Here is a 72,089-nt window from a genome sequence, read left to right as displayed (position 1 = left end):
TGAATGGATATCACATAATTTCTTTCAAGCTTCTTCTCATGGGATATGTAATATATAGTGTGTATATATCCAAGTTCCAACCTAACACATAGTAGCCCATTATATCCCAGCACCATTTATAGCATTAACTATAACTAAATTGTTTATGGAGAAGGAATACAAGAAAGAAACTAATTGGACAAGGAAACCCCAACCTCTTGTTTGTTTGCAGAAGAAACCAAAAAAAGATTTTAGATGGTTGAAGAAGTTGTAATTAGTGTAGTACTAAACATGGGTTAGAGCTAGATTGATTGTGCATCCGTAATTTTCAACTGTCTTTTTCTGGCATGCAACTACTCCTTTGAATATCTTGCATCCTTTTTGGGAACAAATATCATCGCAGCACTCTACATAATCCTTTCTTTCTTCCCTTCTTCTCCCTTTATAGATATAAATATATATTTCATTCAGAGTTGATTTTCTGTCGTATCAATTACGATCCATGTCCAAATGCATATGTGTATATATGTACATACCAGGAAAGACGTAACAATGAGCTTGCCTCTTAATTAATATTAATATGTTGAAGTGTTTGACAAGTAGCATGCCATTGCCAACCATGAATCTCCTGTTATCTCTACTGCCTTTTACTTTTATCATTATCCTTCAATCATTCTTCTCGAAAGTTTTACCCTCCATATATGCATACGTTGATTTTAATAAAACAAAAGTCGTCGTGAAATTATTTTTAACAACTTTAGAGAATGCCAACACGTATTGGAGAGTCGTGCTGAATATGTGAATGCAAGCTTCATATATATAAAAATAATATAAAATGAGCTCAAAATCTTAATTTATAACTGAGGAATAACAATATGATTGAAGATGAAGAGTTAAATTCTATTTGAACAAGTAATTTAACAAAAACCATAAACCTAATATATGTATGCACATAAAAAGCAAAGGAGGCGAAACATGAGCAGCAGAAGTGGGAGAAATGAAGGGAATCGAGGAGAGTGGTCTAATAAATGTTGGATATTTCCTTGATTCCTTCATTTTTCTATGGCAGCGGTTGTCGACCCAGGAACACCCCTGGCCCCTTAGTCTAAACAATTCAAAGGAGATGGATCATCACGTGTCTTTGTTACACATATTATTAATTATAATATAAACAAACATGCTGTTTATATTAATAGCAGCTGCTGAGTGAGTGAGTGAGTGCATTGTCTAATTTCCATCATTTATCTTGCTTAATTATAGAGATGCTACATCCCATAACCATAACCAAGATAAATATATACACACACGACTTGTTGAACTTCGTTTGCTCTAGCCAGCAAATATATAAAATTGGTTCTGGTAGAAATATTCATTTACTTGTGAGCAGTAGAAAAACAAGCTAATTTGACTGGATCTAAGCTCCAGGACAAGAGGGCAATGGCGTAAATATCAGAAAAGGGATTTCTTATATGACTAAGCATATTGTTATTTTAGAATTAAATAAAAAGATTATAGTAAATAAATAAATAAAATATAAAGGACGTGGACAAAATATATAGTGTACCTTCAAAGTGAAGACCCATAGTAGGTGAGAGCTTCATAGATACACACCCTGCAAGAATCATGATATATGGTTTAAATCCTTCCTTTTCTTTCTTTCTTTCTTGTGCATGCTATTGCTAGCAAAGTAAGAAAACCAACCAGCTGCCTTCTATTCTTTTTTTTTTTAAAACACTTTTGTTTATGATATATATATATATATATAAGCAGCGAAACCTAATCGAAGAATTTGTTATTCAATACTTGTTTCTTTTTGTTTTTGTTTATCTTGTTTGCAAGTAAGCTACTTAGGTTTTCAACGTTGCTTGCTTCATTTCTGTTATTTGGGAAGGAAATTAATCGCCGTACTCTTTTTACTTCTCCTTGCTTGCTTCCTCCTTTGTCTATTGCCTATTGGTTTTTTTTTCTTTTTCAATTTGTTTTACAATATTATATATTTTATACAGGAGCAAATTAAATAGAAGAAAAGCAGAAATTATTGAAAGGAAAAAATAAGAATGGAAGGAGATAAGGGAAAGGAAGAAACGTTGCCACCAGGATTTCGGTTTCATCCAACTGATGAAGAGCTCATCACTTTCTATCTTGTAAACAAGATTTCAGATGCTAACTTCACTGGAAGAGCAATTGCCGACGTTGATCTCAACAAATGCGAGCCCTGGGACCTTCCTGGTACTTTAACCTACCTATATTTCCTTTGTTTACTTTCTCCATAAAACAAATATATAGATCCATACCTTCATACGTTTCGCATCTTTGAATCATGTTTAGTCTTCTGAAACAAATTATGAAAAGGCCAAATTCAGTTATATTTATGTTCTTTCTTCCAATATGGAAAGGCTGCAGCTATCAACATAGGTAAGTTCTATACATAACTTGCTTTCTTTAATCTCAGGAAAAATATTTTATTAAAGAAAAAGGAAGTTTACGACAAAATTAGAGTTGCAGTGTAAATTGCTTTTTTTGGTTTACCTACTGCTTTTCAAATTAAGAAGCTTGAATTAATGGATAAACTTGCATTATCATTTCTTCTAGCATATTATACTTACATGTATGTATATATATGTATATTCTTTAAGAAACAAAGAGATAATCTTTGCATATATATATAATAATTATTGTATGAGATGAGCTGACTACTGATATTGTATATATGATGGATCTTACCAAACCCTAATCTGGAGTGATCAACAGGGAAGGCAAAAATGGGAGAAAAAGAGTGGTACTTTTTCAGCCTTCGCGATCGAAAATACCCAACTGGTGTAAGAACAAACCGAGCAACCAACACAGGTTACTGGAAGACCACGGGAAAGGACAAGGAGATCTTCAACAGTAACAGTAGAGTCACATCAGAGTTGGTTGGGATGAAGAAGACCTTAGTGTTTTACCGAGGGAGAGCTCCTAGAGGGGAGAAAACCAATTGGGTCATGCATGAGTACCGTATTCACTCTAAATCATCTTTTAGAACTAACAAGGTACGGACCCCCTTCACCATCTGCCCATCTGCTACTTTTGATTTTACTATATATTCATTAATTACCTAATATTATATCAGTTCAATTCCTAATCTGACATTAATAAAGTCCATGCCATGCCCGTTGTAACTTCAGCAGGAGGAATGGGTGGTCTGCCGCGTGTTTCAGAAGAGTGCGGGGTTGAAGAAGTATCCGTCAGCCTCAAATCAATCCAGAGCTGCAGTGAATCCCTACAATTTAGATATAGGAGGAGGAAGTCTGTTACCAATGATGCAGGCGGAGAACTATCACTTGTCTATGGGAGCGGAACTTTCAAGGGTTCTAAGGGGTGGTCCTAGCTGTAGTGCCAATCTACCTATTCCATCCCAAATCAACTATCCAGTTCCAGGAGGGTTTACTATATCCGGACTAAATTTAAATCTTGGAGGAGGCTCCACGCAGCCTGTGATGCGACCAATGCAACCTCCCCAACCTCCACCAATGCTGCAGCACCAAGACGTTACGCCCTCTTTGATGAACACCGCTACTTTTGGCGCGGAGGGTGGCTATGGTGCAGAGATCACCACTCAGAATGCAAATGGGCCGACCAACAGATACTTGAGCATGGACCATTGCATGGACTTGGATAACTATTGGCCCACGTACTAATGGACAATGCAAAATCCAATGTCCCCAAGCATGCTTTTTGTTTTTAGTATTAGTCAGTGGTTAAGTTTGGTAGTATATGTTTTAAATTGGAATAGTTTGGGGAATTTAATGGGTCATCTTCTCATAGATAATAAGGAATTTATATGCTCTAGCCTAAAACTGGGCCTCTTTCTGTTTTTGTATGTCTCAACTCTCTCAATCATGGATGGTTGCAGAAAATGAATATCATCATCTGTAACCTACTTTCTTTTATAATCCTTTGCCACTACGAAATTTCGCCATAATTTATTTTAAACCATTCATCCTAAATACGAAAGTTCACAGAATGAATCTAATCTTTAAACACAGTTGCCTCATCGCTCCTTAAGATCTCGTTTTGAACAAAAATGAAAAAAAGAAAGCACATGCAAATTGACAAACAGCTAACAAAGCCAAAGCCGATGGCATAATTATGAATGGAAAATCAAAATAAGAAATCAATAATAATTATTAACCTTTAACACTACCATACATCTCATGAGTTCTGCTGCTTAAAGTATGACTTCTTTCCATTGTGAATCTAGAAGTATAAATAAATAAAATTATACCCCTAGCATGAGATATCTCAAGATTCGAGGGGTTCTACATCCAACAAAAAGAGGGAAAATAGAAGTTCTGATTCCCGTAGTTTCAAACTCAATATCTGCACCAGCACCAGCCTGCACAAAAATGTTTACAGCCATAGAACCAGTATAACCCGAATGCTCAAGGTACACATAGACGCAGCAGGTCTCAATAATCAACAACTTGAATAACTTGTACACACAGCTAATACATATAATTTGGGGATCTGCACTCAACCACTTGTTAATAATCAATAACAGTCGCTGTAGACTATTTTGAAGCTAATACATATAATTTGGACAAAAATAACACCATAATACCAACTGAGATTTCCAATTTACAGTTCCGGTATTGAAGATGACTCCAACAAAGAGAAATTCTAGATAAAGAAAACAATTACTTAAAAGGTTGTAGGGACAAACAGCACCAAAGTCTCCCCTTAAAAGTAGTAACTCTGTCTAATGAAACTTTCATAGCTAAGGCCCATAACATTTTTGAGTTCTTTCAGCTGAAGAAATAATTACTACAACCGGCAAATAGCAGATTACAATTTACGAAGTTCTCTTAGAAAATTTTGTCATAAGAAACTCCAAAAGAATGCCACATGGGCATAGCACAATGAGCCAAGCAAACTTAGTACCTTCATCAACTCATTCATTTTCAAAGAGACCTCAAACTTTGCCTTCAACAATTCCTCCTATTGAAATAAAATAATATAGTTAGAAATATGGTTGAGGACCATCATCTAGTGCAAGTATGATATTGCACCTTGTTAACCTTAACCTACCTCAACAAATTTAAGAGCTACATCCGCTTTTGCTATGGCGTTCTTCTGCTACTTATTGATTTTTCTTATACTGTAGACATGATTACAACATAGGACGTGAACCATAAGAAAAGCATTCGTGTATATATATTGATGGCAAAGCATAGCGACAACAAAATTGCAATTCCACATACTTCAGCAAACTAAAATAGAAGAAGAAACTTACAATCTCTAGCTGGACAACCAGAAGTCACATTAAAATGCTGAAAAATGAGCTTCATTAATCCGTAAAACTAGGAAGACCTTTAATTAACAGCGATCTGTTTCTGAAATTTAAGAGCCTCTGCACGAGCCTTTTGCAGCTGCTCCTCAGCTTATGAGGTTCCCTTTTTCTGAGAAACAACAAAGTATAGCCTTTAGCAATGGAATAGAGGGTTAGCCATGTGTCTTTGAAGTACGCTGCTCTTCTTCTTCTTCTTTTTTCAAAAATAAGTTAGAGGAAAATAGAAACCTGAAGAGATGATAATTCAGTGTGCAAGGACGCAATGCTGTCAGATTTCTTGAATAATCCTGTCTTCCCGCTTTATCATCTCATCCTTGGTTTTCAATTCTAGAGATGTCTCTTCAACATTTGATTTTGTATACGAGGAAAAAAAAACAAGATTTGTAATTAGCCAAAAAAGATGAACATAAATCTACATTTAAGAAAAAAAACGAAAATTGAAGCTTAAACTACTCTAATAACTAATAAAACTAGAATGAAATGAAATGTTGAATAGAAGTGGATGAGCGAAAGCATTTCAAGTTGCCATAAAAAGGAAACGAAGTCCTAAAGTCAGAAAAAAATAGAAAGAATGATAACAGTAAGCAGTGAAGTGGGGAATGGGGAAAAGGAAGACTAACCAAGAAGACGGATGTTAGACATGAGTTGATCCAACGCCAAGTTGAGAGAAGTGGAAATGGAGGCGTCCGATGCAAGCAGTGGCTCCATTGAGACATCATTTCTGATATTGGTGAAAAGTAGAGGGAGAAAATGACGAACTTTGAGTTTGAGGCTGCCATCCGGCGATTACGAAGCCGCCAACACTCGCCGGGGAAAGGAAAGGCAAGAAGAATCAAGGAACGAATACATCAAATATTTGAATTGGCATTGTCCATCTCCACACGATTGGGTTGGGCTATTTTCTGTGTTTCGGATAACATCCAGCCCCAATCACATTGGACTATACGCAAATGTGTACAGGTTGGCCCAACTTTCAGCTCCCAATTTCAGTGATTGACTTGACTGACCCTAACGCTTTTATAGTAACATAAATCAAATAATTCTCTTTATTAACTTTACAAAAACCAAAAAATCATTTTAACTTTTAATTTAATCTTTTATCTCTTTTGCCCTTAAATTTATATTGTTTGTCAAATCACTCCAATATAAATGGAAAAGTTAATGACGGTTAATTTTGTTGACGTGTCATCCACATGAAAGTCTATGTGTAATTACATTAGAAATTATTATTTTTTAAATAAAAAATATTTTTTATAATTATTATACATTTTAATAATGTTAATTTTTTTATCTTTTTTATATTTTTTGAATTATTTATATTTAAAAAATTAATTAATTGCTAACTTAGCATCCATGTGGCAATCCACTTGTATGTCACGTCATCAAAGTTAGTAGACGTTAACTTTTTTATTCATTTTGGGATAATTTAACAAATAATGTAAGTTTAAGGGTTAAAAAAAGTACAAATTTAAAAATAGGGCTAAAATACCTATTTTTGTAAAATTGAAACGCCAATAATGTCATTGCCTTACAGAAATTGGTTTAGTCCTTCTACTAATAAAAAAAATCAATTAGAGGTAGCATTTGCTAGTTAAAAAATATCATTTATGGTAATGAAGTTGATATTTTAAAATTTTTTATGGTTTGTACTTCTTATTTGGAGTTATGCTGTAAATGAAAAAAATAATTTCTATGTCATTTTTTTAACGGTAAACATTAAATCGGATATACTTTGGCATTATTTTATTCTTTTTTAATAGCAAAGGGTTTAAATTGATACATTTAATTATGAGAAACTAATTTGATCTAGTCTCTATAATTGAGGTACTTTTGTGTAAATTGTGGTTGTGCAGGCTAAGCAAGAAAAATTGACAATTTAAATTGAGGTATTTGAATGGTTTAAGTAGTACAAATTTAAAAATAAAATAATTTTTTATTTAATTTATAATTAATTTTAATTTTTAGGATTTAAAATAAAAATTATATATTTAAAATAGAAAAAATAATTTAAAGTTTATATAATTTTTTTAAAAAAATTATGTAAGAATTATTAATTATTAATTATTTTTTATTTACTTGAAAAATTATTTTAACAAATTTTATTTTTTAAATTTTCAAAACTTCAAAATTAATATAAAAACTCGAGAACAAAAATTAAGTAAACTATCATAAACTATTCGAAAAAATCCAAAAAAAAAAAAACTACCAAACTCACCCCTTGTGCATTACACAGAAATAGTGACAGGCATTAGCCATAGATAGTTTGTGGAGTAGAGTCTCCTGTATTGTATTGCATTTGGATGATCATACGTTTTAATTCCAACGTGGGCTTCACTCCATCATTGTTGTCATGAATTCATGATCAGATTTTTCTTACATCTACATCTACATGCAAGGTTTAGCTGATGGAGGCAGATGTGTTCTCAATTTTCCTAATTTGAAATGCAAACGAGGGCTAAATTAGAAGGATAAGACATTTTTTTTAATTTAGCCTTTAGGCCGGTTTTAAAATTAATTAGAAAAATAGGTCAATTTTAGGAGAGAGAAAGTGAAAGCACGTCTAGCTGTTAGGGCTTTTTAAATTTTTTAGATTTTAAGGTTTAGGGTTTAGGGTATTTTAAAAGTGTTTAGGGTTTGCGACTAAGACGACAAAAATTTCTTAGGTAGTTTTGAGGGGTTGGGGATGTGATAACGCGTTTTAGCACGCATACATTTCATATGTCATGGTGGGATAGGACCATTACCTTAGAAACCCATCGTGGGGAAATCAAGTTTCGGGGTAATAATGCTTGATATGATCAGGGGTTGAAATCTAGGTGGAGATCCCAATTGGCGGTCGTGATGTGGTCACAGGTTCAAGTATAAACAGGGGGGCTAGGTGACAGTCATTACGCGGTCAGGAGTTCAAGCTTTTTGGATACCCGCAAATAATGCCCTATATATATCATACATAAGATTGATGTCATAATCATACAGAAAAACTTTGGGAACTTCCAGTGTAATTAACATAATTTTTTTCAATATTTCCAAGCAGCTGATATCTTTAACCTTTCATTCTTGTTCGAAGGTTGACACCAAAGTGGACATAAGAGGGCTCTTAGGTGGAGAGCGGATGTTCTGACACAGTAGAGGTCAAACTCGGGTCGGCGTGGCAACAGTTGTAGTTATTAATGGGTTGCGAAATAACGACAACTATCGTCGCCCTAAAATGAGCATCACCTTTACTGTATCGCAATAGGCGCTCCCCACTTGAGAGGCCTCTTGCATCTACAATGGTGTCGGCCTTTGAATAAAAAGGAAGGTTAAAGGTACCGGTCACCTAAAAATGGAAAAAAATTACACCGATTATAGCAGGAAGCCCTAGATTTTTTTCGGATGAATATGTCATCAAACTTCTGGATGGTATTTATAGGGCATCACTTTCGGGTATTCGAAAAAATTGAGCTCGTGGCTGTGTAACAACCGTCCATTGGCTCCCCAGTTATACCCCGATCCATTACCGCATAACGACTGTTGATTGAAACCTCCATGTCGACTTCCACCCTTGATTGTAGAAAGCAAAATCACCCCATAATCGACTTCTCTAGTATAGGTTTCGGAGGCAATTACCCCAACAGAAAATTGTAGCAAATGTACCATTTTGGTAAATAATCTCATGGGCATACCATTTAAGTTATTAATTATTTTTTGTATTATTGAGGTAAAAAAGCCAAACTGATATTTTTTATCCACAAAACTTTAGTTTTACATATTTTACTATCTATATTATTCCTTTCAACTTAAAACTTAATTTTAATTTATTTTATTAATTTATTTGTAATTTTGTACATATGCATATTATTAATTTATTATAATTTTTATACTGAATATGAAAATAAATTTGTATACTAGTAGGCAAGGACAGATAAGGATTTTACTCCAAGGGGCGAAACTTCTAAATCCAAATGACTATCTCTTTTTCAATGTATGCTACCAAGTAAGTTGATAGAAAATCATCCTCCATTCTATTGCGAAGCCTTGTCTTCACGATTTTCATGGCTAAAAATGCTCGTTCGGTTGTTGTAGTAGACACAAGAAGAGTTAACACAAGACGAATAATTCTATCAAGAAGAAGATAAATACTTAACTTATTTATCTTAGCTAGCACTAGACACAAATCGGCAACTGTAGAAGCTTTTTGCAACTCCGTGCTTTGATAAGCATCAAGTTGAAAATGCTCCAAATGAATCTTTATGTAACAGCCCGTTTTCAGTGGTGTCTGAAATAGTGATTTCAGGACCACAATTTTGATGAGTAAATTATTATTTTATTATTTATTTAATGTCTACAAGAATATATTAAGGCCGTATTAAAATTTCGTTAGGAAATTTTGATGTTTAAATGGTTAATTAAGTGAAAAAGACTAAATCGTAAGAAGTGTAAAAGTTGAGTTCTATTAGTTAAAGGATTCTAATGGCTATGAAATCTTAAAATAAGGGACTTAAATGGTAAATATACGATTTAATAAATTAGTGGAAAAATATGGACACGGATTTGATGTTTTGTTTAGTTATTAACCAAGGTTAAAATAGTAAATTGATAAATTAACCTAAACTAAATAAAACAAAAAATTGTATCATCTTCCTCACTTAGTCTTTCCACCAAATTTGAAGAAGTAAATAGCCATTTTTAGGGCTTGAAGGTTTGGCTAGCATAGGTGTTTTCATGTAAGTGAATTCAATCCTCATTTTTAATGATTTTTTTTATGTTTTTGAGTCCGTTTTAACTTAATCTAGCTAGCTCGGGGGTTAATTTTTAAAAATTTTAAAGGTTTAGGGACTTACCATGAATGATTTTGAATGAGTTTTGATGTTAATTGATAGATTATGAATCCTTGTTGAAAAATAAACAAGTTTTGTTAAGTGATTTTTTGATGAATTTTAGAAATAGGGATTAAATTGTTAAATGTATAAATCCTAGGGTTTTGTTTTGAATTTTTGATAATTATGAGTTGCTTTAAGGTCCTTTGCAACATGGGTTAGATTGGATTTAAATTAAAATGGTTAGATTTTAAGTTATTAGCTTAAGGACTAAATTGTGAAAAGTTAAAATATTAAGGGCATATTGGTAATTTTGCATAAATATGAAATATGGATTAAATTAAATACTAGGTAAACCACGTTCGGACTTAGATCGAGGAAAAGCTAAAGCTTCGAATTAGTTCGACCATATTACTATGCCCTAATTATCGAGGTAAGTTCTATGAACTATAATCATTTTAATATTAATTAAATTGAATGTTCATTATGTTGATTTAATATAAACGAACTTATATATATGTATCAATGCTATAACAAATTGATGGATATTGAGTCCCAATTGAACCTTAAGAATTCTTAGGATACAAATGACATGTCATTAGGGATTTCATGTTTCTAGTGTTAGTTTTGAATGTCCTACCGATGGCTAAGATCTTGCATTTGCTGTGGATTCTACACAACTTGTGTGAGCAACATCGTGTAACTTATATTTGACCCACAGCTCGTGTGAGCAGACCCATTTCACGGCTCATGTGAGCATTGATGTAAAGAAAATGTTACGATTACATGTCAAGGCACACTTTGTGTGAGCTTTCCCGAGTATCCGATATAATTCTAGATGGTTCAGCAGGTAAGAAAATGGAATGAAATGGTAAGTATGCAAATGGATTGAATCATGAATTTATGAAAGGTTTTATGAACTAAATGATGTTAGTACATATGGAAATTTACATATCTTATGAATGATTTCATCTGATTCATGGACAAGTATACTAACATGTGAGATGGTGATGTTGTTTAGGCTTTTACTAAGCTTATGGCATTGGTGATGAATTATGTTGTAACACCCCTAACTTGTATCCGTTGCCCGAATAGGGTTTCAGAGCATTATCGAATAAACGTTACCTAAATTATTCAATTTAAAACATTTCAATAATCACAACATAATCCATCAGTAAGTATGCATACCGTCCCTTATTCAAGCCCTCGAGGCCTTAAAATCAATTTAAAAACGATTTGGGACTAAATCGAGAACATTTGAAAATTTTAGGAAATAGTTAGAAAAATTTCAACTGCAGAGATCACACACCTGTGTGGTCAGGCCGTGTGCCTCAGAAGCTCGTATGGCCGGGCCGTGTGTCTCACACGCTCGTGTGGCCAGACTGTGTACCTCACATGGCTGAGACACACGCCCGTGTCTCAGGCTGTGTAACTCTCTAACTTGGGCCACACACCCATGTGTGTTGCCTATGTGTGACACACGCCCGTGTGACCAGGCTGTGTGCACCCAAAAGTACATTAAAACTCAAGTTTACCATTTCCTACTTATTTGGGCACTAAGCAACTCAATTACCAATCATTTAACCTATTCAGAACATGATCAAACATACTCAAAACATGCCAAAACAATCGTCTTAAGTGCCTAACCAATGTACCCTCATTGGTACCGCAAATTATACCATCAAAACATTTCATCCATGCATCATTCAAATCAAAGTTTTAAACATGCCAAAATCAATCATTTTAGCCTAGCTTATAACTACTAAAACATAACTTAAATTTACACACACCTAATAAGCATTGGTTCAAAACAACATGCCAAATTATAGCTCCAAACACAAACATATGCTCAATCCAACATTATACTTATAACTCTACTACAAACCATTCACAAAATAACTATCAATTTAAGACATCCTAGGTACATGCCATCACAAAAGGTAAACTTCACCACATTTGAGATCGAGATCGTTGTTTGATGCTAAGTCGGTGATCAAAAGAGAAGTACCTAACCTGCGTACGAAAAACAAAATCGTACGCTGATTAAAACTCAGTGATATTTCTATAATCCGAACATTTAAAGACATAAAGATACATGAATGCTCAATTTGAATTTTATAATCACATTACTATCTAACAAGCAATTGTAATCTATCACCATCTCAATTTCATCCATAATACCACATTATATCGTTATTTGCTCAACTTCACAAATATTCTTCTATTAGTTAGTTTAACATATAACTCAATTAATATCACTTGCTATAAAAATAGCTTTTCATAGATCATTCAACATTTCGTTTTAACAATGGCATAAACCAACTATATTTAATCCATGAGTACATTACTCATATATCTCATTTATGATCACAGCATTTCCACCTTTCGTATATCAATCCACTTTTCCATTTCCAATTCATATATTTTGTCATTTCAATATCGATCATAGAACTTTATTATTTAATTACGCCTATTAAAACGACTCGGACTCAGACGGATACACGGGTCCAACCAACACACCAGTTTGGCACCCAGTGCCTCATCAGATAAATTCGAATTAATAACTGCGCCCAGCGCTATATAAATTAACACCTAGTGTCTCATTAGTTAAACCAAAGCAAATTGGCACCCAATGCCTCATCGACTCGAAGTCAAAGAAATCCTTGAACTCTTCATATCTTATGGCATGCCATCTATATTTGACTCAGCCCGATACATTTAATAGGGTTTCATTTCACTTTTCAAATACAACCAATATCTAATTCTTATATTTGCACATCATCACATTTACATATATATTCATTTCAATTCAAATAATCAATACATTCATAATGTATATACTAATTCAATCCATTTCAATCAACTATCAAAGTGCCAAAAAAAAGACTCACCTCAACCACTTACCATATGCATTAAATCAAAATACAACAATTAACAACTAGGTCCGGATTTATAGAAATACAAACCTTGGATTTCGAGCTATTCGACATCGATTTTATCCTTCCCCTTTTAGTCGAGGATTCCGGTACAACGTTAGCTACGAAATTAAAACAATTAAAATACATCAATACAACACAATTCAATTCCACATTGAATATTTCAATTTTTACTCAATATTTGCTTAAATTCAAATTTAGTCCCTAAACCGAGACTAGTTTTTATTCTTCACATTTAATCCCATATTTTTATACTAATTTAACTTTAAGATAAATTTAGCTTTCTATTTTCAATTAAACCCCTAAATTTCAAAATTTTTCACAATTTAGTCCCTATTACTCAAAATTTACAATTTGTTTTACAATTTAATCCTTTTTCATTTCTAGCTTAAAAATCTATCAATTTAATCTCTAATACTAAAACTATTCAACATTAACAACATTTAAAATCTTAATCAATGCTAAAATTTCAACATGGTTCGAGTAGTACTGAACACCGAGATTCCATAAATATAAAAATTACAAGAAATGGACTAAATTGACTAACCAATTGAAGTTGAAACTTAGAAACTCTTAGGTGCCGTGCGTCCTTCCTTCTTTTCTTCTTTCTTTCTTTTATTTTGCCTGTCTTTCTCTTCACCTTTTTCCACTTACTTTCTTTTTATCTCTTTTATTATTTCATTTATTTTGTTTTTATCATATATCATATATCATATAATATATGTTTACATACTTTTAAATTTATTAACTATTATAATATATATCATATCATTAATTGTTTTAACCCATTTACCATCCACTTAAAGAAACAAATGTATAATTTCTTCTTTAGTCACTTTAATTATTTTTAAATCATAATTCAACTTCTACCTTATATGCAATTTAGTCCTTATACTTAATAACTTTTAATTTCACAAAATTCACTTAATCAAAATCTAATTAACTACACAACTAACTTCGTAAATATTTTTATTAAATATTTACGAGTCCTATTTATGAGAATGAAGTCTAGGGAATGCACTTTTTGACACCCCTAACTATAGGGTCATTACATATGTTAATCTTTAAATTGTATAAATGACAAGGTAAGTTATGTTTAAGTTTGTACGAGCTTACTAAGAACTCGTTGCTTACGTAGTTTCTTTCCTTTGTTTTATAGATTATCGGAAGCTTGATCGGTTGGAAGCTTGTTGGAGATCTATCACACTATCCAGCAGTCAATTCAGTAGTTTTTTAGTATTTTGGCTAAGGTTTATAATGGCATGTATAGGTTGTCGAAACCATTTTTTGAGTCGCTACTGATCTTTTATTGTGGTGTGATCAGATCACCTTCAAAATAATTTTAGGTCTGCGAATTTTGAGAAAACAAGGTCGGAAGTCAATTACGCACGAGGAAGGGTTAGCACCCTTGTAACGCCCAAAATTGGTATCAAATTGATTGTTTAATGTCTTAGTGTCGAAACTTTGAAAAGATTTTGAAATACGATCCTTTTATCTTGAATAAAATGAATTGGATAATAAGGCTCACTTACTTCAAGGAAATAAATTGTCACACTCAGTGAGTTAGAGTGCAACGTTTTAAATCCTCAAAATTAAGTTTGACTTTTAAAACCTATACATTTTGAGAAGGATATTCGATTCTTTAGGTCAGATGAGAAAATCGAAACCCAGTAAGTTAGGGTTCGATCTCACAAAATCCTAAATATCGAATATTGCCTTTATTTCCATTCGTTAGAAAAATCCTCGTTTCGAGAAAACAATATGTCATATCCAATGCATTAGGACACCATCTATCGAATTCCCAAAAATGAGCTTATTTGGAAATCATAGGTTTTATTACAAAAGAGATACTCGGCTATCTAAATTCATCGGAGAAATTGAGGCCCAGTAAGTTAGGGCACAATTCTCTCGAGAATCCTAAATAGTGTGTATTTTGACAAATTGTGAAATAAGATGATTCTAATGCTTTTATTGAAACACGAAAAAAAACGCATTGATTAAATGAACAATGAACCATGAAAAATTTGGATAGTAAATATACACCAATGAGCGATGAGCGATAAATCAATAAATACAATGACAATAGTTCCAATCATGCATTATGCCACTATCAACATCAACATTCAAAAGTTATTAATTTAAAAGGAAGTTGCAATGTAACTAATTTAAAAAGAGAAAAGAAGTGAGAAAAGAAATTTGAATTTAGCAAAGTATTTAAACAAAATTGTACCTTTTAAAAAAAGGGTAATTTATGAAGATTTGAAATAATTTTGTAATAAAAAATGAATAAAAATGTTTAAATGAATTCTAAAGAAAGAATTATAAGAAGGAAATAAAAATAAATAAATAAAATGAATAAATCACAAAATTAGTATATGCTTTAAATTAAATAAGGAATATATGAAATGAAATATTTAATATACGTATTTATATAACAATATATGTAAAAGAGGTTGAAATAAGTAAAATAATAATAAAATATTTATATAGAGAAAATAAGTAAAAATTTACAATTTGAAATTAGTGGTATATTATATACATACGTAAAAAAAATTTAGTATAAATTGTATATACACATATAAAATAGAAATAGAATTATGAAATATTATTGTATAAAATTTTTTAAAGTTAAAAATATACACATATATGGTTTTAAAAAAAAATCATAAAATGTGTACAAATTATACTAGTCAAACATAAAATCTATGAAACAATATATTACAAAAATTAAATAATAATATAGGGAAAACACAAAATAATACTATATAATAAAATAAAATAGATGTATATAACGATTAAGTAAATTGATGAATAATTAAAATAATTAATAGTGACAGGTAATAATAATGATAATAAAGAATAACAATGGATTAATTTAGAAATAAAACAAAACCCTAGGGGCGAATTTGAAACAAATAAATAAATGACTGAAATGAGAAATGCTAAACATTAAAGGGACCATTGTTGCAATTAAGCGCATAAATTCAGGCACTTAAACCCAATTGTCGAAACGATGCCGTTTAATCACGGATCTAATTGAAATTGGAACTAAATATGAGGTAAAAATTAAAAACGGATAAAAATCGAATTAAAATGAAAGCAAATGTGGAGGGGCTCGTTGTGCAATAATCCCATCAGACCCAAAGCGCGCGGATCCTTCCCTCAGGTCCGGTCACCGCGCGGGTCACAGGGCTATACGACGTCGTTTTACTGGCGTTATAAAAGACAAAAAATCTGCTTATCTATTCACTATTTCAGAATAAAAAAAGGAAAAGGAAAAAAAAGATAAAAAAAAACCTAAGGGCTTCGTTCCCTTCCCAAGCGTCGCTCTCTACATCAACTCCGATCGTACCAGAGGAGGACGTGAGCTTTGACGGCACCGACGTCAAGGTAATATACCCTCCTTTCTCTATGTTTTACATACATACATAAAAAGGTAACGAATAAAAATAAAAATAAAAATACAAAACAAAGTTGGAAAATCACGTTAAGAAAAAAAAACTGTTTTCTATTACTTTTTTCAATCGTTTTCAATACAATATATTTTTTTGAATCTTCTGCACCCCCCGTTACAGGTTTTTTTGAAAGGCTTTTTATAGCCCCCGAAAGAAATGTAAAAATAATACTAACTTATTTTCTTTTTCTTTTTTGTTATTTCTTTTTTCTCTGCATTTCTCCTGTTGTTTGTTTGTGTGCTGCGCAGGTACGGCCGTACGAAGGTGGTGGCGTGGCACACGTAGAGAAGAAGACCGAAGGCGCTCGAGGCTGTGCGGTGCGATAGGCTAGCTAGGGTTTCTATTTGTGGTTTGGGCTATGGGTATTCGTGATTGGGCTAGGGTCTAGGCAAATTGGGTTTAAATTTTAATGAGCCTTAGTGGGTTAGCATTTAAGCATTTGGATCTAGGTATATGGACTATTTTTGGACTGTTATTAATTTTATATTTGGTTTATATTTTGATTTGATTCACGGGCCTGGCAAATTGGCCTATAACAGCTGCCACTCTTTGGTCATTGTCGTGTAACGGGAACAGAGCAAAGACTAAAAGCCCAATTGTGCCCGGTCTCGACTTCTTCAGTGTTTCTCTTCTTCAAATAGCCTCATTCCATCCTACTGCATCTCCAGAGGTATTGGCATGGGTGCTTCGATCCACTCCACTGCAACGTCAGGGAGATAAGATTTGTAACTCGTAACTTTAATCTGTTTAACTGTGATGTCGAGGAAGCAAGGTGATGTCGAGGAAGCAAGGTTCGCCATTGTGGCTTCAATCTGTTCCACTACACTGCCTGGGAAGTAAGATTCACTGTTGTAGCTTTAATCTTTCTAACTGCAATATCAGGGAAGCAAGATTCGCCGTTATGGCGTTAATCTGTTCCACTGCACTGCTTAAGAAGTAAGATTCGCTGTTGTAGCTTTAATATTTTTAACTGCAATGTTGGGGAAGCAAGGTTCGCCATCGTGGCTTTAATCTACTCCACTGCATCGCCAGAGGAGTAAGATTCGCTGTTGTGGCTTCAATCTTTTTAACTGCAATGTCGGGGAAGCAATATTCACCGATGTGGCTTTAATCTGTTCCACTGTACCGCCTGGGGAATAAGATTCGCCGTTATAGCTTTAGTCTTTTTAACTACAATGTCGGGGAAGCGAGATTCACTGATGTGGCTTTAATCTGCTCCACTGCATCGCCAAAGAAGTAAGATTCGCCGCTGTGGCTTTAATCTTTTTAACTGCAATGTCGGGGAAGCAAGATTCACCGATGTGGCCTTAATCTGCTCCACGGCATCGCCAGGGCAGTAGGATTCGCCGCTGTGGCTTTAATCTTTTTAACTGCAATATCGAGGAAGCAAGATTCACCGATGTGGCTTTAATCTGATCCACTGTATCGCCTGGGGAGTAAGATTTGCTGTTGTAGCTTTAATCTTTTTAAATGAAATGTCGGGGAAGCAAGATTCACCGATGTGGCTTTAATCTGTTCCGCTGCACCGCTTGAGAAGTAAGATTCGCTGTTGTAGCTTTAATCTTTTTAACTGTAATGTCGGGGAAGCAAGATTCACCGATGTGGCTTTAATCTACTCCATTGCATTGCCAGGGAAGTAAGACTCGTCGTTGTGGCTTCAATCTTTTTAACTGTAATGTCAGGGAAGCAAGATTCACCATTGTGGCTTTAATCTGTTTCGTTGCATTATCTGGGAGATAAGGTCTGAAATTCTTCGGTCTATTCCACTGTAATCTCAGGGAGATAAAACCTGATGCGATCTACTCTACTGTAACTTCAGAGAGATAAGATCTTTTACTTTAATCCGTTCAACTGTAATCTCAAGGAAATAAGATTACTGGCTTCATTCTGCTCTGCTGTAATCTCATGGAGATAAGATTCACCATCTTCGATCTGCTCCGCTATTGCTCAGGGAGACAAGATCTGTTATATTCACTGATCTGTTCTCTGGGAAACACGACCTGTATAATGAACCTAATTATGCCTAATGATTAAGATGGCATGATCAAAATGAATTAAATGCTCCTAACTAGACATGTGAATAATGTTTGCATGAATGCAGAGTTTTATTTTTTTCGAGAATGATCCCACTTAGGTTGTCATTACTCGAAATTTATCAAGGCTTAACACTGACGTGCTACAATGCCTTCTCGCTTGATCGGCTTTTCTGAAAAATATTTAGGCAGGTTGCCCCCCACTCTAAACCTTAAAGTTTAATCCATTAGGGCACACAATTTGTGCCATCATTCTCACACTACAATCCAATGGTAGAAATAGGTGGTTTTTCTTCAATCCTCTTTTATCACAATTCAAGGATATAGGATTTGAATCGTTCTGGTTTCTTACACCATTCTCAGGGTGTCGTACCAAAGACTTATGCTCAGATGAAGGCTCTCTTCTCCAAGGTAACCTCTTCCTCTTGCCTGATAGTCATCGCTTACTTGTTTATTTAAGCTTTGTCATTAACCCATCATCTTATCATTTTGTTCAATCAATGCATTTGACAACAAAATCCAAAGAGAAAGTCCAAATTTAGACTCTTCCTTCTCAAATTTCTAACCTTTAAACTTGGTGCGTTCTAAACAATAGTCCTGTTTCAGGCTCCTATATTATTTAGAAAATTTTCAAAGTAATATGCAAAGCTTCCTTTGTGAAAGTTTTATTAGTCCATTAATCATTATTCCAATGCAACATGCTTGCAAAAAGGGTCATAACAATGGATAAGAATAAAGTTGGTTCTGAGTATAGCTCGAAAGAACAAGTTATCAAAAATAGTAAAAAAGGATGACAAAGAACTTGATTGGGAATGTATATCTTGGAAAAGAATAAAGGTATTCCAAGAACAACAAATAATATGAGAATTGGGTGCCCCAGATATCGCAGCTTGAACTTCTCTGTACAAACTTTCTGAAGACCATTTTGAGTTTGACATGTGTTTAGGAGATCTACAGTGCTTTGTCGATGCCCCAAGATGTCGTCTACCCTTTCCTGTTGATTCAGGTATAACAAGATTACCACATGCCAGAAGATTCGAGTTGCTTTGATCGCTTCATGCCCCATTCTGATCAATATTTGAGCCGCCCTTTTCGGGTTTTCAACTCAAATCCCCTTTGGCCTAAGGTGGCCTTTGCGGGTTTTCCCCTTAGCCTCTCTATTTTTACTTTTTCATTTTTTCATTTTGACAAACCGTGGTGTCTGATTTTGAATTGATTACAGCCCTCAGCTATCGTGCTGTCATTCAAGTTCAATTCATTTTCTAATATTATCCTCTCTGGAATTCTATATCGGCATATGATGACATTGACGCATGCAGTAGCCTCTATCCATTTGATAAAGTAATTAATGATCTCGATAGTGAAGCAATGCCCATTAGAAGTCTTCGATAATGGTGATGTCCATGCCCCATTTTGCTCAAAATTTGAGTCGCCCTTTTCGGGTTTCCAACTCAAAACCACATTTGGTCACAAAGCGCCCTTTGCGGGTTTTCACTTTGGCCTCTTCTTTACTCTCTCCTTTTTCCTTTTTCTTCTCTCTTTTTTCATTTTCATTTTGACCTTGATTTTAATTTTTCTTTTTCTTCTTTTTGTTTTTGATTTTGATTTTGATTTTTTTTGAGCTCATACGGTTAGGCAAGTCATCGTTATCCCTTTCGAAGAATCTTCTTTGATATCAGACTTCCTTCATAGAGCCTTTTGGGGTGACACTATGACTGAAAAATTTTGATCTTCCTCTTTCATCAGGATGAGATCCAACAAAACTTGAAGAGATGAAAACTTGACTTCAAATGGGCAAAGTTATGCTGAACCAACGAGAAAGGCATTGCCCCGACGAAGAATTGCATCGTTCATACTGCAAATTTTTGCCATCGTGCTGTTGTGCAGATTTCATTATCAGCGGTTAACCCGGGCATATCCTGGCATGATCATACAAAAACATCTTTGAACCCTAGAGGTGACTCAACAAAGGCTTGCTTCATCTTTGCAATCAGGTCAATTCTAATATTCACCAAGCTCACAATTTCTAATGATTCCTTGTGAGGTAGGATCTGTCTATCCTCTTGTTCACCATCATCAACAAGTATAGAGATAAGCTACGATCTATGTCATTTTCAAAGTCATGAGATCCATCTAAACACATGCCTCGCTCAAAAGGAAAATCTGAGTTTGTAGCAGCGTCATTCACGTAATTGATATCTAGGGACCCATAATAAGTACCAAAGAATATACAAAAGAATGTATAAATTCATGAATAATTATTTGTACCATATGATTATGAATGAATGAATAATAATTTGGAAGAAAATTCAAAAGAATGAAAGAATCTGGAATTGTTTGCAAAGATGTATTTCATTAAAATAACAACATTCAGACATGAGCCTATTTCACAAAGGAATTTCTATCATTTCTAGGCTAAAAACAAAAAAAATGTTCTGAACATTACTCTAGATAAACTCTAAAAACTACAGGGATTTCTTCCGCAAGCCAATTGCTTAGAACGCTCCCAAATTTATAAGGGCGGACATCTAACAAGGTCCCTTTTCATTTGTGTCTTCAGACACATCGTTGATGTGAACATTTCCCAACACCTCTTCGTACACCACATTCGCCTCGTCATCAATATGATTGGGCAGCGTATTTTCTGCACTGGATGAATCATCAAATTTGACAACGCCTATATTGATGAGTCTTTCAACAAGCTTTTTGAAGGCAATGCAATTCTCTACTGAGTGCCCTGAAATTCCTGCATGATAGTCACATTGTGCATTTATATCGTATCATTTGGGATAAGAAGGTTGTAAAGGGGTCAACTAATGAGGAGCAACAACATGCGCATCGAACAAGCTTTGATACAGCTCCTTATATGACATCAGAATTGGTGTGAACTGGAGCTTCTCAGTACCTGGTTTCACTCTAGATTCTTGCTTTAAAGGGCTCTGATGGCTGGTGGTTTCCGTCTTTGGCCTGCCCACAGTGATTGGTTTTGAGTGGCCCTTGTTATATCCGCCTGTATTATCCCTTTTATTCCTCTTCTTCCTTAGGGTCTTTATAGTATCTAGGTACTCTACCCTCATCTGCTTTATTTCTGCTAGATGAGCAACAAGATTAGCTAAATTGTTCCTCAAATTGGATCCCGGGCCTGTCAGACAATTCACTGGTGTCGATGTACCAGTCTAATAATATTGGGATCTGATAGTAGAGAGTGCCCCTTATGGGCGCCCATCTGGCTGGACCTGGACACTTGTCGGAGTACAATCTAAGGAATAGGCAAGATCCTCATTATCAACCCCAAAGTAAACCACCGGGTCTTTCACTTCTTTTGACTTTCCAGCTAGCAATCGGTTGAATTGGCTTAAAATAGTTCTCTGCAACTCTAGCATCTGGTCTCTCATTTCCTGTTGAAATTTGGTCAACTGCTCTTGCATCTGTATTTGCATTCGCTCTAATTTCTCTAACCTTTGTTCCATTTCTCTAGTCTTTGCTTGGATACCGTGAGGGTGTTGGGTTGGTTGGTTTTCCAGGTTAGCTGAAATAAATTTACTCGATTAGACTCTTTCAATGGATTTTAATGCATGTGATGTTATGTAATGCAAATGCATGAAATGAATGCCTAAAGAGACGTTGATTCTGATTCAAGTACATTTAGAAAACTTTTCTAGAAGACAAATTTCTTTACATAAAACAGATACATGTACGGCCTCACCCTCATATTCCAAGAAACAACATCGATCTTTCTCTTCATCCGTATGTTTAATCTCGCTGGTTTCCAATGAATGTCCCTTCTTGCTCCTTGATCTTGGTTGTGATCCATCGTTTTCCTATCCTCGTAATGCTCATCAGATTCCTTAAGGGAATTGAAACGTCGAAGGCTCCTGGACAATCATCTTGAATCCTCGGGCCATAAAGTGAAGTCACGAACTCTTTCATCACCATTCCTGTGTTTCTTGGAATATATTCAGTTAGTCGTATTATTTTCCACTTTATCAAGGAATCCGTATTCCATGACAAGCTTTCTAAGTTAGTAATCAATCTTAAATTAATATCTCTTTCCTAAGATGCAAATGCAATGCAATCAAAACACAACAAGAGGGGTTAGTACCAAACAGAAGTAAACAAGGAAAACAAGGAAAACAAAAGTACTTAATCAGGTGACCACTAAGGGTTTGGAGTAGCTCTATCTAGGATGGGTTCCTAAGGTCTTCTACATGCGGTTTGGCTCTAAAGTCGAGGTACTCGAACCAGCAGATTCCTCGATCCTCACCCATTATAGGCTCATACAGATCGAGTTTGGTTCAGGGGAATACATTTCCCTATGGCTGCACGGAGATGAAAATCTCACGAAGACATAGGTACGGATGTATTCCGAAAGTGATCCACTATCCTGCATGGAGGTGAAAACCTCACGAAGGAGTAGCTTCTCACTCCCACTTAGAAGGGTAAGACTAAACAGTCCTTATGCAATATGAATGCCAAGATATAAAACTCAATTTACAGTAATCATACAAACAAATGCAAAGAGAGGATCGTAATTTTTCATATCAAATTTTCAATTTTCGATAATAAGACAAAAAAACAATCAATTTTATGGCTTGACTCTCTATCTTCCCCAGTGGAGTCGCCAAGCTATCGAAACCATTTTTTGAATTGAAAAATGGAAATCGATTTTGAAAATGGAAATTGGAGTCGCCACCGATCTTTTATTGTGGTGTGATCAGATCACCTTGAAAATAATTTTAGGTTTGTAAATTTTAAGAAAATAGGTTCGGAAGTCGGTTATGCACGAGGAAGGGTTAGCACCCTCGTAACGCCCAAATTTGGTATCAAATTGATTGTTTAATGTCTTAGTGTCGAAACTTTGAAAAGATTTTGAAATACGATCCTTTTATCTTGAATAAAATGAATTGAATAATAAGGCTCACTTACTTCAAGGAAATAAATTGTCACACTCAGTGAGTTAGAGTGCAACGTTTTAAATCCTCAAAATTAAGTTTGACTTTTAAAACCTATACATTTTGAGAAGGATATTCGATTCTTTAGGTCAGATGAGAAAATCGAAACCCAGTAAGTTAGGGTTTGATCTCACAAAATCCTAAATATCGAATATTGTCTTTATTTTCATTCGTTAGAAAAATCCTCGTTTCGAGAAAATAATATGTCATATCCAATGCATTAGGACACCACATATCGAATTCCCAAAAATGAGCTTATTTGGAAATCATAGGTTTTATTACAAAAGAGATACTCGGCTATCTAAATTCATCGGAGAAATTGAGGCCCAGTAAGTTAGGGCACAATTCTCTTTAGAATCATGAATAGCGTGTATTTTGACAAATTGTGAAATAAGATGATTCTAATGCTTTTATTGAAACACGAAAAAAAATGCATTGATTAAATGAACAATGAACCATGAAAAATTTAGATAGTAAATATACACCAATGAGTGATGAACGATAAATCAATAAATACAATGACAATAGTTCCAATCATGCATTATGCCACTATCAACATCAACATTCAAAAGTTATTAATTTAAAAGGAAGGTGCAATGTAACTAATTTAAAAAGAGAAAACAAGTGAGAAAAGAAATTTGAATTTAGCAAAGTATTTACACAAAATTGTACATTTTAAAAAAAGGATAATTTACGAAGATTTGAAATAATTTTGTAATAAAAAATGAATAAAAATGTTTAAATGAATTCTAAAGAAAGAATTATAAGAAGGAAATAAAAATAAATAAATAAAATGAATAAATCACAAAATTAGTATATGTTTTAAATTAAATAAGGAATATATGAAATGAAATATTTAATATACGTATTTAAATAACAATATATGTAAAAGAGGTTGAAATAAGTAAAATAATAATAAAATATTTATATAGAGAAAATAAGTAAAAATTTACAATTTGAAATTAGTGGTATATTATATACATACGTAAAAAATTTTAGTATAAATTGTATATACACATATAAAATAGAATTAGAATTATGAAATATTATTGTATAAAATTTTTTAAAGTTAAAAATATACACATATATGGTTTTAAAAAAAATCATAAAATGTGTACAAATTATACTAGTCAAACATAAAATCTATGAAATAATATATTACAAAAATTAAATAATAATATAGGGAAAACACAAAATAATACTATATAATAAAATAAAATAGATGTATATAACGATTAAGTAAATTGATGAATAATAAAAATAATTAATAGTGACAGGTAATAATAATGATAATAAAGAATAACAATGGATTAATTTAGAAATAAAACAAAACCCTAGGGGCGAATTTGAAACAAATAAATAAATGACTGAAATGAGAAACGCTAAACATTAAAGGGACCATTGTTGCAATTAAACGCATAAATTCAGGCACTTAAACCCAATCGTCGAAACGATGCCGTTTAATCACGGATCTAATTGAAATTGGAACTAAATATGAGGTAACAATTGAAAACGGATAAAAATCGAATTAAAATGAAAGCAAATGCGGAGGGCCTCGTTGCGCAATAATCCCATCAGACCCAAAGCGCGTGAATCCTTCCCTCGGGTCGGGTCACCGCGCGAGTCACAGGGCAATACGACGTCGTTTTACTGGCGTTATAAAAGACAGAAAATCTGCTTATCTATTCACTATTTCAAAATAAAAAAAGGAAAAGATAAAAAAGATAAAAAAAAAAACCTAAGGGCTTCGTTCCCTTCCCAAGCGTCGCTCTCTAAATCAACTCCGATCGTACCAGAGGAGGACGCGAGCTTCGACGGCGCCGACGTCAAGGTAATATACCCTCCTTTCTCTATGTTTTACATACATACATAAAAAGGTAACGAATAAAAAAAATAAAGTCGGAGAATCACCTTAAGAAAAAAAACTGTTTTCTATTACTTTTTTCAATAGTTTTCAATACAATATATTTTTTTAATCTTCTGCACCCCCCGGTTACAGGTTTTTTTGAAAGGCTTTTTATAGCCCCTGAAAGAAATGTAAAAATAATACAAACTTATTTTCTTTTTGCTCTGCATTCTCCTGTTGTTTGTTTGTGTGCTGCGTAGGTACGGCCGCACGAAGGTGGTGGCGTGGCCGCGTAGAGAGGAAGACCGAAGGCGCTGGAGGCTGTGCGGTGCGATAGGCTAGCTAGGGTTTCTGTTTGTGGTTTTGGGCTAGGGGTATTCGTGATTGGGCTAGGGTCTAGGCAAATTGGGTTTAAATTTTAATGGGCCTTAGTGGGTTAGCATTTAAGCATTTGGGCCTAGGTATATGGACTATTTCTGGACTATTATTAATTTTATATTTGGTTTATATTTTGATTTGATTCACGGGCCGGGCAAATTGGCCTAGGTTTATAATGGCATGTATAGGTTGTTTTGTAATGGTATTTAATGAATGTGTTAATGTAAGTTTTGGTAACTTTAAGCCTTGAAGTTATGTTTGATTTGTTGAACTATAGTCCCTTACCAAACCATGTCATTTTGGTCACTTTTAAGTACATGTATATAAGGTTCTTATGGTATGTTAGTAATGGCTTGATAATGGTCATTTGTGATATGTTTTGGTAGGTAATTAAACTAGGTTATAATGCTTGAAATAAGGAAATGTTGACTAGTTTTGGTATGTAATGTTTTGGTGTGGCGCCTTTGAATTGTATATTGGTTAGGTGATTTAGGATGTTTGAAAGGTCATGTTTATGCATGTTTGAAATGGTGTTTGAATCCCTTGAATGTGTGCTTAAATGGTTTGAATAATTATGCATGAATTAGGTATGAAATGGTTTGATTTTAGGTAAATTTTAGGTTCACACGGTCTGGGACAAGGGCCGTCATACGGTCGTGTGAGACCACGGCTTGGCGACATGACCGTGTGTCATGTGAGAATTTCTTAGGGTTCAAGTTAGTGAGTTACATGGCCTAGCACATGGCGTGGTACACTAGCGTGAGTGGCAACTCAGAGAGTTACATGGCCTAGCACACGGCCTGACACACGGGCGTGTAGGGCAACTCAGTGGGTTACACGGGTGAGGACACGGGCTGAGACACGACCGTGTGTCACTTGTTCGAAAGTTACACGGCCTGGGGTGATTTCACACGGCTGTGTGACCCTTGTTTTCAATTTTTGTCACTTTTTCCTAAACTTTCCATTTTGTTTCAAATTAGTCTCAAATTACTTCTAAGCTATTTTTAGGGCCTCAAGGGCTCGATTTAGGGACAAAATGCATGTGATTAAATAGATTATGATATGTTTAATTTATTTAAATATTATGATGTTAAATGTTTTTGATTGTATGGTAATGCTCTATAACCCTAATCCGGCAATGGAGACGGGTTAGGGGTGTTACACTTCATGTATAGTTTTTCTTGCTTCGTAAAATTGTTCGGATAAAAATCATTCATAAGCTTGAAAATATCTTCCATCCGAAAAGCTTTGTAATTATCGTGTGGATCCAAAGTGAAGCTCAAAACAAGTAACTGCACTACATCATCATTAAAGCGAAAATTCATTTATATTAGCAATGAATTGATACCAATAATGAATATATCAAAACGATAGTGATGCTCAATTGTGAGGTTATCAAATTGAGAGGTCTTTTGCGTAAGGAGCCAAGAGGAATATAATTTGTATTTTTCACTCTGTGCTCTCAGTCTCGACATCAAACTCCTTTCTTTTTATCTTGGCAGTGTCGAAACCTTACCAAAGGAAGATAATTCCTTAGCAAGACATACAAATCAAAATACAATAAAGTCACTAACATAGTATGTATGGGTATGGACCAAATCAATTAATTTTAAAATTTGGCTTCAAAATCCATGTGGGCCTCTAAGTTTAGTTTTTTAAGGTCTATCATACATTAATATTTAATTATTATTATTATTAAAGTTATATAATTAAAAACTAAAAATACTTTGTTAATATAAAGTATAATATTATAGTTTAAAGAAATAAGTTATATAAAATATAATTTTATCAAAAAGGACTAATGTTATACTATAATAAATCTAAAATATATGATAATTTATAAACAAAATATAAAAATATGAAAATTATAAAGGGACGACCGCCCTCCCGCGCCACTTGCATCCATCCCTGCTAGTAGGAATAAAAAACTTTACACATTTACCAATTAAGGATAGTAATATTTATAATTACAGTAATCAGATACATCGTCCGGACAGGACAGGCTGGATACCAGAGTTGTTTTTCCCAACAGTCTGTCTCTGACATAACACTTAACCACAATTATATAATATATATTCTACAAATAATTCAATGCATGCATCATCCTGATCACAACCTGATTGTATTTAATTTAAGTAGGCAAGTTTCCATATTTCTTATTTATGGGTATTTAAACGTTAATCAGATTTGAGCCTGCCACTTAATTGTGTAGTATTAAATATGAATGATTGAGTGAGTGGTGTAGATTTCATATCAATGGCAGAGTAGGGTTAGTATGTGAAGGTTCCTGGAGGTGTGGTTTTAATCCATATTATACTAATGCCTAGGGCTAATACTATAAATAACCCAAACCAGAGTCTAGGTTGGTGTTGCTGTGTTGGTTTTGCTGTGTTGGTGCAACAAACAAGAGAAGAAATTAGAGTTTAGAGAGCTTCTCCTATTTCCTCTTTCCATTCACTCGTCATTACTCATAATTATTAATTTATTGAGGAATCAGTTCCTGCATTTAGCTTTGTACTGCTAATAAGAAGCAGTTGAGATGAGTGGCATAACTGGAGTATGTTCCCGATTAATGGGAGAGTTCCTGCATGCGCTGGGAGGCGGAGACATACGACCAACTTCAGCAGCTCACGTTGATCCCACTGACCCCATGGCTCACAACTCACAAGCACCAGGTCATGAGTTGATGCTCCGGGCTCTCACTGCTGTGTTCGGCATGGACCAAAACAACGGCAGAATAAACAAGAAGAAGGCCCGTCAAGTGGTGGAGAAGCTTGGCCTGGTTGATCACACCGGGGAGGATGAGCAACTCGATGCTAGCTTTGACCTGGCCGCTGGTGCTGGTGGTGATGGGTTGGAAGAGGAAGTATCGGTGGAGGAGGTGCTACTGATGGAAGAAGAAGAAGATGGGTCCACGAGGAATGAGCTGCTACGGCAAGCCTTTAAAATATTTGACGAGGATGGCAACGGATTTATTGACGCAGTAGAGCTGAAGAGGGTGCTGCAATGCTTGGGGTTGGACAATGGGTGGGATATGGCTCAGATTGAGAAGATGCTCAAAGTTGTCGACTTGAACCTGGATGGAAAGGTCGATTTTACTGAGTTTGAATTGATGATGAAGGAGGCTGCTGCTGGCCTTAATTAATTAAATCACTTCTTAATTACTCCATCTATCTCTAGTTATTTTAACCATAATCTCGAAATTTTCTAATTACACTTTAAAATTTGATTTCTTAATAACTATTCGCATGCACAACTATTAATTATAATGTAATAGTGTAATTTAGTTCCAAAATAAATACGTGAAGCATGAAAGCAATTTGGCTAAAGGCAATTTCAGCAGTCAGCAGAGCTGGATCTAAATACTACTAGTAAATTAACTGGATCTAAATCTAATCGACAAAGCAAGCAGGGACACAGTAGATACATATAAAAATAAATTAATCCTTAAGGCCAGCTCATAGCATCACCACCAATTCCAATATTATTCTGATTGGAATTGGTGAAATCAAGAGTTGGCAGGCCAAGATTTGGTGAGTTCCCCATGTCTGTGAATCCAGCATAGGAAGAAGAATCTCCTTGAACGGTAATAGTGGGGGAGACATTTACCACCCGCCCAAGATTGTGATTATTAGTAGCAATCGGTTGCTGTGAAGTCAAGTGACTCTGAACAAGTTGATTCAAACCACATGTGAAGGAGCCTCCAGCTAGCATATCTTCAGCCAGCTTTACCTATATATGTATGATGTAATGATTATATTACCCTTTCAGACTTTGCCTTATGAAAGGAAAATTACAAGTATGCATCACAATAAATACCTAAAGTAAAGAAAATCCGTACCTTGTGCCTCAAGGCTTGCACATTTGAGGTGAGCACTCGATTGTTAGTGCCAACATCACGAATTAGTTGATGAGCATTAGTAAGCTGCTTGAATAGGGAATCATTTTCTCCCCTTAATTGTTCAGCCTTTTCAAAGAAATATTAAGAAAAATAATTAAGGATTGTGCTTCTATAAGGTTTACAAAAATAGTAAATATATGTAGTAGTGACCTGGAATTCAAGTTCTGCCAGTTGCTCTTGCTTTCTTTTCCTTGATCGCCTGGCAGACTCCCTATTAGAAAGCTTCCTGCAGGAAATAGAGTTGCAGTATTGGGGATTCCGCATTCATTTTACCAAATACCATATAGGTATATAATAGAAATACCTGCGGAGGCGTTTCAAATGAGAGGGGTCTAAGCTCTGTTCAGACTGACCAGCATCTGCTTCTTCTACTCCTCCTTCTCCTCCTTCATCATCATCATCATCATCATCATCATCTTCTTCTTCTACATCGTCGTCATCATCATCGGACGGATCATGATCGGAGGAAAGAGTTGTAGCTCCTCTAACTTCATTCTCCCTACTCCTATAGTTTGAGTTATTCCCTTCACACACTGTACTTCCCCACGACTCATTTCCTAATTTGTATATGTACATACATCCAAGAACCTAAGTTAAAAGTTGAAAATTTGTATCTATACGTAAGTAAGAAAAAAGAAAAGAAAAGAGAAAGTACCGCAGAAGGATGATTGAGAATCAAGGTGTGAGGTAAGCGTCTGTGACAATAATACATGTGTTTGAGGGCTAAGCTCAGCTGCATCTCCGGAAAATTCAGTGAAGTGGAAAGAATTAGAAAGATGGGCGATGGGCGGATGAAGAGCGAAATCAGGGAAGGCAGAGGGTGCAGGGATGGTGGTGGTACTCATAGTGCTCCTGCTGAACTCCTCAAGAGCCAACTCCGAGGCGCTCCGCTTCATCGTGTTTAGCTCGTCAATCAGTTATTAAGACAAGGGAATTTAAACGTAAGTTGATACATTAGAGACTGCCACTCATCTTAAAAAACAATATTAAGAAAAGGTAGTGCTTTAGCTCATCAAAAGTAAAGTCCTAGTCCTAAATCCATTTTCACAAAAAGTAGCAAACCCAGAACACAACAAGAAGCTAAAGCTAAAGATGAAGCCTAAAGCTTTTACTTTACTTTTTGACTGCTATTAATGTAATACCTAACTAATTTAATTGCTGCAATTGTTGCCACATTGAAAGTTGAAAGCACTGCTACCATACGATCATATGACTGCCATGCCACCATCTAAAAGTTGCTTTCCTTCCATCGTAAGGTAAGAGAATCTCTAAAGTGCCTAACGTTTTACTGTATCTTTTAATACCGGCCAATCTAGATTTTCCTCATCAATTATTATGTAATATTGGAGATTAATTTAACACTTGGAATTTTTTATTAAAATCACAAAACCATAAAGAAAAGCTTGCCCCTAAAATATATTATGAAGAAATGAGAAAAGGCCACTGAATGAGGACGGGGGCAACTGTTGTTGGATTATTAATAAGGATTTATATTTCATAGTGCTAATCAACCACAATATGCTTTATCATCAAGAATTTTTAAATTAATTTTTTTATTTCATTTTCAATGATGTGTCCTTAATGCACTCATACTATATAAAATTAGAAATAATAATTAGGCAAATTATTGGTTTTGTTTCCATATTACTTGGATTCAAATAGATACAATTAAATGGTTATGTTCATTAAATTTGAAAATTGTTTTTGTAAGTATTGCAACATTTTTCAAATATTTATATTATTCTAATAACTATAAATGAAAAGATGTAAATAATAAAAAGTTATAACTTTTGATTACTGATAAAGAATTATGCTTATTCATAATAATAATTTGTCTCTTAAATATCAAGAGTTATATCACTCAAATTTTTAATAAATAATTATTACTTGAATAATTATGTTTATTTAAGAGATATTACTTGAATAGTTGTATCTCTTACTTTAATAGTTATATCTATGTAAGAGATATTAATTGAATAATTATGTTTATTTAAAAGATGTGTGATGGTCACAAAACTAACTAAAAATTTGACTAAGGCAAGTGCACCTATCAATTAATAGTATAGTTATGATAAGTAAAGATACCGTTCCTACGAGAACTACAAGTACTAGTAATTAATGTTTTTCTATTATTTAACCGAATAATTCAAATAATTGATTAAAACTAAAATTAACTAATTCAATTGGCTGACGAACGCGGCAAAAAACAAAACACGAAAGTAATCGAATAACAACCAATAAACGAAACAATACCTAGGTAAGAATCTGCCTAGATTTCATTCATCATTATCAATTTAAATTACGTAATTTCTTTACTTAGCACCTTAATTCGTAGAAACCCCTAAATTATGCTAATATCTCTTTCGAGCAAAAGAGCAACTGACTCTAGGTTGATTAATTGAAATTTCTTTCTAATTAAAATTCCTATTATCGCATTAACTCGTGCTATGGATTCCCCAATTAGATTTGACTCTAATCGAGTAGATTTATGTCGTCTTATTTCTAGGATTGCATGCAACTCCACCCAATTATGCATGATCTAATCTTAAACAGGGTTTATTTAACCACTGATTTAAGCACATTGAACATGGATTAATACTCTAGGAATATCAAACCAACAATTAAACACACATAATTGAGAACAAAAAAACTAAGTATTTAGTTTGTAAAATAGAAATCAAACGACAGAATTCATCATAGGGTTCATCTCCCCTTGGTATTTAGAAAATTAGTTCATGCTTGAAAAGAGAAAAATCAAAGATACAATGTAATCGAAAGAATAAAAGAAACTCTTGATAACTCCCTAAGAAATCAATTGGGAATCTTCAATATTGATGGAAATTTGCTTTATAGTCGGCTTCAATGGTGTGTTTCGAGTCGTTTTCTTGAGTGCTCTTTGACGGCTCCCTCCTATCTTCTTATGTTTGTCATATATACATCTTAAAATGCTTGAGAAACCTAAAAATTATGATTTTTCGCTATTCAATGCACAATCTCATGAAATCGACACAACCTACAACACACCCATGTGGTTCACACAGTCGTATGAAAAGGTGTAGCTTGTGTGGCTCATTCAGCTTGCTTCGACACTCCGATTTTTTCTCTTTTTCCTTCCAAGTTCTTTGTTAAGCATTAAAACATGAATTTTAAAGGATTGAGAGTATGAAACTGACAATTAACATCGAATAATCACCCAAACGCATTAAGAATGAGATTAAAACATGTTACTTTTAGCACTTATCAAATATCCCCACACTTAAGCGCTTGCTTGTCCTTAAAAAAAATTCTCAACCCACATTCATGTTAACTTCCCTTAATTTATTGTTTTACCTGACAATGTCCTAGGATAATCTATAGATAATTATGCATTGGAAATTTAAACTAATTTGACACTAAAGAATACAAACAATCCAAGCAGAAATCTTTTCTAAGGCATGCAAACATAGACGTCTCCCCTATCTCAATAATTACTTGAAATTCAAACTAAACAAGAATTAACACATTCACTAAAATTCACTCAAAGCACTCAAGGTGTTTAAGGTTCAAGTAATGTGCACTCAATAATCAAACAAGAAATGCTATTACCATAGGCTTGCTTGAAAATTAAATCTCCACCACTATAGATACAAGAAGACAACCAATCAAGAAGTCTTTACGAGGTTGTAACAGGGCTTAGGTTAAAGGTACGAAAAAAGTCATAAGAGGTGATTACAATCGAGTCGAATTGATAGGTTACCAAACCAAAAGAATCAATTGGTGAATTACAAGAATTCAATATCAGTGAGAAATAAATAGTGGATGTGAGCTTTTATACAAAAGATGAGAGTAACGATTCAAGCTCAAATAAGATAGTAAGTTTTATAACCTAAATACTAATTTCTTAATTGATCAAGATTGCTAATTTTTTTTTCTTTTATTTTGGTTTTTTTAGAACAAAGAGAAATTCAACAATACAAAATGATAAGACATAGTTAGGAAACTAACCAAATCGAATCTCAACAAAAAAAGGAATCAGTTAAAAAGGTGATTTACAAAATTAATGTGGTTTTTGGGTTAACATGAACGAGTGATAAGTAAACAAAAATGAATTAGGATCAACGGGGTTTACTAGGAGGTAATACAACGAGTAAGCTGTTTAAAGGTTAATCGGGTTAAATCCTAAATGCCTCTATCATTTTAGTATATCAAATCAATAATGCGATCTCGACATGTATAACCAAAACAAGTTCTAGAATAACAAATCTAGTTGACATACTCACAACTAAAAAAATGAACATGAAAGAATAGATGATCTATAGGCTCAAAAGGTCACAAAAAAAGGTTTTGGTGTCAAACTTGTAAACTTAAAATTCAAGATAATGCTTTAGTTCGGGGAGACAACCTAAAATAATAGTTTTTTGAAAATGACTTATCATGCTTGGCTCTCTCTTGCCTTAAAATATAAATAAAACAATGCATAAAAATCCACAAATTAATCCCAAATAGAATCAATAAAAACTTTAGATTTAGAAAAATTAACTCTAATGTAAGGTTTGAGGATATTACTTAAACATGAATAACAATTTAGGGACTGTGTCGCATAAACATATAAATTTCTCCCTACACTTAAGATATACATTGCCCTCAATGTACAAGCAAAGATAGTCACAATAAGTAAAATATCATAATAAAGGGAGGAAGAGAATTGAAACTGCCTTGATTTTGGATGAATGAGTCAAGATAGTGAAATCCAAAAATGTAGGAGATCCTAAATTAATTGCATGTTTCTGTGCACACTAATAAGAAAATGGACAAAAATGAAATAAGATAAAGAGGTAGCAGAACAAACAAAAAAATAGTTAAATAACAATAACAATAAAGTGTATAAAAAACATAACATTCCTGAAAAGAAGAAGAAAAAATAACAATAAAAATAAAAGTAAAAAGAAAAACAAAAAGAAAAACAAAAACAAAAACAAAAACAAAAACAAAAACAAAAACAAAATAAAACTAGGTAAAATCACAAATCGACATCACAAGGAATATCAGGATCGAGAGGCTTTCGGTCAGTTGTGCGAACTGGTGACAAGAGATGAAAGTGTTAGCACAACTATAGTAAATAAGCCTCCATACGATCGTGCTGCTATTGTAAGCGTTTGATCTACTCTGTTTACTGCTAGACTCGTCCTAGCTCTGGGATGACAACGAATCATCCGCATGTGATTCATAATTATCAACCTTTAAAGGGCCATCTGTCCAACCAGGCTAAAAGAGGAGGTTTGCTCCGAAGTGTTGAGAAGTCCAAAATACCTCACCAGATATAGATTGGTCCCTTCTTATGCCAATCCGATTGGTGGCGACAACACTGAGCCACAAAATATGCCACATCAATCGGGTGGCGCTCCTTTATACTCCATAAAAAATATGCATCCAAAGTACTCATGACCCTCGTGCTTTCTTTTCATCATATCACTGTGTGTACCAAAATGGTATGGATGACACGTAAAATAGGGGGTAAGCATGTGGCCTTCGACTGGCTCGAGTTATATGGCAGTTGAGTTTCAGCAATGTCAGACCAACAGAGGGGAGCCGGTCAATAGACTTGCTTGGATAATGTCAAAAACTTGAGAGTGCCCATAAAATCATCAGAATATAATCTGAGTGCAGCTCCAAAACCTAGGACACTAAAGTAACATGTCATATCCTTTAGTCAAATTGAAATGGTGCTAGACTCATCCCACCATGATATAACTGTCTGTAAAAAGAAAGTAGAGAAGAACTCCAATGTGAGTTCTGCGTCGGTGGGCTCTATTATGGTAAAGAACTGGTCCCATGGTGCTATGTTGATCAATACACGGACTCGGGCAGACAAACCGACTGCCTGTAGAGCATCCCAATCAATGCACCGACCCACTCGTAAAGGTCACTTCTTCAGGTGCTAGTATTGGTCCTCAAGTAGACCTGGACTAAATTGGACAAACAGGTGTCTGGTGATCGTGGTCTAAGCCGAAGGTGAAGATGCACCTATTGGTTTTTTCTTTTTATAGGAGGGGACAGGGACCTTAGTCTTACCTTTTGTATTCGTCATGATGTACTTGAAATAACAAATGACAACCAGATATCAGAAGGGAAGTGAAACACTAATTGGGGAATATCAACATCAACATGAAACAAAATCAATGTCAAAAGTCATGTATTGCAATAGACAATATATATTTGACACAAGGCACTAATAGACATAAAGTCAAAATAACATCGCCATCAGGTTAAACTAGACTAGGAAAGACATGAAATCAAACTAAAGCACCAAATAGGGGATAAATCAATTTCAGCAGAGCATAAAATGTAAAGCAATTAAATAAAAGTAGGCATAAAAAAGGCAAATAAAAGATAAAATAAAAGATAAAATAAAATAAAATAAAAGAAAAGAAAAGAAAAGAAAAGAAAAGATAGAGGATAATAGTAAAGAACAAACGATGGTCCAGGGTTTAATTGTGGAGTCTACGAACAACGACGTGTAGAAACAGTCGACGACAAAGACATAGGACTAGGTAGAACGGAGAGATGGTGGCATGTGGGACAGAAGCGGTAGGGTTTGGAAGGAGAAGAAGAAGAAACAGGAGAAGGGAAAAAGGTTGGGGAAATGATGTGGAGGGGAAACGACACTGATTTTAAGAGGGAAAGGAGAAGGGAAAGATGAGAAAAGGGAAGAAAAATGGAGGAACTAGCCACGTGAGTGGCGAATAGTGACCAAGGGGACGGATGGTTGCGAGGAGAGAAAAGATGGGCCGGAGGACTGGAAAGAAACTGTGGTTCATGGAAGAAGGCTTGCGTGAGAGAATGAAAGGGAAGGAAAGGAAGAAGGGGGAGGAAGAAAAGAGATCGGGGAAAAAAATTTAGGGTTTCAAAGAGAAAAGATGGGTATGGTTGTGTATTTAGCCTGTGTCAGGTCACACGGTTGTGTCAATTAACTGTGTATGTCTTTGAGGCCATGTGGCTCTTACCATACCCCTTCTTAACCGTCAAACGACTGTGTATATAGGCCGTGTTGGATCACATAGCTGTTTCACTCGGTCGTGTATATCTCTAAGCCAGTGTGGGTCACAAGAAAGTTTTAAAAAGTTACTCTAATATTCACACGATCCATAACATGCCCGTGTGTTTAAGCGGTGTTGGTGACCTGCTATCAAATATAGTAGTTAATTCGGGCCAATTCCACATTTGAGGAGCTTGTTCTTTAAGAAAATTAGGATTTTATAATTTGGTTTTAGTATTTAGGCATTGGGATTAAAAGTTAATAAAAATAAGTGTTTTTAACACATCTTGTAAGTGTTGTAACCCAATAGGTCGACACGGGCCTTAAGTTGTGCTAGTTGGTTTAATTGAGTGTGTAGGATGGACAAATAAAGGCTCAATTGACGTGGAAGCAAAGGTCAAGTGATACACAAGCTTCACGGGACGTCAAAGCACCAAACAAACAACACAAGGCATATCTTTGGTGTCATGTCGCACCATGTAAGGGGTGTGGCATGACACACGTTGATGTGTTGCCTAAGTTCAGTGAGGTTATTTGCGTTTATGCAATCAAACTTATACAAAGACCTAGGACATGTTGAAGACCTAATTTGGGCTGCCAACACCTCTATAAATAAGTTATTAGGGGTTGAATGTAACCATGTTATCCTAGATGCCTTCTGACTAGCTGCGCGCATGCGAATTAAAACAATGATTTTGAAATGCGGGCCTTAACTGCAAGCAGACAGTGTCAGTTGTAATATTTATAGTTCTGATGAAACACGAAGTATTCCAAGGGGTTGAACTGAAAGGAGATGGTGATTGAGTAATAATAAACATACACTCTAGATTCTAAGTGGCTATTGGTACGATTTTATAATACGACAAATCACAATAAGAAAATATTACAAAGAAATTAAATACACTACTCTAGGGACTAAATTGTAAAAAAATTGCAAAACTACGAAATTAACTAAGAAATGACGAACGATGGTCAGTTGACTTCAATGTGGGTTACCAATTTTTGAATGGGGGACATCAATCGCTTAAATTACTAAAGTTTCTTAATTTTATCTCTTGATCTCAATTTTACCAAATTAGATAAATTAGGTTTATCTCTTGATCTCACTGGGTAATCTAAGACAAACGAATTGGTGCTCAACAAGATTACCTTTTGGTCTCACTTGCCTAGATGTTCCCTTAGGGTCATCACCCATAAATTTTTATGTTTATTCAAATTAATCTAATTTTTTACGATTTGATCTTTTATCCAACCCCCTTAGAGGTTTAGCTACTCAGGCTGAGAATATAACTAACAACTATGGAAATAAAAAGTAAGGCATCCATGAAATTAAAGTTTAAGAAAAATATAAAAGTTGAGATTTTTATGCAAGAAAACTTAAAGAAGATGAAACTAAAAGCATTCAACAAGAAAATCTAAAGCTATAAACATAAAAGGAACAAACTGTAAAGGGTTTAAAGTAAAAGAAATTGAAATACATTAAACTAATTCTGAAGATGTCTTTCGACCAAGGTACAGGGGCTAAAAGTGAAAATAAACCTAAGCTACAATGATAACTAACTTAACTACCACGAAGAACAGCTAAAACAAGAAAAAATATTGCTAGGAAATGTAAAATCTACAGGTAAGGAAATGAAAATAAGAAACCTTAAAAAAAAGAATAAGAAAAATCTAAGAGAAAACTTAGAGAAAATAAAGCTAAAAACTAAACTAATGTGTGTCTCCTCTCTCCTCAGTCAAGTTGGCTATTTTAGGCTGATGGCTAATGAAATTTTGTTGCCAAAATTTCCCTTACACGGGCCTTGTATGATTGGTGTGTCAGAATGAAAAAGGCTACCCTTTTTTTCCAATTTGTCCCTTCAAGATATTGATATTGCGATACCCAAGAATAAGATATCGTGATAACCGGGTTAGTTTTGAACTTGGGGGTATTCTTTGAGGGTGGATAACATAATACCCAAAGTGGATATTGCGATACCACAGAAGGGTGGTCTCCAATATTCAAGTCTATTAGAGGTATTGCGATTCCAAAGTTTGGCTATGGCGATACTTTTTCCTTTTGTGCTGTTTTCTCTTGTTTTCAACCTCCAACACGTCCCTACACGTTAGGGCCCCCAATGGCACTATTGACCAAATTGGGTTACAAAAATGAGTAAAAATGAGACATTTACACTTATTAACTTAAAAATCCAAAAATTACAAAAAAACTATGAAAAAAACATTACTTTGCTTGAGAATAAGCTTCTTAAGTATATTGGGAAATCCTAATTTTTCATATCAAATTACGATAGAGCAAATTACCCCACACTTAACTTTTTGCTTGTCCTCAAGAAAACACACCAAACATGCAAAAGAAAAGATGAATCTTGGACTGAATCAGACAATTAAGTCACATAGTGGTAAAACACTAAACTCGTACAAGTACTACCTCACATTTAACTTATGAGTGATATTTAGCTTACTTGTTTATTCCTAATGCAAACATAGTTAGTTCACTAAGTTAAAATGTCAATAGATGTAGAGGCAATGGAAATGAACATATGTACAAATTTTATCCATCAAAATAAATTATGCGGATCGCTCATAAATATTTAAAAAAGGATTGGTCATATTCGTTCAAACAAATGCAAGCTATTTATGAATTATTGTGTTGGTGGCTTATTCAGGTCCTAAAGGTCTTCTAGGCTTGTAACGTTCTGAGGCTTAGGATGGTTCAAAATTCAAACAATAGATACTAAACTGGGTTCAAGCAGTAGAAATGGTTAAGCACATGACATTGTTCCCTATTCACCTCTAATTAATTTGCATGCTCACTTCCTTATTTCTCCTTCCATCGCCAACCTATTTATCCCAAAATGTTAGAAGGTATTACGTGAGATTAGTAGGTATAAAAGTTTGTAATCTTAAATTGAAAGATTTTCATTTTCAAGCTTAATTTTGGTTTAGCTCTCTTTTTCTTTATCTTGCACTCTTTCGTTCAACCCACTCTTTTTTTAACGTACTAATTTGCGAAATCTCTTCATTCTTTTTCACAAAAAGCCACCATGATGTCTCTACTTAACCTTTAATTTCCATGGCTTGTCATCCATTACATAGTGCATTTCAAAAAACAGAATCGAAAAGGATTAAATGCTACACTTGTTTAGGTTCAAGGCTTTGATATTAAGGCTTACAAGAGAAAGAGTACTCAAGGCTCAAAGATATGGGAACTAAGGGTATATAACAATAGGTAAGCTTTTGGTCTCAAGGTTATTTCAAACAATGCCTAAGGTCATTCCCAAATCAATCACCTAACACCAATTCTTTCAAGCATACATCTATTTAAACAAAAAAATTAACAATTCAAATTATTTATCTACAAGGATCCATATACTTTATTCATCTTATGGTACACTTTTTACATTTTCATTTAGGTTATTGCCTCTAGTTTATTATACACATTAACTAATTGAACTAATTAGTCTACAACTAAGAATAATACATTATCTAGTATCATTCAAAATTTAAAAGTTTGGCAATTCTATGTACTTATACAATATGTACAACTACTGACTTATTACCTAATTATAGTCCACTCACCATGCAATTAGAAAAAAACAAAAAATGAAAAATATTTTTGGAATTTTTTTGAAAAAGGTCAAAAATTAAAGATAAACACAAAAAATAGCATAAAAGCAAGAAAAATAAAACACATAAAACTATGTGCACCCTCACACTTAGACTACACATTGTCCCTAATGTGTCCCCCCAAAATAAATAGGAGGTTACCAGACTTCCCTAAAATGGAATGTTAGACTAGCTCAGGGGTCGACCTCCTCGTTGAAGCTCACGAATGTAGTGTAGCCTTTTAGGATAATTCACTGCACATATAACAAACACACAAACAAACAAAAATACTAATAATGGAAAAATAAAACATCCAAAACAAATCCAAAAGTAGTTTATAGTTTACATGCCGCATAAATAAATAAAAATAAAATGTAATGCGAACACATGCAACTAATTCGAGTCATCAGAGATCAATTCTAGATCCACAAGGTACTTCCCTTTTCCTTTTGTACTTGAGAATTTGAAACGTCGGCTTAGTCTTTCTTTAGATCCTTTTAAAACGATCCCTCCTCTCGTCGGTTGCACAGATAGTAACATTGCGCTTGTTGCATTCTAAATTTTATTGGGTGTTTTGTTCCCTATTTTGTTTGTTCTTTTCTTTCTTCATATTCTTCTGGTCTTCCATTCCACACCTTTCTTGAACATGAGAATTTTTCGGTTTCATTGGCCAAGCTAGCTTTTCTCCTCCATGTTTACTCGCACATCTTTCCACATACTGCTTCATAACTTTGATCATTTAGGAGTTGTAACATCTTGAATCCACCAGCTCGTCAAGCCATTTTTTAATGCCTTCCAGCATGTTTTCTACTTGTGATTTTATTGGGTACAATGTCATCCACTCTTTCCATTTCTTATGTCTTTGTGCCGATTTGTCACGTTGCTCCTACTGGATTGCCTTGACTTTCTTATAAATTGAATCACCTATCACATGTGTAGCTGGTCGATGAAATGGTTGAAGCGACTCCATAGGCACTTTTGCAGCTTTGCATAAGCCCGTGACTAGATGTGGAAAGAAAACCCCAGCTTCATCTCGGATCATACAACATAGCATAAATTTGTAGATCCATGTCACTACACAAATGTGTTTTCTCTATAAACTAGAAGCCAACAAAATGGCTTGGAAAGGATCAATAGTTCTAGAATTATGTACGGGGCTGATTTTTGTGCGAAGAAAATGTATCCAGAGTTTGACTAGTAGAGTGAGTAGGACTGAATTAAACGAGAGGGGTAGATTCATATAAATATCTCATTCCTACTCTCATCAACCTTCCGTCAAGTAAAGCATTATAGAGTCTAAATCTATGCCACCGAAATTTCTTAATTCGAGTAGTTTAATCTCATTATTTTCATAAAAATGAACCTTATAATACTTAGATATTATATAATGAGAGACTTCAACCTCTTTGCCCTGACATAAATTCTTGCCTCCCATTGAACTGCACAACGTCCCAAAACTCATCTTTAAAAGAGGCCTCAAAGTTAAACCTGCATTCATGGATGAACGGTTGTCCATGAAGTTCATAGAAAAAATATTTTACCTCCATCGACAAATTTTTGGTTACTATGTTTAATAGACGTAGTCTAAGCATCAAGAAGTTCCATTGAGTTTAACCTTCTAGGATGCATAATGAAGGAGTCAAGAAGATTATTGTAGAACAAAAAGAGTATAATAGAAGCTTTACAGTGCAATAAAACAAGAATGATACACCTATAATAATGGTAGACAATGTTCTTATCGTGGTGAAGAATACTAAACTCTTTCCCTTGCTACACAAGAGTAGAAATCTACAGTAAAAAGTTAGAGTAAGAAGAAAATCATAAAAGAGGGGTCAAAGCCTAGAAGGAATTTGGAAGAGATTTATGAGAACTCTTGGAGATAAAAAGGTTAAGAGGAAAGGGTGGTATACAGCTAAGGCATAAAACTAAGGGATTTAGGGCTTTTCACAAAGATAGGATCCATTTTTGCTATGACCTGACTTAGGTATTGCAATACCCAAGAGTGGTTATCGTGATACTTGAAAAATTTTAAATACGCCATTCACTAGCCTGCCAGTGATGTCGTGATACCCTGTGATGGATATTGTGATATCACTTCTTCAAATCCCAAGTTTTTTTAAGAATGAAGGGCCACCGAGGAAAAGCTTCGAGTCACAACATATCTTATTTACAAAAAGAGAGTAAGATACATAAAAAGAGATTTAAAGCATTATTTTTAGATGGTCCGTCATTCCATTGAAATGAAATTTCCACAAAGTCCTAGAAACTTTTAACCCTTTGCTTGTTTATCATTGGGTTGATCAAGCCACCTTCAGCAAATGCACAAATCGATCCTACCTTGACTTAAGACATTTCTATATGTTCATTTCGAGCCATTTCTCATCAAAATCCAATCCACTCTGTTTCACCTTCCATAGAATCATCGACGTTGGATATACAAGTTCAACTTCTTCTAAGTTCTCCATTTCCATTTGGTTATGTCTTTGATGGGGTATATCCTCGGTCAGCTTGTGTTGTGGGATCTATTCCTCAATGTCTAAAAAGTATGGTGGCTCTTCCGCATATGACTCACTAGATTTGAATATTTCCTCGATAATACCCAACAAATCATTCAATTCTCCCACCTTTCTCTCTTGTTGGTAGTCGACCCTCAAGTCTTGTGATAGCACTAGAAAAAACATAGGTTTTCCCCCTTACTTATTGGTTAAATTGTGTCCATTTAGTTACCCTTAGCATATATTTTAGCATTCTCAGTTTAGTAAATTGCATTTTATAACTCAGTGAATCCTAACTTATTTTATCCTTAATTTTGCTATCTTATTGCATTAATGTCGCTGCATGAGTTAATTCCAAATTGCATCCAAAATTTTCATCGCACTTGATAGTTGTTTGGATAAGAACCAAAACTGTGTGAGCTGTCTAGTCTGGTATAGCCAACCTGTACGTACAAGGACATAAGAATTTTGAGGAAAGAACACTTGTACTGTTGGAGGAGGACAAAAAAGGTAGACGTGAGAAGAAAAAGGGAGCTTTTTCTCTCCATCATCATCTTCATCATATTACCTTGAAGCTTACGACCATTGCTGCTTAAGCCTCTCATGGGTGAGCCAACATGAAAACTAGATGCAGACTGGCTCCTAACGAGGAGACCTAAGTGCGAGACAAAAGGGAATAGAGAGATTCAGTCGAGTTGTCTAGGGATAATATTCTCCATTTGATTCTTTCTTATTTCTTTCTAAATGCTAGTGATTACTCTATGATTTCTGTTTGTATGGAAATACACATGAGTTCTTGGTTAAATGTTATCTTATTAATGTAACACCCCTAACCCATATCCTTCTCCAGAATAGGGTTATAGAGTATTATCGGAGTTTACAAATTAATTTTCAGACATTTCATTTCATCAAGCATTCAAATTTATAACCAATCAACATCAAAACATTTATGAGCTAACATTAACCAATTTAACTTATACAAGTCATTATAACCAGAATCAAATCATCCAAAATTACCAATAGAACCAATGGATAATCTGATATATCTCCAACAAGCTTCCAACCCAATCGAGCTTTCGGTAATCATTTCAAAACATCTAATAATTATACCTATTACCAATAATAATTCAATTTCAATAATAAAACACACATATATATATAATATTAATTACCAAATAGCATTCACTTCTATTAAAATTATATAAAATATAGTTCATACGAACTTACCAGGCTAAATTGCAGAAATAGCAAAATTGAGGGACATTTTGGAAAATTTCTATTTTTCTTGAATTTCCACCCAATCTTGATCTAAATTAATATTTCATTCAATTTACTAATTTAAATAATAAAACAATTCATTTCATGCAATTTGGTCACTTTTTGACATTTTTACAAATTTACCCTTAAAGTTTCATATTTGTTCAATTTAGTCCCTGAACCTAAACATGTAAATTGGTCATTTTTAATGAAAACTCATGCTAGTTGAATAATCATATATTTTCCTCCTCCTCCTCTCCATTCCACATCCTTAATGTATATAACATGCTTATATGTAACATTATCTATAATTTCACCATTTATTTATATATTCATTCAAAGTTGTCCACTTGAGTCATAGTCACTAAATTATTTATATCTTGAGCTAAAGAACTCCAAATTGAGATTAGTTAGTTTTATCTAAAACTAGAATCACATATATTATTACCATAAAATTTTTAGAATTTTTGGTTTAGCCAATCAGTACATTTTATTCTTTAAAGTCACCTCTGTTCTACTGTCTAACAGTTCCAACCCTTCTTCACTAAAACTTAATTATCTCATTGTAAAAAAATTGGATGATATCCTTGTTTATTTTTATTGAAAATAGACTATTTAAATATTTTAAACATATAAATTATAACCCATAATTATATTTTTACAATTTTTTATGATTTTCCAAAGTCATAACAGGGGAACCCGAAATCATTCTGACATTGTCTCACAAAATCTATTATATCTCATGATTTAGAATTCCATTACTTACAACGTTTCTTATATGAGAAACTAGACTTAGTAAGATTTAATTCCATATTTTTTTCATCCTCTAATTTCATTTGCACAATTTATGGTGATTTTTCAAAGTTAACCTACTGCTGTTGTCCAAAACTGTTTTAGTGCAAAATGTTAATTACGAAAAGGTTAGGCTATAACCATTGAGAATTTGATTCTGTAAACAATGTTGGAATGTATCCCCGACCAAAACCAACTCCCTCAAATTAAGAACATGACCACCTTTAGCCTTAAAAGCGTTGACATGCGTCATAGACACTTTCTCGAGGAAGAAACCATTTAGTGGGAAAACCAAAACCAAAACTAAGCTTACTCACCAGCCTAATATATTTATCCTTCCTCAAATAAAGATTATAAATCTTATTTTTGATAAAAGGCACGCAACCAGATCTCATGCTGAAGTGGTCCTCACCAAAAAAAGCTCTAGATCTTTGAACCTTGAGTTGATAAAATCTCTGAAAGACTCCAAAAAGTGGATTCTCATTATCAATGCAACAGTGAATGAAGAATTCCACCAAGTTCCACCAGGACATGGCAAATAATTGGCCTGGTGCAATACCGTAGCTGTTAATTACGAACAAGACGAAAGGCAAGATAAAACTTAGGGAACTGTCGCTAAAATGACATCGATCGAGAAACTAGAAATCATACGCAAATTTCAGAGGCCTCAGGCTCCTTATAATCGAATCATTTCTTCTTTCGTGGTTTTGTAATCACAAACCTCAGCCTCTGTGAATGATGAGAATTCACGAGAAATGAATCTAATAGTTTGGTCATGCCCCTTTGTCTGATGGTGGTTCTTCTCATGGTAGAGAAGTAGAATTAAATATTTAAAAGGACAAAAGTGGAAAGGATTACCTTTAAGAAAAAAATTAGGAAAGAAAGACAAAGATTGCAGACGATTTCAATAAATAAAATTTAGGGTTTCGAATGATTTTGCAAAGTGATCGATGAAGAGTTTCAGTACTGCTTTTATGAAAACAACTTGCTTAGGAAGCTATTCCAAGAAGGAGAAAATGTTAATGTATGTTTTACATATGTCTTAAGGAAGTAAGTGAAATGTTTAGGAACTTTGGGGTGACAGTTAAAATTCAAAGGGGTAGCCAACTTATAGTACGTGTCTGGCGGAAAATCAGTAGTATTGTATTCAAGTGTAATCCTTCAAGTTAGAAATTTCGAGGAAGAAATTTTTTTAAGTGAGAGAGAGTTGTAACAACCCGCCTGGTGAAGCCCTAGTGCTCGAGTGTTGTTTAGGATTAAGAATTGTGGAATAGCTTTTGAGTAAGTATGGTGTTGGATTGAACCAAGAGGTCGAAGTCTATGGGTACGCCCTTGGATGAAGTCTTGGTAAGGCGAACAAGCCGGAGGAAAATAGTAGCGTGGTTCTGCCTGCCCAAATAGTACTTTGGAGAATGGATTTGGGCAGACCGTTAACATTTAGGATATTCAAGAAACATGTGTCAGAATGTGAGACATTTATAGGAGTGAAACTTAGTAAAGTGTTGAGGAATTTTGAAAGAAGAAAGTGGAATATTGCCATAAGGCGTTACATACCAAGTTTGGCTACTTAAGGTACTGATTATATTCTAATAAGATGGTTAGGAACAAACGATAAATTTGACCCAGAAATATTAATTTACAAATATAACCATGAATTGTCACACACATTTTCTTACAGTTGTAAACCACCCATATGGCAAACATAATGGGATTTTGACGCAATATTTAGATAGTCAAAATTTTAAAAAGGGGAAATTTTTCCACCTTCTCCAAGAAGTATTTCCCTGATCTAGATCTAAAACAATCTAAAGTGCTTCCTTCCATTAAAAAGATGAAGATGTTGATCTGGATCCTCACCTATGAGTGCTTCATGTCAAGGTAACATCGATAGTCTTCCCTGCTATGTTGTGGAAAAAGAGTAAGTTTGAGAAAATGGGTAAGGTAAAGGACATACAGCAGTAGTGGAGGATTGAATTGTTAGTGATTACAAAAAAATAGGTATAGGAGTGAATTTTGACGAGCTTCTGTGCTCCGTAACAGTGGTTTTTTTCGATCTTCCAAAAAAAGCCTGGACCTAAAGCTTTGGAGCTGAGAAACATGAAAGTAAGGTGAGTCCCTAGATGGAATCTTGCATGTGTATTATTCTTATCTAGAAACTTCTATGCTAGGTTAATACGACCTCGGCCATATCATGTCACGAGACAATTCGACGGCATTAGAATTGGCCTACGCTCGAGGGTCCCAAGTGCAAAATGAGGCCTTAATCTCAGATTGTTAACTTGGTTGCTGGAATTATTGAGGAATCAAGGACTTACGATCCAAACATGCCATGCATTCTACTTCCAACTCATTTCTGGTTTTCTTTAGCTGGCAAGTATCATTTGGTATCAAAGCTTTTTAGATTAAGTACATTTTTATCATTTTTATACTCCCAGAATTATAAAAAAAATAAAAAAATTGAATTAAAAAAATTCGTGTGTAAAAAAAGTGTTGTGTATATAAGTTGGAAAAATACAAAAGTGAAATACAAAAGTGGGAGTTTGATTTTGAGCATTTCGACAAAAGAAAAGTTAGCTTTCAAAAGTGTTTTTGACATTCCCGATCTTTCTTGTTTGTTCTTAAAGAAACCGTTTTTGTAGCCACACTCTTCAAAAAAATATTTCAGCCTACCTAGTTACCTTGCATCAATCCTAATATTTTTAGCCTTTGAAGCCGAACCACAAGTTTTCTTATAAGTCTAAGGAAATCTCTAAGAACTTCGAGAGGTGAATTTGAGTGATAAAATGCATAGAGAGGAGAGTTCATTATATGAGGTAAAAGCCAAATAATCGAGTGCAAACACGAGGGGAGTGTCATCTTTTATTTTCTTTGCGAGAGATTAGTGAGGATTTTTGAATTTGGTGAGACTTATTATTTATTTAATTCTTCTTTTGTTTTCTAATCCTTTGCTGAAATAATGTCTCAAGAAATTTTTGAGTTAGAATTCCAAATGTGGGAGCAAGAAATGAAAAGGATTCTGCCATCTAAATTCCAGCAAATACAAAAAGAGTTAGATTGTAAAAAAACAAGATCGTCAAGGAGTCCATCGTCATCATCAAGGAGTCCACAGTTATTTTCAAGGAGTCCATCGTCATCGTCAAGGACTCCATCATCATCATCAAGGAGTCCATCGTCATCGTCAAGGAGTTCGTCTTCCTATGAATTCTTAAGAAGAGAACCAAGTCATGATTCCTATTCGTCGAGGAATTCAAGTCGGAGTAAAGAGAACCACGAGTTCGAAGACTTTCGAGGATACAATCAATAAGGCATAAGCATCTCTTCAAGTACATCAAGATACTCATCTGTGGAGGTTCAATCGTGGAGAGCTGGTTGTGTCTCATATGTAAATCTGTTCCCTCTTACCCGACAAAAATCTTCTCATTTTGATTCTTCCACATTAACCCCATATTGTAATAAGAACGTGAAAGAAAAGAACATTGAAAGAAAAGAAAGGCAAGAGTTTTTAATGAAAACAAATGAGTGAAAAATAAAAGAGATTGAAAGAAAAAGAGAGCTTGAACGAAAAGAGCCAGAAAAGAATTTTGAAAAAGAGTTTGAAAATAAAAACAAGAAAAACGAGAGAGAAAGAAAAGATACGGTGAGAAATGACTGTGTCAATGAGATTTCAAAAACAAAAGAGATTGTGAAAAAAGAGAAAGAGCTAGAAAAAGAAACGAGTGAAGAAAATATTCAAACACAAGGGAGGAATATTTTTGCTAATCTCCACTCGATTTTGCCTTGTGATTTCTCTTCGTTACAGGTTTATAAATTTCCAACCCAAGATAAGTTCCAGCTTCACTACCTTGCCAATGAACGTCGATTTCAAGTGATCGAAAAGGGTAAGTTGGATGGTGAGAATATTTTTCAAACTTACGAAGGAAAGTCAGGTAAGAAACCTCTTGACATTCAACCTTGTTTGACTTTTGTTGAAAAATTCGGCCATTTTGTTTGTCTCAAAGAAAGTTCTTTTAATCGTTTGTTTTGTTGTTTAACCTTGAATGGAATTGATGTATCTGTTTTGAAAGGTGACTTGCATAACTTCTTTTATCTTTTGCTTTGTGTTAAAAATGCTCAATGATGTGAGCTTCATTGCTGAACCTATTTCGAATAGTGTATTGACATATTTCTATCATCATTTGATTCATGTTGATTCAAACCACATCAAATTGCAAAATGTTGTGGACGTTGATGACATTGCTCCACTTATAAGTCAGCAAAACATGATTGTCGCATGCGATCAAAGGTATTCATGTAAAACACCTAATTTGCTTGTTTCGATTGTTACATGAATTCTTTTAATCATTGCAAGGAAATTTTGTGGATACCGTTGCTTGTTCGAATGTATTTTGAAAGTTTTAATTGCTTGAACAGATCCATGCCTAATTCCTATTTGTCTAGCATGTTTGCATTGTTTTTGAATGAAAGGTTTTCATTGTATTCAAAAACAAGTGATCAGAACCATGTGCTCAAACCTGGAACATGTTTTCCTAGGCTATCATTACGAGAAGGTGAGCATCATAGTACTACCTTGTATAAACATATAGGCCTCTTTCATTTGTTCTGTGACTTAACGTTATTTTTAAATAAAGTGTGTGAACTATGATTGCGGGAATTTTTGTTCTCCACTATGGGTGAACAGATTCAAGTATGACTTACATGTTTATAACTTTCAATGACTTTATGACTTGCATGTTTATACCTTATTTTTGATCCCGGAATTATTGTTTTATGTTTTTGTTTAAGGGGTTTGAACGATGGAATTTTCTTTTCCAAGATTTTAACTGCCGAATGCTTTGTGATTCTGATTTGTTGCCATCTTTGAAGTTTTTGGTTCAAATTGATAAGGTAAGATCCATTCATAACCTTTAGTCTGGCATTGGTTCATGCGTTCCATTCTTAAATTGGAAACCAACTAGTTATTTTGTTCCCGTAACTTATATTGTCACTAATTTGTTTGAATTTTGTGTAGGTGACAATTTCAAATGGCATCCTTCTAAAGAGGGAGGACATGCAAATAACCTTTTATCTTTTCAGACCCTTTGTGATTCTCACATTTTTGGAAGCAATTTTGTCAGGTTCCTAAACAAAATGGTTCACGATCTTGAAAGATTTTTCACGAGCAAATGGCCTGATTTGAGGACAAATCATTTTCAAGAGGGAGGCTATGTTACGACCTTAGCCACATCATGTCACGAGACAATTTGATGGCATCAAAATTGGCCTACGCTCAAGGGTCCCAAGTGCAAAATGAGGCCTTAATCTCAGATTGTTAACTTGGTTGCTGGAATTATTGAGCAATCAAGGACTTACGATCCAAACATGCCATGCATTCTACTTCTAGCTCATTTCTGGTTTTCTTTAGCTTGCAAGTTTAATGGCTGGAATAAATAAATTAATTTAGTTATAGTTATTATAGTTAGTTAATTAAAGTTCCATAAATATGTCATGGTTTTAAACATCAATAATTAGAGTTTAAATGTGTCAAAATTTGGACATTTTAAATATTTTTTAAGTTTATTAATTCTGTCCAATTTCATACAGCTTTAATTCTTGTTTTCAATTAGGACAACATTCATACATGTTTAATTCTGATTTATTAAATATGTTCTTATTTGGACAGATTTAATACATGTTATGAAGTTAGCTTTCTTAAATGTGTAATACTCTAATACATATTTATTTGTGAGCTAAAGTAAGTGTTTAATGTGTTTTATAGGTTGTTTAAATGGGGGCTGGAAATTCATTCATGTGGCTGAACCATGAACCTTGCTGATTTATTGAAGTTCAATAATCTGGAGAATGCACTTGATTGTGCATGTTCATTTGGGAGCTGATCTCAGCTGGATATTCATGTTCATTCAAGCTACTTTAAGGAGAGCAAGTACCTGGACAATTTATGCACCAATAGCAATAATGAGTACATGCACATACGGTTTTCAAAGAAGCATCCATTCATGTTTTGGTGTACCAAGAATCAGCCTTCAATGTGGGTACATTGTGACTGATTGTATGGTATTCAAATACGTCTCCAGCAATACTTAAGGTGAAAGAAATCTTGGCATTTAATGGAGACGCATGAATAGTGTTAAGGAGAGGAGTATTCGGTTCATGCCTGGAAGCATTCATGTACAATATTTAAGGGTTTCCAACCTCATTAATTCAGCCAATGTATCAGCACATTCATGCATCGAAAGAAGGGGGAATGAATCAACTAGATGCAAACTGTCCATTCACGTGTTCAAGACACATTAAAGATTCAATTAAGGAAAATGCATGTCCACGCACCTATCATTCAGCCAGGGGGATTGAATAGGAGTTAAGGGCTGAACATTCATGGAACTTAAGGAAACCTTCATGGCTAAGTATACATGCATGCACCAAGGTGGAAGAAAGTGTCCATTCGGCTAGTGCCTGAGTTAGCCAAATTCAAGAACCGATTTAATGCTTTAAGAGTGAACATTTTTAATAGTTGTGTGAACACATTTATGCCGAATTTAAATGGTCATTCTCTGTGTCTATATATAGCTTGTAATAGGTCATTTTCAAGGTTACATTACTGAACTTTTGTCATTTGAATGAAATATAAACTTTGTGAGTTTTCAGCTCTCATTGTTCTTCGGGATTCAAACTGACTTATCTAGCTTTGCTAGTGGCATCCACCTTGAATTCTTTCTTGAACTTATCACCCTATGACTGTGGCGTTCATCCCTTATACCGTTGGTTCCTATCTTACTAGATAGCAGGTCTCGGTTCTATCCAGCTTTCTGCCAATCACCTTAAAAAATTTAAGAATTGGATCCTTAATTTCTATTGAGGGTTTTTTCTTGTTTTAAGCTCGTTTAAAAAAAAACCATCCTTCCATTAATCTATCTTTTTATCTGCTGTTTTTACTATCTTCTTTCTTTAAATTAACCTATTTGTTAAGTAAAACAAGAACTGTTTAATTTGACGATTGGGCATTTCAAAGACTCAATTACACCCCGTAAGCGAGTTCGTATCATAGGTGACCAAAGCATGAGATTGAATCTACTAAAGTATGATGTGATGAATCTGTTAAGAAATGTAAGGCTTTTGAATCTAAATGACTATGGTGTGCTTATGTCTGAAAGTAAGAATGAGTCTTATAGAAAGTGCAAGTGTGTTCGGTAAGCATAATAATGTCTGTCATGAGTGAGTTGATACATGATCACTCTGTGTCTGTCTCTGGAGTTGTCAAAGGGGTCCATCAAGACTAAAGACACAAATCTCTAAAAGGACAAGGCCATGGCCATGGCATTAAAGAAGACTATATCGTGTAAGACCATAAATGGTTATGGCCAATGGCACTAAAAAAGATCATGTTGTCTAAGGGCCAGTTCTTTATTGCTTTTGAGAAGTGCTTTTGAGAAGTGCTTTTGAGAAATTTGAGTCTTTGGCATTGCTGTCAAAAAGTGCTTTTGAAGAATAAAATGTCCATTTTAGACATGAGATTATAAAGTAACAAATATGTATTTAAATAATGTTCAAATTAGTTAATATTATGATATTTTAACAAAAATATAAAAAAATAATTTATTATAACTTATTTTTAATATTTTAATATATAATATTAATTTTAAATATTTCTAAGTAATTAATATTAATTATTTATAAAATTTAATTAGAATATATAAACTATATTTAAATATTTAAATATAAAAATTAAATATTTGTAATTAGATATTGACACGATTATATTATTATAAAAATTATTTTTTATTTTTAATTAATGCTTTGAACACATTTGTATTATTTTATTTTAAAATGTATTTGAATATATAACTCATATTATATACTAACATAACATAGAAAACATAAACCTAATGAATTAAAATATTACATATATTTGGATTAAAGTTTTAAAAAGGGATAATATTTATATACCAAATATAAATACTAAAAATTTGTCAATAGCATTTACAATTTAAAGTGAATTCATTAATCTAGATGCTATAGCATCTCTTGTTAATTCCATTTCAAAACCACTTGAATTGTTTGATTCACCGTCATCATCACCATCATCATCGTCGTCGTCGTCATCATCACTTTCTCGACCATGCGCATTTTCTGAATCAATAATATTCTCATATGCCTAGTCAATATCTTCGTATTCCATAAAATCTGCATCATTTCGACCGACATGTTTTCGGATAAAATTGTGTATCGTCATTGTAACAACAACGATCATCGTTTGCTTCTCAAAACAATAACTTGGCATATCCCTTAAAATGACCCATTTTTTCTTCAAAACACCAAAAGTTCATTCAATCATGCTAAGTAATGATGAATGTGAATGATTGAATACCTTTTCTTTACCAGATACCGGTCTACCTCTACGAAATTCAGGTAAATGATATCGCTGACCTTTATATGGTCCAAGATAACCTTTCATTTGAGGATATCCAAATCACAAAAGATAATATTTTCCTACAAGTCATAATATAACAAACAATTAATCATATTACTTTATTAAAATGATCAATACCAGAACTTATACTTTATTATTTAAAAAATCACACATAAAAAAATCTAACCATTTGGTGGGTGCGGAAATTTGTATTTTGGATCTCGAATTGCATCAAAAAATATTCTAGTGTCATGTGCCGATTCTTCCAATCCAGCCATGACAAAGGTAAAACACAATTAAAATCACATACTGCCATAACATTTTGAGTCGGGATACCTTTTCTTCCAATATAGGGAATTTGTTCATTTGGTGGAAGAATAGCGGCAATGTGAGTACCATCGATTGCACCAATGCAATCCTGAACAAATAATCATATTACTCTCGTGCATATTTTTAGTCAACCAAATATATTAAAATATAATAATATAAAATTAAATATTAACCTTAAAATGCGGCATATATCTAGAATCATTACGTATTTGTTCGGGTATTGAGCTAAAAAAAGGAACTTCGGGTGCAATTAGATCAGTGGCCATCCTTGAAACTTTCTCAAGCACAATTGCAAAGTGTCGACTTATTGTTGATCCAGACCTCTGAAATCTTTCTCGACATTGGGAAACTTTTGCGCCGATGCCCAAGATGTATAAAAAAAACCCAACATTTCAGTAGAAGATATGTTTCTTGAAATTTGCAAGTTGTATCTTGTCTCCAAAACTCTCAACAAACTTGTGAATACCATTTTAGACATCCTAAAATTAACCATACAACGTGATTCATGACCATCGAGGATCTCTCGGATCCATGTCTCACCTAACTGTTTTGAATCCATGCATGGTTGCCTCAATATATACTTCTCGTAATATAATTGCACGGAAGAAGATGCAGCAACAAATAATCGATTAAAACATTCCATGCGTTGTAAAATCTCTTTCTTTTCCCTTTCATCATCATTTTCATCACCGCTGTAATTCTCAACTATACTCATCATCTGTGAATAAATTTTATATCCAAAATCATATATAAAAAACTATTGATAAAAATAATTTAGTATAAATAAGTAGAACATAAATTCAATATCCAAAGACCAAACATAAACAACTATTAATAAAACTAGATTACACATAAATAAGTAGAACATAAATTCAATGTCCAAAAACCAAACATAAATAACTATTGATAAAACTAGTTTAGCATTGTTGTTTAGTCACATAATAGATATCTCTGAACCCTAGAAGATCAGAAAGTGTTCAACTATCCTCCATTTCCGACTTAAGCCACAAAGCTCTAATCTTGGGATTAATTGATAAAAACATAATTCACTTGTCCTTATTGAGCAATAATTTAAGTGCGAAAAAGTATAGCAGACTAGCTTCTGGATCTTCTTTCGACATGCTGTCAAGCACCTTGACTGCTTGTGGAATACCATATGGATCCATAACAAGAGTCAAACTAGATGTGGCTTGACTCATATTGTCAGCTGCATTGCATACTTTTTCTATTTTTCTCAGGGTTTTTTCTTTTTTGACCGTTCCCATCAATTTGAACATCATTTGAAATGTGAACATCACTTAAAATATGAACATCATTTCTCATATTTTCTTCTTCATTCTCTTCAGGTATTTCGTTGGTAACATCCTCAAAAAAATCAGTCCGAAGTGTACCAGAAGAAGGTGCCCATGGTTTATCACCTGTTGCAACTATCCCCATGAACATTTGATCCAACTTTCCTTTGAATTCAGGATCAATGCCCGAAGTTCAAAATTTTTAAGCTTCAGGCACATCCTACATTTAAATGATAGTTTAATAACAGCAATTATCAATAACCTCATAAATAAGAAAACACAAAAATATTCAGAATTGTTAATGTACCTATAGCCTACTCTCCCACCAATCATCCGATGCATCAACGGTTCTTTTTATAGGATTCCACCCTAGACCAGTATCTTCGCCTTTAAGTTTCTTCCAAGCTTTCCATTCTTTTTTGGGGCATCCCACCTATTTTTAAGTTGTCTTTGTGAAAAACTCTTTCCCGTTTCTTTCTCAAAGTTGGTCATTATTTTCAACCATCCATCTTTTGTGAAATGAGTACCAGGCCTATTGCCTTTTAATATCTCTTTAATACAAATATCACAAAATTTTTCTGTCAATCTCTTATCCCACATTGCTTTCACCTTTTCACCACTAACTTCAACTGCCGAAGCACTAATCTATTGTGTATACCAATAGATTCGTTTTAGCCAGTAAAACAATCAAGAAAATCAAATGTCACATAAGTATATTAGTTTACATGTGTATCAAAATATTTTCCTCTAATATTAATTTTACCAAAAAATGGACCCGACAGTAAATGTTATATGTCTTTATTATATTACCAATATCCAATGAAACTTCAATAAATTAGCCTAACAGCAATAACATGGCTAGCTCCCATTGTCTATAGAGGTAAAGCTCATTTCTTTAAGAAAAAAGAAAAATAGAATTTTGCAAATTGATACATCAATGTTAACTGCATCTAACTATTTAGAATCCAAGGCAAAAACAATGAAAGAAACGTAATAAATGGGTTTTACTTTGTCAAGTCTAAGAACCAAGGAATTCTAGAATAGGTTGATTGAGAATAAGCTGAAAATAGTTAAGGAGAAATAAAATAAACCAAATCAATCATTTACAAAAGATATTGTACTTACTATTGATTTAATCAATAAATTCACTATTATACCAAAAGTGTCATTTACAAAAGATATTGTACCAAATCAATCCATTTATTTATCAATAAATTAAACCAAATCAATCATTTATCAATAAATTCACAATCCAAAGCTGGGTAATTCAGTTACATCTCTAAGGCCAAAGCTATCATATTGTTAGATATAATTAGATTTAAACATTAGTTTAACTACTTATTAAAGTTCAAATTTTAAATTTAAAAAATAAACTTAAACAAGAAATAAAATATATTTTTCTAAATAGATCAAACATAAAATTTTTATATCTGAATCCAACCTTTGTTTTATACTGTCTAACACTTTTTCAAAAACACCACAACACATTCTACAAACAAATAAATCCAAGAAAACATTTCTGCTAAATTAAAAAAAAATAAGAAGGTAATATTTTTTTTTCTTTTTTGAAAACATCAAATTGAACTATTATTTAGAAAACATACGACAAACAAAAAAAAAACAAAACCATGGCCCAAACATAAGTCTCTGCTCCATTCCACCAACAAACACAACAAAAATCAGGTTAGACTTTTGAAAACATTAGAGAAAATAGTACAAAAGCTTAAAATAAAGATTTTGGTTATGCCTTGGCTAGTTTTGAGCTAAAAAGGATGGGGAGAGATGTCGGAAAGGAGTTAACAGAAATTCTTGCCTGGAAAACAGTAGCTGGATTGATGAAAATAAGAATGAGTTGTTTCAAACTGGTTTGAGAGAGGCCACAGTTGACTGGTAACTTATCAGGGATTGAATAATGCATACATTTATATTAGTTTTTGATAGGAAAATGGAGAAGCAACCGTTGAAGATGAGGGCGGTGGTATAAGTCACCGTTCCAACAGAAGATTATGAGTGGTCTGTGGAAGGATCTGCTTGTTCCTTTTGTAGGAGCTTACAGTTAGGTCCAGAACTTGAAAGAAAAGAAAAGGAGAAATTGGAACACATGTATGAAAACGTCAAGTAGCCTTGGTAGTAATGCAACCAGCAGCAAGGAATTGAATAAATGCAACAAATAAGAGTACTATTGGTTTAAAAAACAATCAGCACTAGCAAGTAAATTTGACCAGAAAAACAGGCAAACATTAACTGTAATATCTAAGGAAAAAAGAATACAAGATTATAGTTTAAGATAAAAGATAGCTGATGACTTTTGAACTTTTGTAATGCCAAAAATGCCAGCCAAAACATTTCAAAAAGCCAAATACATAGTCAAACAAGAACTGATTAGGATAATGAGAACTTTTCGAATGTGCGAAAACAAAGACACAAATAGCCTGGGCAGCAATGCATTAATCAAACTTAGGAATATTAATTCAAGACCACTAACAATCAATTCCAAAATGATCTTTAAGGAACCATAAACATGAAACGACAACACAAACACAAATCCGTAAACATGCGTAGGATTCATTAAAAGAAAAAAGTACATATGCGTTTGTGTGTGTGTGTGCATGTATATATATTTACAGTCTAGTTTTAGTTTCCAAGGAAAAAGATCAAAAGGAAACAAATAATAATGTAAACTGAAAGTCTAAAAAATAACCTTTACTCATACTCCACAACAATCTCATATCCATCGAAACTGTAAACCAGTTGAAACCCCCATTTTAAGTATTATCCAGTTTGGCACAACAATGTTCTAATTATTTGCAGAAAAAAGAATAGAAATCGAAAAGATGAGACTTCATCATCAATCAATCACAATTCAAACTGTTTACCAAGTAAACCACCAAATTCAGCAGGAAAAGAAAATCAAAGCAACATCATTTATCAATTATCGACTCCACATTTGAAATTCGAAATACAAAAATCAAGATATATACTTCATGCAATCAAATTTATCATATTCCACTGTAGCTAAGGCTCCAATCTACTGTTATTCACCTCAAAATGAAATTAGTCAAATAATAAACCACAATTAAAATCTAAGGGAAAGAACATGCAAGTATTCAATCCTCGTGAAATGCAGATGAACATTAAGCTTAAACAACAATTAGAATCTATCACACCCAAATCGACAAAACACGATCTTAATCTTAGACATAAATTATGCGACAAATCGCTGAAAACATTGAAGAGCTAGGCAGGTACAGGTCACGTTTGCATCTAAAAATATCCAACTCTAAGAGCTCAAATAATTGAAATCAATGAGCCGACCAAGAAAGGTCAACGAATAAAAAAGATGAGGAAAAAATTGAAAGAAACATTTAAAGCGATAAAAATCATGAGCCAAAACAGTCAATGAAATGAAATGAATTTTCAAAAAAAAAAAAGATCAAGCAGTTTTGTAAATTCATAAATAGGATACCTTTTAAGCTTTTAAGCACTAGAGGGTTGCCTCAAAGTAGTAGCAGAGGAGGGTTGCCTGAATGAAAAATCAAAATTTTTTTCTTTTCAGCCAAAAGCACGTTTGTGGGAGAAAAAAGATTATGGGAGAAGATGACAAGTTAATTTGGTCAATTTTCAGCCAAAAGCACTTCAAGCTGAAGAAAAGGAGAAATTTTTAGCTTTCTCTTCTCTGATGGTGAAATAATCTGGAGAGAAGGAGGCTGTTCCTCATTCCTTTTAAGGGAAAATGACTTTTTCAATGAAAAGTCCTTTTAAAACGTGCAGAAGAACGGGGCCTAAGACCGTAACAGGTTGGTTATGGCATCATATGGGAAAATTTAAGGAAGGTTATTATCTAACGAGGTTCTTTGTATATCCTGGAATGATGAGGGGCAAACCTTGCAAAGTGTGAGTTTAGGCAAATCCCTTTCGTTTAAAACATCAGCAAAAGGACATTATTTGTGACAAAACTCCGGAAGGGTAAGCCTTTGTGGCGAGTACTTAATGAAAAAGACACATTTGTGAAAATCTTTGGATAAGGAAGTCTTTATGGCTATCTCTGAAAAGGAATGCCTTCGTAATGCCATCTAAAGAATGAACCTTGCGGCAACCATTTGAAAGAAATTCTTCTGTGGTGGACTCTGAACAAAAAAAAAAAAACAAGGAACTCATGGCGAGCTTTTATAAAATGACATATGAAGTCTTTTGAAAAAAATGATAAGTGTGGTGAACTCTGTAGGAAAAGCCCCATAAGAACCAACATAGTAACATGGTAAGAACAATGAGACTAGAGTGCGCTAGAGTATGTGGCGAACCTAGAACATTCTATCTGAAAGGCCCTTTTGCAATGAGAATACCACCTTTTCATGAACATAAGCATATTTTCATTTGGACACTTACCATTTCAATGCATATCTTTAAAACTAACATAATACAATCCAACCAATAGCTTGACACAAGCCTAAGCATTATGAATAACACATGTCAGTGCATCAATTCATAATTCATTTGAATTAACATAAGGTAAGTCATTAAACATGAATAATCTCACTTGAAATCATCAATTTTATGAACTTAGACATACTTTCATTCAACATTTCTTTTTCATTCATTTCCATAGTTTTCATGATATAAGTCATTTGAATGGTTACCATTCCTTCCTTTTTCATGCCCGTTGAACCACTTAGAATAATATTGGATACACAAGAAAGCTCACACAAACTGTGTTAAACATATGGTTGAAACCATTCCTTTTCATCATTGGTCACTCGAGCCATAAATAGGTCTGCTCACACAAGCTGACAGTCAAAATGTAGCTACACGATGTCGCTCACACAAGCTGACGAGTATCCGCAACAAATGTTGGAACTCAGCCATCGGTAGGACATTCAAGACCAGCACCCTCAACATGGTAACCTGGGTCTACTATCACAAGCTGACAGTCGGAATGTAAGCTACACAATGCTGCTTACACAAGTTGATGAGTATCCGAAACAAATGCTGAGCCTAAGGCATTGGTAGAACATTCAGAACCGGAACCCAAAACATGAAAACCCTAATGACATGCCATTTGTATCCTATAGATTCCTAAGGTTTAAACGAGGCTCAATAGTCGTCGTACGTCGTTAGATTTCCATCGTTTCTTTATATGATAAATTGCATAATAATACATAACATATATATTGATTCATTTACATTAGAACACCACATTAAACATTCAGTTTAATCAACATTTAAGTGACTATAGTTCATACGAACTTACCTTGCTAAATTGCATAAATGTCAAAGTGCATGGGTTTTTTGGTAATTTTCCATTCTCCTCGATTTTCCACTCTATCTTGATCTAAATTAATAACTTCATTCAATTTATTCATTTAGATATTAAAAAAAATATTTTATGCCATTTAGTCTTTTTTGAAAATTTTACAAAATTGCCCCTAACATTTTACTTTTATTCAATTTAGTCCCTAAGCTTAAAACATGCAAATTAAATATTTTTATTGCAAACCCATACCAAAAAAATATTAATATAATCCATTTTAGCCAATTTTTACAATAATTTCACATCAAGTCCTTGAACTATTACTATTTCAACAATTTAGTCCTTAATCAGAAAATTCATCAAAAATCACTTAGTAAAATACTTCAAATTCATCAATTAACATCTAAAATCATAAGTATTGATCAATGGAAACATTCAAAATCTTTAACAGTTTCAAAAATAAAGATACGGGCTAGCTAGACCTAGTTGCAATGATTTCAAAAACATAAAAATTACTAAAAACGGGTAAGAATTACATACCATGGACAAAGAAATAACCATGGACGAAAATTAGCTTGATTTTTCCATGGATATTCGATTGTTGAAGAAGAAACCAAAAAGAGTATGGTAATTAAGCCTTTTGTTTTTATTTAATTTAATTTAATTTATCAAATTACCATTTTAACCTTGGTTAATAATTAAATAAAACACCAAATCCATGTCCATATTTGTCCACTAACTCCTTGACTGGTTTAATTACCATTCAAGTCCCTTTACCTTTATTCTTTTTTTAAGTCATTTAATCACTCAAATCCAGTATTGATCAAAGTTTACATCCTTTACGATTTAGTCCTTTTTAATTAATTAACTATCCAAACATTAAAATTTCTTAGAGAAAATTTAATAAGACCTTAATAACACTCCATAAATATTTATAAAAATATTTAAGACTCGATTTATAGAAATGAGGTCCCGATACCTCATTTTCTAAAATTCGCTTGACTTTAGGGTCTTACTGCTTTAACTTAATTAATTACTCATATAACATAACTTATCATATCAAAAACCTTTTTAAAAGAATATTTGACTCGTAAATATTATTATATAATATTTACGAACTTACTCATTGAATTTGTGGCCTTAAAACCACTGTTTCTGACACCATTGAAAAATGGGTTGTTATAGAAGGTATTTGGGAAATATATTTACCGTTAGCTAAGTTCGCTTAAAATAATAACTATTAGTCAAGCATAAAAATGACACCGTACGAGGCTTTATACAGGCATAAATGAAGAAATCCGTTATACTGGTTTGAACTAAATGAAAGAAAGTTAGTTAAATATGATTTGATTCAAGAAACTTAAAACAAAGTTCGAATCATCCGTGATAATTTGAAAGTTGCATCCAACTGTCAAAAATCTTACGTTGATATGTAACACAAAGATATTGAGTTTTCTGTTGGTGAGAAAGTGTTTCTGAAAGTCTCACCTGAGAGAAAAGTTTTACGATTTGGTAGAAAAAAAAACTCAACCTGAGATTCACTAGACCATATGAAATCCTGGAAAGAATTGGACCAATGGCTTATCGCTTGGAATTACCTCGTGAACTTAATAGAATCCATAACATTTTCCATGTTTCGATGCTCTGTCTTCATCGTTCTGATCTGTCCCATGTATTATCTACGGATGGAATTGAGTTGCAGTCTGATTTGACTTATAATGAAGAACCAATTAGAATTTTAGCTTGAGAAGTGAAGGAATTACGGGCTAAACATGTACTGTTGGTTAAATATTATGGCACCAGCACAGAGTTAGGGAAGCTATGTGGGAAATGGAATAATTTATAAGATCGTGATACCCAAACTTATTTCCAGGTAAGAAAATTTCAAATACAAAATTTTATAAGAGGGAAGAGTTGTAACAACCCATTTTCAGTGGTGTCAAAAAATAGTGGTTTTAAGACCACAAATTCGACTAGTGAGTCTGTAATTATTATTTAATTCATACGAGTCAAAATATAGTATTATTTGAATTTTGATATGATAATTTTCTCTAATTGAATAAATAGTTAAGTTTAAATGGTTTGCCCCTAAAGTTTAGTGGTTATGGAAAATAAGCTATCGAGACCTCGTGTCTTTAAATCTAGCTCGTAAATATTTTTTATTAACTATTTACAAATTTACTATATAGGTATATTGAAGTTCGGCCCGAGAATTTTAATGTTTGGCTTGTTAATTAAAGAAAAAGGACTAAATTGTAAAAGACGTAAAACTTAATCGAGGTTGAATTTTATTAATTAGATGGCTTATTTAGTAAGATTGAAAGACATTATGAGGCAATTGAGTGATTATTAAAGTTGGTGGACAATATTGATATTGTTCCAACTAAAATAATTTATTTGTTAATTAATTTAAATTATAAACTTTAGTTAAAACACAAAAACTTAAATAAAAAAATTATCATCTTCTTCCATGTTTCTTTGTTCCACCGAAACCACAATAGTTGAGAACTCAAAAGCTTCATTCAAGCTATACCCTATTGCATGGTAAGCAATTTTAATCCATTTTTAATATATATATTTTTTGTTTTTGATACCTTTGTAATTTAAACTAGCTAAGTCGGGGACAAATTTATAAAATTGTTGAAAGTTGTAGGACTTTCCATTAATGAATTCTAATTGTTCTTGAGATTAAATGAAAGATTTCTAAGCTTGGTTGTTGATTATGACTATTTTGTAAAGGAATTTTTATCAGTTTTAAGTTTAGGGACTAATATGAAAATATAAAAAATTCAGCATGTAATTTTGTGAAATTTCAAATGTTTAACGAATAATTAGGGGTGCTGTTAAAATTAGTTTTGAGTATTAGAGGTTAAATGTGAAAATTTAAATAGTTTCAGTTTTATGGACTAAATTGAACGAAGTGTAAAATTTTAGGGAAAATTTGCAAAATGAACTTTATAAGTCCTATGCATAAAAATGAGTATGTTAATGTATCTGAATTTGATAAATTGAATTTAACTACTATATAGATCAAGATTTGAATCGTACGGAGGATAACCGGGAAAAAGGGAAAATGCATATTAGTCCCTACAAGTCAACTGATAGTTGTATATACATTAGGTAAGTTCATAATATAGATGAGTGTATTTTTTATAACTTGTGCTATTAGGAGTAGGTTTGATTGTCTTGCAGTTGAGTTTTGATAATAGATTGAAATTATAAATTGTTTGCAATTAAGTACAGGTGAGAAAGTGAATAGTTGATAGTTGTTGAATAATTGAGAAATATGGTTATATGATTTTGGAATGAACTTAGCTGATTGACAACATGTGTATGGGTATATTTCTGGAAGTGCCTCTGATATATAAATGTGACAAGTTCTGTTAAAATTCTTGTTTGAACATAGTAAACGATTAGGATACAATTGACATGCCAATAGGGTTAGAATGCACACTGGTATGGGATTGCACTTTGGTGCCTCTGTTTTCACATCAGTGCCTCTTTTAGCATTTCGATGCTCTCTGGTGTGATGTGGTTACCCAGTTATCCTAGTTATGTTACTATAGTTCATTAGGATATTAAAATTGTGATTAATCTTAAAATAATTTGATAATTCAGGAGTTTATCCATTACAAGGTTTGTGTAACACCCTGCTTGGTGAAGTCTTGGTGTTCGGGTGCTGTTTAGGGAAGTAAAGAATTTCTAGAATAAAGTTTTGAATAAGTAAAGTCTTGACTTTCGTAAGAAAATGAGGTTTATGAGTACGCCCTTGAGTGAAGTCTTGAAAGTTTGAAATATATTCCATAGGAATAAGGCTTAAAAGGATAGTTTTAAGTGTCCAAGGTTCGGATTGGATTAAGTATAAGTTGCCTCCTGAGCGTGTCTGTGACACCTTAGTCTAGCGTATTCTAGAGGAACGAAACATATGGCTAAGTTAAGTACGAAGATTGAAATAATAATGGTAAGAGTGTATAAGTCCTTCAATCAGGCGTATAGTTGTATAGAAAAATGACAGGCGAATAAGTGTTCGCCCAAAGAGGCCCATCTTGGCATATAGAATAGGAAAACTAAGAATGTTCTATTTATACAACCCTCTATAATAGGAACAATTAAGGAATCATAGGGAGGAATATTTGACTAAGTACTAGCAGTCACCCAAATGCATTTTTGGCGTATAGAATGGGCAGACTCTGATATGGAAATAAGTAGATAAGGATTCCTAATCAGATTTGGATGATAAGTGAAACGAAAATGATGGTTACGAAAATAATTAGGTAAGATTCTTAGATGTGGCAGATTTTGATAAGCTACTTAGTCTTGATGTGAAGTTCACCATGTTCCCATGAAGACTTCGGTTAAGCTAAAAGGACACTCAGGTTAAGTTAAAGGAGTTATCTTCCTTCTTAAGGATGAGGGCCATGAGTAGATGAAAGCTGCCTCCCAACAAATGAGTCTGAAACCACTGATTTCTGCTAGTGATTTTCCTCCCATTAAGGTACGTTCTAAGGTTTTGCTTGTTAAAGGAGCAAATATCTATAAGTATACTTGAAGAAATAAGTTTAATGTTACGTTTGGAGTTTAAAGTGATGATAAAGGTTAACAGAATGAGTTCTAACAAACTATGGTCTGGCCATTGATTATTCCATGGAGAAGTTGGATGTTTCTGCCATGAAGAGTTGTAAGAACTTGATTACGGACCATTTCAATTCTGATCTCCCATGTAATATTTTGACTATTGATTCAATGGGAAATTTTCAAAGAAATGGTCATCTCCATAGTATTCACAAGAAATATTCACGAATTGGTTTGGCTGCTGACCTGTCAAGTTACCATTGAAACCATTAACAATTATGTTCTTAAGCATAGAAGCCATAGAGGATACCTGGGCTGCCAAAGAAGAGAGTGTGTCCATTTCATGTACTCTTGCTACTCGTCTTTCTGAGGGTGCTCGGTTGGTAAGCCACTAATAGTTATTGCTGGGGATTCTTTTAATAATCTCATAAGCATCATTATAAGACTTAGAAAGAAGGGCTCCATTTGTCGAAGCATCCACCATCATTCAAGTATGAATATTGAGACCACTATAGAAAGTATCCATTTGAACATAGTAAGGAATGGCGTGATGATGGCACTTTCGCAATAACTCTTTGAACCGATCCCATGCATCATATAAAGATTCTTCATCAAGTTGCTAAAATGAAGTGATTTCATTTCAGATCTTGGCAATTAAACATAGAGCGAAATATTTCATTAAGAAACGTTCAACAAACTTTTACCATGTAGTTATAGAACCATACGATAGGGAGTTCAACCACGCTCGTGCTCTATCTCTTAAGGAGTATGGAAATAATCTTAGTCTCAAGGCTTCCTTGGTCACCCGACTAGTTTAAATGAGTCACTTACTTCCATAAATAGCCGAAGATGAAGATGTCTATCTTAAGTAGGAATCCCACTAAAATGACCCATATTTTGCAACGTTTGGAACATTACAAGCTTCAGCTTGAATTTTTGTGCCTCGATTTTGGGTCTCCTAATACTTGAATTAAGCTCATTTAATAGAGGAATGACATATTGTTGAATTGCACAATTTCTATCATCAGCAACAATGATCGAATTGTGAGAATTGTAAGCAAATGTTCCTCCTGGATTTTGGTTTTGATTCCTGAAATTCATCTCTTCGGTCCTTTGGTTCGCTTGTCTTCTCCTTTGTCTGAAAGTCCTTACAATTTCAAGGTCTATGTGGACTAAGTCAATAATTTGATCAATACTCATAAACACCTTAAACAAACACAAAAAAACTGGAATTAAAATTTAATAGAAAAAAATAGACCAAAATGCAAAATTAACAATTTCACAAATAATGTCTTTTAAAACAGTCCCCGACAACGACGCCAAAAACTTGGAACGATGGAAATGTGCAAGTGTACACAATCACAACAAGTAATAAAGTGAAAAGTAAATATTGAGTTATCGTACCCATAGGGACTGTGAAAAGAATTATTTATGAATGCAATTAAAAGCACATTAGTGAAGAAAAATATTTTGATTTTGAGAAAGTGGTTAAAAACTAAAATTTAACTAACTAAAATAAAATAAAATAAAATAAAATAAAAATAAAAGTACCAATGCACGATTTCAAAAGATGATTTTAATCAAGATGACATAATTGTGTTAGATTAATTACATTTCTTAACTTAGAATTACTAAACTCATGTTCAAGTTGTTACGAATAAATTCACGGTAACTTGGTAATTTGCTAACTACTGCCCATGCATACTTATTAAATTAACTAATCTCTTGAACATTTTCTAATGCCAATTCAAAAAAATTAATCAATCTTCATAAATAAATAAAAGATTAAGTGAGGTAATAATGTATTCCCACATTGAAACAGTTTAATCACAATAATCTTGCAAGTTATGGAAGCCTAATGTACCGTTTAATACTGTTGCTAATTTAACCCTCAGCTACCTAAGAAGATTAAACATGCACTGATTCAGTATTGTGTCAATTAATTACAATTTCAATGCAATTTAAAAATTAATTCATTATTTACCTTACAATTATAATGCAAGAATAACTTCATGATTTTACTTAATCAAACAATTTACCAATACCTATAGCAACACAAACATAATTTTAATAACTAAAGTGGACGAAATGCAATCAACCTAACATGAATTAAATTTAAGTCATATTAATTAAATTAAATATATCAACATAACAAGTATTCATAGACATGTTCATAACAACAACAATAAAATTAAAGGATAGGGAACTAGAATCAAATCCGGTGTTTCTCCAAAGCTTGACTAGTTTCCTCTACTCCTCCTTCTCTGGTTGTTCTTGTTGAATTGAGGCTTCTATGAGTACTTGAATGCTGCTTCCAATGGTGGTTGAAGGGATATTTTCCAGGAGGGGAAATCAGTAAGGGAATGGAAGGGAAAAGTGGAGAACAAATGAAGGGTTTTGAATAGAGGAAGTGAGAGAGAAGTGAAGAATGAAAGGATGAGAGGTGTGTTTTAAATAAGCAGAAAAGGGGGTATTTATAGGTTGGATAGGCTATTAAAAATAGAAAAAATCAGCAGCCTTCAACTCCCCTCATGGCCGGCCACACATGTGGCAAGTTTGAAACTCAATTTAGCTAGGGGGAAATCTACAAAAGCTTGATAAGTGGAGGGGTTTGAATGAAATGTCTAGGAAACTTCAAGGGATGATTTTCAAGTCAAATAATAAGCTAATCTGAGCTGATTGGGTCAGCATGTTGGATGGTTTTGGGCAGCCCATTTGCTTGGTTTGATTAGTCTTCTTAGTTTAGCACAACTGGGCCTCCTTTCATAATTTAGTTAATAATAATTATTTAACCCAAAATAAATTGGATTAAAATTAAAATTATTTGTATTATGAACTGATATTCATAATTTGGACCGTTTTAGGCTGAAAAATTAATTCACCTCAATACTTCAAAATTCGGTTCTCGATTTTGTCCTTCTAGTAGTGTCTACCGAACCAATTTTCACCCTTTGCACGAATCTATAAAAAATAAATCAAAATTAATCAAAATTTATTATAAAATTAATTAAAATTCTATGTGTTAATAATTTAAGTACAATTTAATTATTTTATAATTATTCGATATTTTTTACAAGAATTACACCAAAATTGCATGAATTTGAGTTTAAAAAGGCATGAAAATGTCTATATATTGTCGTGTTTCCACACCCCTAAAATTAATTCATTGCTCATCCCAAGTAATGCATAAGTTGAAAAGGATTTCTCGGAAACACCTTTGAAAGATTCCGTCAGAAAACAATTTTCTCAAAATAATGAATTTAGTATACTTATGCTTAAGAAGAAAATTTTTGAGATTTATGCTACTTAAGTATATATATCGTTCAAATTAATCTCAATTATTATTATGATAGCAAAAATAGACTAAATGCTTACTCAATAAAGACATGTTAAATCCCTACCAATTTGATTTTATTCCCTTATTTAAGATTAAGCTACAATCATTAAGTTTAATTTATGCCTTCATATATTGAACATAGAAATTTCTCTCCACTAATGTAGGTAGCATAGAAACTTGAATCAATAGGTCTTTTAAATAGGTTGTAATGTGTCTAGGCTAGGGGTAGGTAAAAGATGGATAAATTTAGGCTAAAAACCCTAGACTCTGCTTGAATCGGGCCTTCAGATTAATTACCTTCAATACGCCAACTCATTTTGCCTTCACATGCTCTTTTGTACATCTATTTCTTTCAGATACATATGTTATTTCTTCTTCTTCATTTTTTTTTCTTTTCTTCTCTTTTTCTTTCATGAGCATTCTGCTTTTTTGAGTATTTGATACTTCCTTTTAACTCCCCCAAACTTATTTTCAAAGAATATTCTGAAAAGTACTAAGTCTAGTGTTTGGGATAATTTAAAGATAATTAAGAGAAAAGTGATGGCTAAATATTGCAAAGGTTCAAATAAAATTGGGCCATATAGTCTCAAAGTTGAGTTTCAAAGGATAAAAATTTATTAAGGTTGGCTTGAAAGACTCAAATGGTCCAAACAAAAGTTTGCCAAAATCATTTTCAACATTCCATGCTTCCTAGGATTTCGCCTTAAGAAATTACTAAGTCAATTCTAGAGACTTAAACTTTCATGCATGTCTAGCATTCCTAATGAGCTAAAAAATTTATGGTATAATTTACATACTTTATTAACAGTACATTTATGTCATAATTCGATTAACATATAATTATTGAAATAATAGAACTTTATTCATACTGAAGTTTAGCATACTTAACAAAACTTCAAATTTTTGAACAAAATATAACTTAACCATAATTAAAAGAAAAATTTATTATGAGAGGAAATAATTTCAATTTTCCGTTTTTCGGTCCCCCTACTTAAGATGAACAATGTCCTCATTGTTAAAAGTGAATAGATACTATACACCAGGTAGGATTCTAGAAAAGCGGAGGTGAGTCAATTTGATTGCTTAAGTACCAAGCTCTCTCTAGATCCAATCCTAGACAGTTATATATCTATTGTCACATTTTGTACTTTGCAACTTGTTCATTTTTATTTATGATTTCCACCTCTTGTTTTATTATGCGAAAAACAAAAATCCTAATAGAACCTAATCCTAACATAACCTAAGAAAGGAAATAGCATAAGGTAAAGTTCCCCCCATTTTTATTTATTTGCAGACCCCTCAAAATCTGATCGCCTCGTTCCTTCCTTGACATTGAAGTCCATGGTTTGAGTATAAAGTCTGGAAATCCAAACACAAACAAACGAGTTATGAAATATATATTTTTTTAAATGTATCTCTGATTGAGTCATCCCACAGTTTTTAGTATCTCCAGTAAGCTTGTTGCTAGAACTACATGTGTTGCAGCATAGCCATTAAATAAAACTATTCACTTCGTTAAATGGTACTAGATTAAGGGACTCTCACCATCAGACTTAGAAAATATGTTAAGTGTGGTTTTAGTTTTGTGTAGGTGGTTGAGTAGCCAATGGTAAGGTTTATAGCTGAAGAGGGTGGCGGTTTTCAGGATAGTTTAGGTGTAATAGTTGGTGACTTCGAATGAAGGCATTTGGGGTGGTGATTTAGGGAGTTAAGGGCTGCGACAATAAGGGGTTAAGTGAAATGCACTCTTGGGATACTTGGGAGTGGCAGTAGATCAAGGTAAGGGCTATAGGTTTGTGTAGAAAAGGGTTGAATATTTCCCTTCTTAGCAGTGTATTAAGCCCAATGGCAGCTCCTTTTTAGATCTTAAGCTTCTGTACTGAAAGTAAACTAAAAAAAGCTAAAATAAATTAGTACTTGGGTTAAAAGTTGACCCTTTATTTAACAAAACAAATACTTAAATTCTTCGGGCTACTTAGAAAAATATTTTTCAAAAATTTACATTAAATGAAACTCCCAGGAAAGACTGGAGGGTTCACAGATGGTCCTGCTTAAGTCTTAATCTCTTAGACAGATTTTTAATTAATGTAATGAACCAAATAAAATTTTATCTAAGTCTACCATTTTATTACAATGAGAAAAAACTAAAAATATAAAATAACGATAGAGAAAGTGAAGAGAACTCCCTCCATTTTATTCAAGATCGTCATTGACCATGGTGGTGTCAAATGGCTATTTCTTATACCAACCATAACCATCTAGGAAGTAATCATATTCTTTCCCATCAAATCTGTCCAAAATCTTATTAAGGAAAGAAAACCCAGAATGATCTTTCCTGGTGGCCTTGTTTAACTTCCTGAAATTCCTACAAATTCTCTAACCATTGACTCGAATATATGAAATAATTCATCAAGTATCCTTCTAGTACCTTTCCAAAATCACAAGTGCCTCTTCTTCTTAATCTTTGGTGAAATCAACTGAAATAATTACAGGTAAAGTCAAAGACAAACCCAAATAGTCATATTTCAAATGAGGAGATAAAATCTTCATTCCAATTCAGCTGGCTCTTCAATCAACGACTTTGGTTGCGTATACTCCTGAGATGATAACTCTAATAATTTGAGTGGAACTTCTTGAGTGAATTCCTTCGACTTAGCTTTTAACCAAGGCAAACATTCCTTGTCTTCATCATCACTTGGCGAATCCTCTAGTAGAATATGTTCTAACGGATCGTTTAAAGAATTGACCTCCAATTCTATAGAAGCCAATGGTTCCATCTTGGAAAAGATAGAGCAGTCTTCAACTATATCTGGGGATTTAGCAGCATTGAAGTCATTAAAGGTCACCTCATCATCAAAGATTTTTTTCAACTGAGTATCATTTTGCTACTTCTGAAATCCTTCAGGATATGGGAGTGGTTGAATCTTAACTTTAACTAGACAACTGTTCTATGGAAATTTTTCTATATCCGACAAGGGTGTTAGGTAATCAAAACTAACTGGTTTAGAGTTTGCCTCATCAAGTATCACCGAATCTAAGTTCTGTGATATAGAAGTTTCAACACTCGGTTGAACTTCCTCTTTGCCTTGAGCTATAACAGGCTCATCTTGAACCTCAACCACCTTGGGCTCCTATGTCTTTCCACTTGGCAAAGTGACTGATTTGCAATGTTCTTTGCCCAAAATTCTTGGATTTTCTGTGTCGCTCGGCCAAATACCTTGGAGGCTACTTCTGAGCTCATTGGCTAGTTGTCCCACTTGGTTTCCTAAATTCTTCAATGTTGCTGCTTGGCTTTGGATTAGTTCATCATTCTTCGCTACGTACGCCTTTAGTAAAATCTCAAGATTACTTGACGATTCAGTTGGTGGAGGTCGTTGCACTTGTTGAGAATATTCTGGCGGATAATTTGGTCGAAATGGCATAGAAGAGTCACTATGGTCCGCCCATTGATTACTCCATGGAGAAGTTGGATGGTTTTCCCATGAGGAGTTGTAAGAAATTGATTGCGAATCATTCCAATTTTGTTTCCCATGTAATATTTTTAATCTTGATTCGATGGGAAATTTTCAAAGAAATGGCCATCTCTATAGTATTCACAAGAAATATTCTTGAATTGGTTCGGCTACTGACCTGGCAAGTTACCATTGAAACCAATAACAATTATGTTCTTAAGCATAGAAGACATAGAGGATACCTGGGCTGCCAAAGAAGCAAGGGTGTCTGCTTCATGTACTCCTGCTACTCGTCTTTCTAAGGCTACTCGGCTGGTTGGCCACTTATAGTTATTGTTAGAAATTCTTTCAATAATCTCGTAAGCATCGTTATAAGAGTTAGAAATAAGGGCTCTATTTTTTGAAGCATCCACCATCATTCTAGTATGAATATTGAGACCAATATAGAAAGTCTCCATTTAAACGCGGTAAAGAATGGCGTGATGAGGGCACTTTCGTAATAACTCCTGGAATAGCTCCCATGCATCATATAAAGATTCTTCATCAAGTTGCTGAAATGAAGTGATTTTATTTTGGATCTTGGTGGTTAAAGAAGGAGGGAAATATTTCATTAAGAAATGTTCAACCAACTCTTGCCATATAGTTATAGAACTAGATGGTAGGGAGTTCAACCATGCT

The 72,089-nt window shown here is 33.7% G+C and overlaps 4 protein-coding genes, 1 long non-coding RNA gene and 2 other non-coding genes across 13 annotated transcripts; 4 read left to right on the top strand and 3 right to left on the bottom strand.

Moving 5' to 3' along the window:
- The first annotated feature begins 1,990 nt into the window (after positions 1-1,990).
- Positions 1,991-3,919, top strand: LOC107902006 (protein CUP-SHAPED COTYLEDON 1). Of its 2 annotated transcripts, none has more exons than XM_016828203.2 (3): positions 1,991-2,208; positions 2,731-3,011; positions 3,147-3,919. In XM_016828203.2, exons 1-3 carry the CDS (start codon positions 2,037-2,039, stop codon positions 3,657-3,659), a joined length of 966 nt encoding a protein of 321 aa, XP_016683692.1. In that variant the 5' UTR covers positions 1,991-2,036; the 3' UTR covers positions 3,660-3,919. The 2 variants fall into 2 exon arrangements, with proteins under 2 accessions (XP_016683692.1, XP_016683693.1); XM_016828204.2 differs by having other exon boundaries at positions 2,001-2,208; positions 3,150-3,919.
- A 209-nt stretch (positions 3,920-4,128) lies between these two features.
- Positions 4,129-6,161, bottom strand: LOC107902005 (uncharacterized). 2 transcript variants are annotated; one of them, XR_001685547.2, is made up of 5 exons: positions 5,932-6,136; positions 5,540-5,650; positions 5,255-5,420; positions 5,050-5,119; positions 4,129-4,959 (listed from the first exon to the last, which is right to left on the bottom strand). It is a non-coding gene; the product is annotated as an uncharacterized lncRNA (long non-coding RNA). The 2 variants fall into 2 exon arrangements; XR_005914582.1 differs by having other exon boundaries at positions 5,540-6,161.
- Positions 6,162-27,657: 21,496 nt separating this feature from the next.
- On the top strand, positions 27,658-28,977 carry LOC107902004 (calmodulin-like protein 2). Its single transcript, XM_016828202.2, has one exon. It carries the CDS (start codon positions 28,250-28,252, stop codon positions 28,853-28,855), a length of 606 nt encoding a protein of 201 aa, XP_016683691.1. The 5' UTR covers positions 27,658-28,249; the 3' UTR covers positions 28,856-28,977.
- An 86-nt stretch (positions 28,978-29,063) lies between these two features.
- Positions 29,064-30,789, bottom strand: LOC107902003 (basic leucine zipper 9). The gene is made up of 5 exons (XM_016828201.2): positions 30,267-30,789; positions 29,916-30,168; positions 29,762-29,837; positions 29,552-29,677; positions 29,064-29,442 (listed from the first exon to the last, which is right to left on the bottom strand). The coding sequence occupies exons 1-5, from the start codon at positions 30,505-30,507 to the stop codon at positions 29,158-29,160; spliced, it is 981 nt and encodes a 326-aa protein (XP_016683690.1). The 5' UTR covers positions 30,508-30,789; the 3' UTR covers positions 29,064-29,157.
- Positions 30,790-52,675: 21,886 nt separating this feature from the next.
- Positions 52,676-58,676, bottom strand: LOC107902001 (uncharacterized). 5 transcript variants are annotated; one of them, XM_041095453.1, is made up of 5 exons: positions 58,269-58,676; positions 54,051-54,228; positions 53,684-53,859; positions 53,517-53,598; positions 52,676-53,260 (listed from the first exon to the last, which is right to left on the bottom strand). In XM_041095453.1, the coding sequence occupies exons 2-5, from the start codon at positions 54,226-54,228 to the stop codon at positions 53,241-53,243; spliced, it is 456 nt and encodes a 151-aa protein (XP_040951387.1). In that variant the 5' UTR covers positions 58,269-58,676; the 3' UTR covers positions 52,676-53,240. The 5 variants fall into 5 exon arrangements, 2 of the variants coding, with proteins under 2 accessions (XP_040951387.1, XP_040951386.1); XM_041095452.1 differs by having other exon boundaries at positions 52,679-53,260; positions 53,368-53,598; positions 58,269-58,670; XR_005914580.1 differs by having other exon boundaries at positions 52,679-53,260; positions 53,368-53,598; positions 53,716-54,228; positions 58,269-58,672.
- A 6,488-nt stretch (positions 58,677-65,164) lies between these two features.
- On the top strand, positions 65,165-65,271 carry LOC121218883 (small nucleolar RNA R71). The gene has a single exon (XR_005915365.1). It is a non-coding gene; the product is annotated as a small nucleolar RNA R71 (small nucleolar RNA).
- A 6,614-nt stretch (positions 65,272-71,885) lies between these two features.
- LOC121218938 (small nucleolar RNA R71) lies at positions 71,886-71,992 on the top strand. The gene has a single exon (XR_005915419.1). It is a non-coding gene; the product is annotated as a small nucleolar RNA R71 (small nucleolar RNA).
- Positions 71,993-72,089: the final 97 nt, after the last annotated feature.

The sequence above is a fragment of the Gossypium hirsutum genome, chromosome D06 (genome assembly GCF_007990345.1).
Source record: "Gossypium hirsutum isolate 1008001.06 chromosome D06, Gossypium_hirsutum_v2.1, whole genome shotgun sequence".
NCBI lineage: Eukaryota > Viridiplantae > Streptophyta > Magnoliopsida > Malvales > Malvaceae > Gossypium > Gossypium hirsutum.
This window is presented reverse-complemented; position numbering and strand designations above follow the sequence as displayed.

Coding starts and splice junctions, on each gene's coding strand:
- LOC107902006 (XM_016828203.2), top strand. CDS start 2,037: ATGGAAGGAGATAAGGGAAAGGAAGAAACGTTGCCACCAGGATTTCGG. Junction 2,209..2,730: donor CGAGCCCTGGGACCTTCCTG/GTACTTTAACCT, acceptor AGTGATCAACAG/GGAAGGCAAAAATGGGAGAA. Junction 3,012..3,146: donor CATCTTTTAGAACTAACAAG/GTACGGACCCCC, acceptor TTGTAACTTCAG/CAGGAGGAATGGGTGGTCTG.
- LOC107902004 (XM_016828202.2), top strand. CDS start 28,250: ATGAGTGGCATAACTGGAGTATGTTCCCGATTAATGGGAGAGTTCCTG.
- LOC107902003 (XM_016828201.2), bottom strand. CDS start 30,507: ATGAAGCGGAGCGCCTCGGAGTTGGCTCTTGAGGAGTTCAGCAGGAGC. Junction 29,678..29,761: donor TGGCAGAACTTGAATTCCAG/GTCACTACTACA, acceptor TTCTTTGAAAAG/GCTGAACAATTAAGGGGAGA. Junction 29,443..29,551: donor TGCAAGCCTTGAGGCACAAG/GTACGGATTTTC, acceptor ATACATATATAG/GTAAAGCTGGCTGAAGATAT.
- LOC107902001 (XM_041095452.1), bottom strand. CDS start 54,228: ATGATGAGTATAGTTGAGAATTACAGCGGTGATGAAAATGATGATGAA. Junction 53,599..53,683: donor GATATATGCCGCATTTTAAG/GTTAATATTTAA, acceptor TTATTTGTTCAG/GATTGCATTGGTGCAATCGA. Junction 53,261..53,367: donor ATTTCCGCACCCACCAAATG/GTTAGATTTTTT, acceptor TATGACTTGTAG/GAAAATATTATCTTTTGTGA.